The 71,845-nt window shown below is 44.1% G+C and overlaps 1 protein-coding gene across 3 annotated transcripts; it reads right to left on the bottom strand.

The window, feature by feature from the left end:
* Positions 1-11,968: 11,968 nt before the first annotated feature.
* Positions 11,969-46,513, bottom strand: BRPF3 (bromodomain and PHD finger containing 3). 3 transcript variants are annotated; one of them, XM_037519593.2, is made up of 13 exons: positions 46,291-46,513; positions 41,686-43,153; positions 38,736-38,892; positions 36,399-36,530; positions 34,437-34,565; positions 33,837-34,149; positions 32,795-33,097; positions 30,774-31,280; positions 27,733-27,826; positions 23,955-24,052; positions 20,795-20,892; positions 16,955-17,109; positions 11,969-15,723 (listed from the first exon to the last, which is right to left on the bottom strand). In XM_037519593.2, exons 2-13 carry the CDS (start codon positions 43,125-43,127, stop codon positions 15,540-15,542), a joined length of 3,612 nt encoding a protein of 1,203 aa, XP_037375490.1. In that variant the 5' UTR covers positions 43,128-43,153; positions 46,291-46,513; the 3' UTR covers positions 11,969-15,539. The 3 variants fall into 3 exon arrangements, with proteins under 3 accessions (XP_037375490.1, XP_037375491.1, XP_054554723.1); XM_037519594.2 differs by lacking the exon at positions 46,291-46,513 and adding an exon at positions 45,573-45,940; XM_054698748.1 differs by lacking the exon at positions 20,795-20,892 and having other exon boundaries at positions 15,684-15,723; positions 46,291-46,322.
* Between the last annotated feature and the right edge of the window lie 25,332 nt (positions 46,514-71,845).

Raw genomic sequence — 71,845 nt, 5'->3', positions numbered from 1 at the left:
CTCTATCCCTCCACGCCCAAAGCCCATCCATCCCTCCAGTCCCGCCTTGGGTGCAGTCAGGACTCCTCACACACCGCTCCCTCAGGCTCGTGGGCCCTTGACCGCCTTGTACGGTGTTTCGTTCTGAAAGTATCTCTCCCGCTGGGTCTCTTGACATCAGTGACTGGGTTTTCAGGCTTCTTTCATTCTGCACAGCATACAGCTCAACCCTGCCCCCAGTCAGTCTCCAAATCTCCAAACCCTGCGGCTTCTACATCCTTGTTTTCTTCAGCACTATCCTGTCCTCTTTATTTTCTTTCTTTCTCTTTCTTTCCTTTCTTTCTTTCTTTCTTTCTTTCTTTCTTTCTTTCTTTCTTTCTTTTTTTTCTTTCTTTTCTTTCTTTCTTTCTTTCTTTCTTTTTCTTTCTTTCTTTCTTTCTTTCTTTCTTTCTTTCTTTCCTTCTTTCCTTCTTTCCTTCTTTCCTTCCTTCCTTCTTTCCTTCCTTCCTTCCTTCCTTCCTTCCTTCCTTCCTTCCTTCCTTCCTTCCTTCCTTCCTTCCTTCCTTCCTTCCTTCCTTCCTTCCTTCTTTCCTTCTTTCCTTCTTTCTGATTTATTTATGCATACAAGAGCTGGGGTCCAGGCCAGAGATGCTGGGTGGTAAGAGGATTCACCAGAGATAGAGCAGGGAGCAGAACAGGCAGACTGACTGAAATACGCTGCTGAGGGGAGCAGCGGGCGAGTCAGGGGAGGTCTGCTGCGCCATGTGTTTCACCTCCCTGGCTGGCCAGGGATCGAACTTGTACTGCAGAGGCTTCGGATTGCTTCATACTGTGGTGCTTAACCCCTTGTGCCACCAGGGAGGCCCCTTCATGCTTTCAATGAAGGCATGCATTCAGAGCTTCCAACTCTGATGTGGAGTCTTGGGCATTATAGCTCTCAGGGATGGTGCTTTGGGCTGCAAGTAACAGAAGACTCAATGCCAAGCAGCTTAAACAATGAGGAAAATCTATTATTTTCACTTGGGAGAAAAATGGAAAGCCCTCCTGAATACCTCCATCGGGGTCCAGTGGCCACATTGGGTCACCCATCCAAGCCTTGGCTGCCAGGCGGCCTGGAAGCCTACCATGTGGAATTTTCAACCTCTGTAGTGGGATGCAGGCTCTGCCAGTAGAAAGGTGAGAAGGGTAGGGAACCAACCGTGTCTGTTTCAAACTCCCTTCCTTGGGTGTCCCCACCTCTTTAATCTATTTCCAGCACTGCCACCGTTCATTCATTCATTTAATCAATCAGTCAGAATTCATCTATTGTATTCATCAGGTTCAGCAAAGTTATATTCTAGATTAACTTTCATGGCCCAGGGCAGGACAGCTCTTACATGCTTCTGCCTGAAATTGATACTTCTACTTACATGTTATTGGCTATAGCAAGTCACATAGTCACACCTAATTTCTAAAAGGCATAGTGAGAACGTCATTTGCAGAGGGTGAGCAGGACTGACAATTCCATGTTTGACAACTATTTATTGAGCATGGACAACGTGCTGGGAGAGGTATTAGAGATGGATTGGTAAAAAAAACTAAGTATCTGGTCTGAAAGCATTTACAGTCTAGAAGGAATCATCTCTACCCATTCCTTTATGCCTTCCTGCTAACTTATAAAGACTTCAATTGTACTATCTCTTACATTTTTATTGCATTTTTTAAAAACTTGGCTGATTGCCTGAATAAGTTATAAAAATTTAAAGATGTCTTATCCCTTCCCCACCTTGTAAACCTAAAACCTAGAATGGTGCCTAGCACTGGAAGAAACTTATTAAATGTTTGCTGAATTATGTATGAGATAGGATGGACTCAGCTACAAGAAATAGGAAGCTATAAGGAATAAATTGACAGTGGCTTAAACAACCAAGATTGTATTTTCGCAAAGAAAGATGTCTAATAGCCAGTAGCCAGTAGTTGGTTTCTCTGCTCTACAATATCACTCAGGACCCAAGCTTTTTTCAATCTTACATTAAAATACGCCTGGCTTATTGGTTTTTCACCCTGATTGTGCCTCATGATCACAAAACAACTGCCACTGCTCCAAATAATGTATTCATATTCACCTAGAAGAAAGGAAGAAATAGAATTGGCAGTGGGATCTCCTCTAGTGTCTGTTCCTTATAATAGGAAACAAAAGTTTTTCCACCCAAATGCTTATGTCTCATTGCCAAAACATGGAACATGTGGCCACCCCAAACTTCAAGCAAGACTAGGAAAGAATATGTGAATTTCCACTCTCTGATTGGAAATGGCAAAGAAGGGGCTAGCAATAGTCTGGGTAGCCCTTTGAAAGAGTTTACCACAAATTAAGATTAAGTACTCAGTAAATATTTGTTGGTGGAAGTTCTGATTTTTATGATATAGCTATTTGATTTTTAATAACATATAAAGAACCCTCATCGTTGTCGTGACTAACCAATATTGAGTGCCTCTCTTGTTTATGCCAGGAATTATGCCAAGCAAGTTGTATGAATTTTCCCATTCAATCTTTGCAATCTAAGGATGGAGGTATTAGCAATCTCTGTTTTACATATGAAGAAATAGAACCCCAGAGTAGTTAAGTAACTTGCCCAACTTGTTCATTCATAGCTAGTAAATGATGAAACAGGGCTTTGAATGCCAGTCTTTGAATCCAGAGCCATGTTCCCAGTTGAGAAACTTAGAACTAGAAGGAACAGAGAATTCATCAGACCCGGGCCCTTTATTTTCATGAACTGAGACCCCAAGATGGGAGGCCATCTGCTCAAGTGCCCAAGTCAGAGCCAGGCCTGATTCTGATTCCCGGGCTACAGTTCTGTCTGTCATACTGGGCTGTCCCTGTTTAGAAACCTCACACTAATTCTCTGATTTTTAAAAATGGCAAAATGCCGAACTTAGGATCCCATAGGCAATTCAGTTTTAAAAAATTAGACTTAAGATTTGACAAGTTAGAACAAGCCGTTTCCTTTTTGAAAGTCCAAACTTAGGATCCCAGGGAGTAGTAAGTTGCTTCAAATTCTTTTGCCCATCTCAGTGGAAACTCCAGTCTGTACAATATTTTTCAGATCTCAAGTGATAAAGGAAGGAAAGAATGTAACAGACCCTCAGCAGGGACTTACTGAGAATAAGTCAGGCTCCAAGTTCGTGAGCCAGAAATGCCTTATTTGTGGTGTTTAATTGCGTCCTGGATAACACAGCCTCGGGAAGCTTCTTGATAACTAGAGCGTGTAGAGTGTGTGGCGCGAAGCCCATTCCTACCAACTGACTAGCTGCGGGGATCCAAGTCCTGAGCCCCTTAGGAACTAAATGGGGCTAATGTACAGAAAGCCTCCAGCACAAAATGAGACCCCCTTCTCTATCCTCTGCTACTTCTTGAAATGCAGACACAGCACCCAATTTAACAAGAAGTGCCCACCTTGTCTACCCTTCATCCTGCTCCTGAAGGGTCAAGTTCTTCTCATTGACAGGACTCAAATCTTTTGGAGGAAAGTTTGCTTAAATCGAAGTCATTTTGGTGTGATACTTAAGACCACTAGAGAGTACAAGGGCTCTTGAATCAACCATGGTTTGTATTTAGGCTAAATGTGCTTGTGTAACCTCCTTGTGCCTCAGTTTCCTTCCCAGTATAGTGAGGGCAATAGTAGCACCTACCGCAGGGCTGTGGAGGAGACCAACTGAGGGACTGTGTGCAGAGGACTGACCGCTGTGCTGTCAGTGCTTCCTGGGGATCCCATTAACTGTGGGACCCTTAAACTTCCTCCATGGCATTTTGCAGATGAGTGTTCAGTTAAATTTTCTAATTTTTCAAAGCGTGTGGCCAATTGGGCAAATAACTACATGCCACAGAAGGGTGAATCAGCAGCATAGCTCACAGTAGCAGCAAACCCAGGATGGCAGGGCTGGAGACCCAGGTTCAAGTCCAGGCTCAGCAACCAGAACTATGTGCCTTTCTGGTCTCTGGATTTCCGATCCCTGCTTGGAAAATTCACAGGGTGGACCATATCTATGCTAATCGCGATGGTCCGAATCATCTCAGAAGCCTTGAGTAGCCAAGACTGGCAGGAAGCAACAGTTTAGTGACGATTTGGAATCCAGTATATGGGTTCAAGAATGAAGAACTCTTTGAAGATCTCCTTGCAGACAAGAAGAGCCAATTAGAAAGGAATAGAACTTTCTCCTTAGACAAATGTGAGGAGCCCCCAGCTTGTTCTCCCCACCCTCCTCTAGGCCCCCTTGGACACAATGTGACTTCACCCCCGACTTCTCCCCCAGAGACTACCATAGACTACATCTCCATACTCTGAAAGAAATTCATTCAACAAACATGTGCACTCCTCAAATGTGTACCCATCATGCACCACCAGGCCCACTCCTGGGGGTGAAACAGAGTAGTGGACAGAAGACACAGCCCCTGCCGTGGCATTCTAGTGGGGCCAGAGAGAGGCAAGCAAAATAAATAAGAAGAATATACAGCAGGCAGATGGAGTAGGCGGGGATTGGACTTAACCAGGGTGGGGTTTTGCCAAGTTCTAGCGAGCTGAAGGTCTGAGAGGGGAAGGTATAACCAAGAAAAAAATTGTGATAACTAACCTTGGCGTTGAGGCTGGGAGAGGTGGGAGGGGGAACTCCCAGGGGCCAGTGAAAAGGCTGTGAGGGCTGTGGCCTGAGGGGCCTCTTGGGATGAGCACTTGAAGGAATGTTCTAAAAGGAGGCTTGAAGGTGGAGTCTTGGGAAGGCCCAGAGCTGACTGTGGACGGAGTTGCTGGAGCAGGGAAGACAAGAGCTTGGGAGCAGGGGCCCGAAGAAGCTGGAAGGCGGAGCCTGGGCAGCCTGACCTTTGGATGTGGCGCTGCGCAGGGGTGAGGAGAGAGGACAGGGAGGCGGGAGCTAAAGCCCTCAGGAACGAGTTGACAATGGTGAGAGTTGGGGCGAGGGTGGGGGGTGGGGGGGATGTAGACATATATTTAATAGTGCAACTTAATGCTACATTTGGGGAAAAGCTCTTTTTCTCCTATAAGAACTATCAAAAACATGAACAACTTGCCTGAGCATTAAAGGGCTGAGAAAGACCCGGGAGGATCTTGTTTCATTGAGGTTCAGAGCTGCCAGGCCAGGGGATCTGGCGGTACGTGTGCCATCTTAAGCTGGAGGGGAGGCATGTCATTTTTATAGTGGAGGACATTTCTGTGCTTCCTGAAATATGCAAGGCCACCACCATCTTAAAAGAAACTTGAAATTATGTTGCAACAATAACTTAGTATGTTGGAAGTCATTGACTGAGAGGCCTGGTAGGTGGGCACTTAGCTGGGAGCGGTGGAGAGGCATTCAGAGCGTGCCTCTGAGTGAGCTGAAGTCTCAGTTCTGTCCTTGACTGCATTCACGTGTCACCTAATCATAGAGAGACGTTCTGAGAAATGCTTCGCAGGCGAATTTGTCCTTGTGCTAATGTCATAGATGGTGCAGCCTGTTGTCCACCCAGGCTCCCTGGCACAGCCATTGGGACCACTGTCCTGTGTGTGCTCTGTCCTGACCGAAAGCTTGTTATGTGGCATGTGATAACCTCCTTGTTCATGGAGTAACTATAGCAACTACCCCTTCCATTTCTGAGAGGCAAATGAGCTAGCAGGCACAGAGAGGGTTGCCTGGGGTGTGGGAGGACTCAAAAAATGTTGACTAGACATTGTCATCTCTCTTATCTTTGTTGGTAATAAACAAGCAAATAAAATCAGATTTGGAAGGCCTTGCGTCATTAGTTTTTGCATGTGTGGAATAACAGCCAGAGAGTAAAGCTGGAAATCAGGCCTTCCTCAGCTAATTGCCTCTCTGTAGCAGCCACTGGGGGGCAGTGTGGCCAAGGGAAAGGCAGGGTGCCTCTGAGCCTCAGTTTGCCAACCTGTAAAGTGGGGATATCACTCCTGCCAGGCTCACACATGATGGCTTTAAGGATCAGCCGAGGACATGGTCCACGAAGATAAATGGCAACTTGCAGGAAACGTGTGTGTAGCTCACTTGTGCTGAGTGCCCACCTACCAGGTGCTGGGTAGAGACATACCCAGAGACAGGGCATGTACCCAGATAGCCAGGCTATGTGGGAGAAAGCAGTGGTGGGGAGAGGGGGTAGCAGATTACAATAGGAAGCAGGATTTTTGTGGTCCAATCCATGTGCAGATTTGGGGAGAACATAATAAATGGTGCCAAGCACCCCTGGTGTTTTCCTCTTTTACAGCTTCATCCAAAATATGTTCCAGCTCATGCACAATGACCCAAGGTCAAGCCTATTCACTGCAGAATGGTCTAGACTACATATGAGCAGAAGCCTGCTAAAACACCCATTAAAGAGAGGGCGGGTTGACTATATGGGCTACAAAGTAAATAAGGAAAAGCTCCGTGACTGATGTGAAAAGAAATACTAAGTGAAGAAAATAGGTACAAAACAGTCTTATCAGGTGCCACCATTTTTTAGTATCAAACACAACAGAGAAGGACCTGCCTGGTGGTACAAGGGGTTAAGGCGCAACCTATGAAGCTGTCCACAGCCTCTGCAGCACGAGTTCCATCCCCAGCCAGAGAGCTACCCACATGGTGCAGCAGACCTCTCCTGTCTCACCCGCTGCTCCCCTAGCAGTGTATTTCAGTCAGTCTGCCTGTTCTGTTCCCCACTCTGTCTCTGGTGAATCCTCTCACTGCCTGTACCCCAGTTCTTGTATGCATAAATAAACAAATCCTTTAAAAAAAAAAGGCAGGGAAGACTATCTAGGGAATAAACATGTTTACGTTTATATAGAATAGTCTAAGACTGGTTATAAGAAACTGGTCCAACTAGTTGTCCCTAGGAGGGGAAATGGGGACGCGGGGGCAGCAAGAGGAATATCACTGTGTATATGTTTGCACCTTGTGGTTTTGAGACCATGTAAATGCAATATCTATCAGAAAGAGGGACAGAGAGGAATGTTGTGTAGGCTCTAAAATCAGATAAACAGGCCTGAATCCTAGCTCCACCGCTCCCAGCTGTGTGACCTTGCACAAGTTACTCAACTCCTCTGAGGCTCAGTTTCTGCATGAAAAGGTGTGGTGATGATAGTTTCTCCAACAACACCTGGCTATGGGGCATTGCGACCAGGCGATGAGATCACTAGAGAATGGTTGCTTCAGCTGTTTGACCAGCCTGGGCTTACTTCCCCCAGGTCAGCTTCCAAACTTCTGGAACAGCACCTGCTGTCCCTCTTTTCCTTCCATGTGCAATGCCCCAGGCGCCTGGCATGGAAGTCCTGGTGCCTTCAGGATACCAGGTCAGAGCAGTGTGTGTGTGTCCTGAGTGGAATGCAGTACAATGCTTTCCCCGTGCTTCCTTCCAGAGCAGCTGCTGGGCTCTCTGGTCACTGGGTCCAGCTCCACTGAATTCCACATCCCTTCACCCTGGGTCACTCCTCCCTCATCAGTTGAAAACAGCAATTCTTGAAGAGGAGCGGGCACGGGAATTGCTGGTGCAAATCAGACTCTGGGGTCCACTGCCCCAGAGGCCTCCACTTAGGCCTCCAAGGTGTATCTCTCATCACAGCCCTGGAGCTCAGTCCCACGTCTTAACGTGTCTTTCCCCAGATGACTCACCAATCCTCAAGCAAGTCTAGACCTTTCCATCTTCACCTCCGCACTTCTGATTTTGATGATCTCTCCTCTGAGAGAGATTTCCCCACTTGCCTACGTGATGTCCATCTTTGACAGACTCAGTCAAATACCTCCTCCCTTGGAAGCCCCTTTGGTTCTGGCTTCCCTCCCCCTCCTCTGCATACTCCTGGACGCTGCATTTGCCTCCAGCATAGCAAGTGTCATGGCTTCCCTGTCTTAGAATCATCCTCCATAACAGTGAAGCTGTGAATTGCAAGTGCAAGAATGTGAGGTGTAAACATTGCCCCACTCTGATGCGCTGCCCCAAGCCCTAGAGAAGTGTCACTGTCCCCGTTTTATAAAGAAGGAGGCCCAGGGACTTGCTGAGCTGGGATTTGTCTTGCATCTTCCCTGTGGCTTTTGTGGGCATGTCCTGCCTCCTTCGAGACAGCACAATGAAGGTCCTGGTCAGACTCCTTTTCTTTCCTTCAGGACCAGGCGAAGTCCAGCCCCTCAGGGATGCTAATTCTTGAGATGAGGATGCTCCTAAAAAGGAAATGTCAGCATAGGGGTGGCACAAGGGGTTAAGACGCAACCTATGAAGCTGTCCACAGCCTCTGCAGCACGAGTTCCATCCCTGGGCTGGGAGCTACCCACATGGCACAGCAGACCTCTCCTGTCTTGCCCGCTGCTCCCCTCAGCAGTGTATTTCAGTCAATCTGCCTGTTCTGCTCCCCGCTTATTCACAGGGGAATATTCACCAGAATATTCTTCCCCTGTGTGGAACAGGGGTTAGCGGGGAGGGGTAGGATGGTGGAGGGGTAGGGTGGTGGCATAGGGGCCAACGGACTGGTTTGGAATGAAATCAGGGAAGAAAACATCTTCTGGGAGATGAGTGATGTGGTGACACACAACAGGGCAGCTACAGTTCCTGCTCTGGGAAACTCAGGGCATTAAGGGGATTAGCTGGAATTGGGTAGGAGCAGGGCCAGAGAGTAACATAAACCATCTTCCATCTTCATTTATATGCCCCAGGGGGTCCCCTGTACGAAACCTGCACATATGCCCCCCCACACACATATGTGCAGATGCACATCAACATCTGTATACAAAGCTATTCATCATGGAAGTGACTGTAAGGCAACGGTGCTAACTCAGTGTCGACCCATAAGGAACTGGTTTAATCAGTGGGATTCCCTGTGGGAACACAACGCTCTCCCAGCCATGAAAGGTGGAGGAAGTCCTCGCAGCTCTGCTGTGGAACAACCACCAAAATAGATTTTTAAGTAAAAAATACAATGTGCACAATCAGGGAAATGAAAAATGAAACCATGACAAGATATGAGTTCACCTGGATCAGTCTGGAAAATTTTAAGAAAGGAGAATTCATTCCAAGGGATGGTGCAGAAGAAGACCAAAGGGCACCTCAAGCCCCGGGCAGGTGTATGAACGGACACCGTTACTCTGGAAATCAGTTTGGCATTTTCTACTGAAGATGATAATGTGGTTTCCCTGGCCCCTGAAAACACCACAGGGAAATTCTTATCCCTGCAAGCCCCCAGCCCTCCCCCCACCCCCCACCCCCCACCCCCCAGGACAAAGACTAGAAACATTCACACCCGCACTCTTCCTAGAAGCCAAAAATTGGAAGCCGCCCAATGTCCTTAAATAGCACAGTCAAAGATGAATCACTTGGAACCTTCGTTCAATGGAATTCCATGCCGGAGTGAACATGAACTCACCGCGGCCTGGAATTTCTGCGAGACCGAAGCTGAGGACTGTCACCGTGGGTGGGAGGAAAGCAGGTCGTAGCAGACTGGGTGGAGCCGCCTCCTTCTCTTCAAAATCCAAAAGGGCCATGTGCTGGTATGCACGTGAGGCAGGAGCATAGAGCAAGCAGGCATGGAAAGGACGTTCAGGACAGTATTTAGGGGACGGCAGTGCTGGGGAAAGTCACACGGGGGATTCACAATTCCTGCTTATTTGTCCAGGACAGAGGGTGGGGACCGAATGGCATATTATAGCAGGGTTTTCAAAAAACGAATATTTATTGTATCACTGCTTTTATATCTACTCTTTCATAAAAACTTTTAAAAATGAGGCCTGGACCAGTGCGAACAGTGTGCTGCCGGAACAACCAAGCTGGGTCTTTGGCTCCTGCCTAGAAAGCCAGATACTACCATGAAGATTGTATACACACAGAGGAGTTCTGTTGGAGAGGGCCACCGAGGGAGTTGGCAGGATAGGCACCCCAAAATGACCGAGTGGCAGGAGTCTGGGATTTTAGAAGGGGTGAAGGGAAGTCAGCTTCACATGGGCAGGTCCGAGGAGGTGCTGGCAGCCTAGGTGACAAGTGTCAGGTGTGTGACCTTCCCAGGGTGTGTTCTTAGCAGTCGAAGATGTTTCTGAGGCCACTGTCAACCCAGGGGGACCCAGGGAATTTTATTAGGGATGTAACAATCAATTTTGCAAGTTCCCAGGATTCAGGTGGAGCCAGTTAGCAGAGGAGGGAAGAGGGGCTGCTATTTAGTGAGTCAACAGTTAGTCCTAGAGAGGGAATGCAGCTCAGTGGTTAGAGTTTAATTCAGTTTATTCCTGAATCTTTAGTCTAAGGGGACTTTTTTGTTGTTGCAAAATTAAGAGAATTCAACTCCACTACCTTTTGTATAAAAAAGGGATGTGTGGTCTCTCTTCTCTCTCATGTCAATGTATCCATGGAAAGTCACAGATAAACTGGTAAAACTGGTTGTCTCTGGAAGGAAAACTGGAACTCTGTAGATGGAGACTTTCTTGAATATTTAGAAGTTTGAATTACAAAATGTTTGAATTAAAATTGAGGGGAGCCAGTGAGGAAGGGACAAGGGAGGAAGAGGCCAGGAGGGGGAGAGGTGGTCAGGTTCTAGACACTAAGACCCCCAGGGTACCCCCGGCATCACCAGTACAGCCACCAGTCCAGAGCAGCTGCGTCCTTTTCCTCAGCTAGATCCTAGACCAGACCTTGTGCCTCAGGACAAAGCCCACTTCAAATAGCTGTACACGCAGACTCTGGCTCTGCAATCTTCTGTTTCCAGAGTTTTGTTTCCAAACAAGTCTCTCTCCGGTCTCTTTCCTGACCCTGCCTTCTTATCTCAGACCTTCACCCAACCAGTAATCGGAGTCATTCCTTTGAAGTTGCTTCAGTGTCTTCTTAGCCTCCACCCTCCATGACCGTGTGTGTGTCACCAAGGTCAGTCAACAGCAAGTGGGCCCTTTTTGTCCCCTTTAAAATCCTCCCCTCAAGGGCTCAGTGTCCTTTGCTATATACTGCGTCGTCAAAACTGGTGAGCACATTCTTAGCGCACCCTGGAATCCCAATAACTCAAAGGAAACTAAGGTCACTGGCAGGTCCCCAAGGAGGTGTGGTAAAGGAATGAAGCACATGGAAATGCTAGGCATCAGCTAGCGGGCAAGGATGGATCCACACAGGGGGTGCCTTCTGCCCTGCTGTACCCGGATTACTGAAGTGGAGGTGGCTTGGGTCTGTGCGAGAGAGGGGACACCCCTGAGGCGGGACTCAGGCCCCTAGATTGCAGTGGCCAGGGAGGGTGTGTCACTCCAAATGAGGAAATATCTTTATAACCATGTGACCACGGGGTACCCAGAGACCCCAAACTGTTATGGGGGGAAGCCCATTTTACATGTTCTAGGGGTCTGGTCATCTGTGTACACACAGGCAAAGAAAGCAGCTTTCAAAGACAGCTTTAATTGGTGTAAAAATTCAAAGGGGGGAGAGAGAGGGAGGAGAAAGGATTTCAAATAACCAACTCCTGATCAAACTCCAAAAATTTCCCATTCTCTGGTGGACAAAATGCTCAGCCAACAGGCTCAGCCAAAGTGGGGTGACAGGCCTGAAAAATTTCCCCACAAATCTAAGGCACTTTCTGAGGGGGAGCCATAAGAAAGGGGTTCGGCAGGACCCAGAGAACTGAGAGAGACCTGAAATTCAAAATGTACCATATAATCCAGCCTGAGGTCAAGATAATTGCCATTGTTTCTGCCTAGGACCAGCAGCAGCCTCCTCACTGTCTTTTCTCCAAGTGTTTCTCCCTCGTCCTTCCTTCTGCCTCCATGAATATAGCCACCTTGCTCCTTCCCAGTTTCCCCACCCCAACCTCCCATTCAGGAAGTCCATTTCATGGCATGCTGGGAATTGTAACCCAAGGCAGCTAAGTGGAAGTGTGGGTGGGGAAAATGGAGCCATTCCCAGGACCCACACCCCTCTGCCCTGTGATGCTCCTCCCCCTTTTGCAGGGATGCATTCTGTAACCCCTTACTCCCCAAAGAACCACCACAGGGAGCCGGGGGGCACCATCATATAGAGATGGGTGCTAGGAGAACATTCAGTCTGCAGCCTTTGCAGCACAAGTTCGATCCCCGGCCGGCTGGGAGCAATCCACATGGTGCAGCAGACCTCTCCTGGTTCACCCGCTGCTCCCCTCAGCAGTGTATTTCAGTAGATCTGCCTGTTCTGCTCCCCACTCTGTCTCTGGTGAATCCTTTCCCTTTACTTTCAAATGTTCCAGAGGGTATATTTCAAAATAGGAATTCATAAATGGGGACTTTAACCCCATTTTCCAAGTCTTGAATTGCTTCGTTCTCACCAAACGTGACATCTCCACCCACAACCCCTTCTGGGCCCCCTGCCTTGGTAGCCTTATACCTGCTTTTCAGAGTTGTCTGTGATGTTGTATAAATGTTTGTATATTGGGACCAAGGGTGTGTATCTTTGCACCCCCATAACATAATACAGATTTATCAGTATTTTCGAGGTGCTGTGTCAATGTTATATACCAAATTGAGAAATCTTACCTCGAGCAACTTCAACGACAAGAACTTCAAAGACCCTGTGGAGGTGATTGGGAGACCCCCGTATCCTCCAACTGAGAAAAGTAGAACTGCTTCCCTCCCCGCCCCAGCCAAGCACAGGAGCCAGGCAGGAACAGCGAGAACAGGATCAGGAAGTAGGGAAGTAGATGGGGCAAAGCTAGCTTAGGCCCAGCCACCCAGCAGTCTGTCCCTGGGAATCCCTCTTCCGCTCTGCTTCTGCTCAAGATGTTCCTTTCCGAAATGCTCACATCACAGGCACTGAGAAGGAAGCCTGGGACAGAACAGGCCAGCAGAGTCTTGAAGTGCTGTGGAGCCCACGAGGCAAGCTTTGGCCAGATCTTTGTCCCAGGAGTCTTGGCTGGCCAGCCATGGACAAATCTTTTCATCTTGCTAGTCTGTTTCCTTGACTGCAAAATGCAGACCAGATAGGCTCAAGGATTGCTCCCAGCTCTAAAAGGAGCTGGGCTCATGTTACACCTCTCTAAAGAACAGGGCCAGCAACAACGACATCATAATGAGGCACGAGCATCCTAGAATCCAGTTCTCCAAACTTGGTAAACACGTGCCGGGGAAGCCCAAGGGCCATGTCACCCATTGAAGGAGCAGCAGAGGCTCCGGAAGGATCAGAGCCACAGAGAAACAGGCCTGGGAAGGAAGGCTGGACCTTCCATAGCTCCCAGAAGGCAGTGCTGTTTGGAGGGACATGTCTGAGAGCTTCACACCCCCCACAGGGGTCCCACAAACAGAAGCAACCCTCCTGGCTGGCAGCCTGCAACAGCTAGACAACACCATTCTTAATGGGCTCTGGTCTTTGGAGGAGGGGTTGGGCTGGAGACTTTAGGAAGAGAGGGACAGGCCCCCATGGATGATACCAAACACAGCACAGCAGCCTCTGCCCATTACGACATTTATTTCTCAGAGAGAAAATAAGTTTCAGACAGTCATATTATAGTAGGTAAAATTAACTTTTGTATTCTTTACAAGCATAGATTTTTCTCTGTTTATTACCTCTCTTATACCATCTGTTATAAACAATTCTAGAAAGCAAATAAAGTCACTTTCTACAATAAATAGAGCATCGTGTGCTTCACAGCAGACGCGACTGAGACACGTAGGCCCCATGCCACAGCAGGATCTGAGTCGATTCCCGTTCTAAAAGAGCAGTTTGAAAAATGAGACTCAGAGAGATTCAAAGAGACTGGAAAAAAAAAAAAAGAGACTAAGAAAGTATTTGGGGGGTGGAGGGAAGAGATTGACACAGAAATAGAGTCCCGAGATCTTACAACACAGGTTGAGACGAAGGTCACAGAGTCCACAGCCGACCAACTACCTGGGGAGAGGGGGGCGCACCGGCTCCTTTAAATAAGCCACACTGTGCGCATTTAAAATACTCGGTCACACAATGGAGGACTCCAGTAATGGAAACTATAGGCCTGAATAATTTAGAACAGTATTTTACAATTATATACACCATGTCCTTCCCTAGCCATATGCTCTATTGTATTTTTATTATTGTACAAAATCCAAAACCCCATTCCTTTATGTTAAGAGTTTTGTTGGTTCCCTTTTAAACTCTGGCTCATGTCCCAAATGTATAAGAAGTTGTGGCGGTTGGCTGTATTTTTAAAAAGTCGAGAGTGTAAAAATGGCAGTGATCTCCCCCGTGACTTTGTTTTGTCCAAAACTCCCCTATGAAAATTTAAAATAATTAAAAAGAACATCAGGTTAAAAATCAACATGGCAATCAGCGGCCTGCAACCTGGCCCTGTGACTTTGGTGCATAAGAGGTGAAAAGAAACATCCAGAGAACAGACATGGAAGCCTCTGTAAGTTGTGTCGGTTTGTCAGTCAGCATTCCCTGTTTCACAGTTTTTTTTTCCTTCCATTTTCTGAGAAGGTGAAGGTGGGGAAGGAGTTGAAGGAAAAGAGGGAAGGGGCAGAGGAGGAGAAATAAAGCGCTGCATTCCCGGCATTTGGAAGCAGGCACAGTAGAGGCGGGCAGGGCGGGAAGATGGACGGGAAGATGCTGGGCCGTAGGCTCCACACCATCCGCGGTGGAGGACAGCGAGACTGAATCTGCACTTACTGAAGACAAGAGGAGGAGGGGACAGACCCGATTAAAGGTTGTGCTCCAATCCAACAACCCTCAACATCCGAGTGGACAGATGGACACAGGCACAACCAGCCTCATCTGCTGACAGGAGCCGGCCCAGCTTTAGTCCGCCTCTCAGCAAGACAGGGGGAGGGCAGGAGGGCCCAGCCTCAACCAAAGCGGTAAGCTCTCGCAGCCGAGCTGCAGCCATGTGTCTGCAGCAGTTGGGTAAGTGGGGCGGGGGGCAGTGGGGAGGGTTTGCTGGTGGAGGGGTCACCCGAGTGGTAGGCTGGCCTCTGGCCCTGGCCCTGAGAAGCCGGGCGGAGGCACCCACCTAGCATAGCAGCTGGCCTCAAAGGGAATGAGACATAAAAAGAAACAAGGACTAATTTGGTGATGGTTTCTGTCAGTTTGGCACAAGAGAAAGTAAGGAAAGGAACATGGGAGAGAGACCAGGAGAGGTGCAGAGGATGGGACAGGGAAGAGGTGTGGGAATGGGTGATGGAGGGGAGAGGGTGAGCTCAGTGAGATTTCCCGCAGGACTGAGTATATCCACAGCACCTCTGGGATCAGTGTCAGAGCCTCGCTCGCTCGCTCACCCTGAGGTGTAGTTAGTTGGGAGTGGGGTGGAGCGGGCCAGGCACACCCTTGAGATAGAGCCCTGGACCTCCTGCCTTCTGAGGCCAGGTACACCTCTTGGGTGGGCCCAAGCCGTACCACTGTTTCTACTTCTAACTGGTTCTTCAGTGAATTAGTCCCTAAGGGAGCTCAGGTGGGAGTTTTTGGCACACAGCAGGCCCGCCAGGAAAGCCATGCAGTGGGTCAAAACTGGGGCTTGCCCTTAGTGAGGACACAGCCCAGCAGAGCCTGGCCTTCGGTGAAAGGGGGAAGCTGCTGTCCATGCATCTGGCAGGAAGAGGCTTCTCCATGCCCCGTGGACAGAGGCAGGGCAGGCAGATGCAGGCCAGGCTCCCTCTTACAGGTAGCTAGAGGTGACAAAGGAGTGGGGTCCCCGGACGCGGCTCAGGTGGATCATTGCTCGGTCGTAGGCCACCTGCACAGACTTGCGGATGCTTGTCTTGCGGCCTTCTAGCATCTTGAGCTTGTCCACCGTGTCTTCCACACCCAGGGGCAGGACTTTGTCTCTTGGGAGCCACTGCCTAAAATACAAGCATAGTAACAGGTCTGGGCTATGGTGAGTCTCACAAGAGGGTTCTTCTTGGCACACTTGTCCAGGACCAGCGAAGTCGGGGGGGGGGGGGGGCGGGGAGGGACAGGTTAGAGAGAAGCAGACTTAGACAGCGCAGGCAGTAGGCCTTTGAGGGACCTGTTTTGCAGCCAGGCCATTTCCTGGATGTCTTGGTAGCTCACTGTGCTTAGTGGGTTGTCAGGAACCTGGAGGGCCACGTGCCACTCTCTGGGACCAGCTAAGCTGTCTGGAGAGCTCTGGGCCCTCCTTTGGGGAATAGGGAGCTATAGTTCGGAAGTAATGCTAATGCCAAGAACTGATAAATTGATCTCTAGTGAGGCGTGCAGCTCATGTGTTTTTTTTTTTTTTTTTTTTTTTTTAAGATCCCCTGGTAAATCTAGAATGTGGCTAAGAGCCAGCCTTTGGAGCTAGAGCTAGGTTTTATCCCATTTTTGGCTACAGGGTCTTGGTTTTCTGAGCCTCAGCTTCCTCATCTGCAGAACTGGGTGGGGATTAATGAAGATTTAAATGAGGATTAAATGTGATCACCTATATAAGGCAATTTGCATAAGGACACTAGTAAACAGTAAGTGGTAACTATTATTCCTATTACTACCTTTATGAGCTAGTCCTACCTTCTCATATTCCATACACACAGGTAACAGAACTTAACTGATGGTTCTAAGAGAAAATTTAAGGTGTTCACAAACCACCCCAAGATTGAGATGTGCACTCCCATAATAACTGGGAGTGTTGGCAGCTGAGAGGCTCACATGGGGATACAAAGGCACATCTGCTATTCCTGAGACATCTAATAAGCACCCAGTTCCAGAGTTCTCCATAGAGGATCAGCTGAGGCCTCTGTACCAAGTGCTACAACTTAACTTCCAAGTTGCATCCCTCACCCCCACACTTCTCATTAAGTCTTCTGATACAACTCTCTATCTCAGAAAGTTTCCCAAGAAATCTGATCTGTGACACCCCTCAGTTTCTATTAATCAGTGTTATTAGCAACACTAAGTTACCACTAACATGGCAAGTGCAGGCCAGATGCTGGCAGGTAATGCCTCACTTCACCAGGGTGAAGGTAGGTGACTGAGCCCGAAGCTTCTGGGTACCTCTCAAGAACATCATCATTTGCACAGCCTCCTGGTTGGCCTCTCAGCCTGCATGCTGCACTCCCCAGCAGCAGTGCCACTCACCAGGTGCGCTTGTTGTCAAAGAAGAGGACAAGGAAGAGCTTCTCTCCAACCTCGGCCTGTCTCTGCTCTCCCAGCTTCAGCACATCCAGTGGGGGGACAGGGATGGGGACGCCATTGTGCAGGAGGCCCTCCCGCGGCATCTTGGGATCGATGATCTGGAGGCAGAAGGGAGATGGCATTCAGCTGGGAGTGGACGGGTGAGTAGGTGGTCTACCCCAGAACCAACAGCTGAACTACCCCACACCAAAGCTATGCAGGGGCCGGGCCCTGTTTACAACCAAGTGATGGATGAGCTGACCTCTTCCATGACCTCAGTATCCCAAAATGGAAAGCTTGACTGTTTCCTAGTTCACTGTCCTAATCCTCTGGCTCTGCCCAACCATGTTTTCCTGATTAGGAAGCTTGTTCCATGAATTGTCAGGCCCTGGAGCTGAAGCAGAAGTAATGAGAAGCCAGCAATAAGGGTGTCCAAACTGAGTGGGGTGCTTGTGATATCCAGGCCTGATTAGTAAATTCCTTCCCAATGTCCCTTTTGGGAGAAGAATGAAGGCCATTTTTTCCCCTATCAACTTCCACTTAGAATCTCTGCAATTCACTTCAAATGCTCAGGGTCCTTCCTTTACAGCGCAGCTATGAAGAAGGTTCTGCATCAGCAAGAGCGCCCATCTCTTTTGGCTGTACCTATCAAAGCCTCTGACCATTCTGTCTGACTATAATCTTTCCTGGAAACATGGACCAGATATATCTGTGACTCCACATGGTAAGATCAGTGAGAAGTTAGAAGACCGAGCTTGGAGGATCGCTGGAAAGAGAATGATGTGGCTGGAAACAACTGCAGGTGGAGGAATTAATCCTCAAGGCTGCACATGCCACAAGGCAGGGGAGCTCAGCAACCTTGGTGGTACCAACACAACAATAATTCTCTAAACCTATGGAGCACTGACAAAGTTACCAAAGTTCTTAATTATTCACACATCATCCTCTTATTTCATTCTCTTGCTGATGCTGAGAAGTCTGCAACAGGCATTTCCTGATAGAAGAAAATGCCTAGCACAGAAGGAAGCAGTTGGCTGAGCCCAAGGTTGGAACGCCTGGACAAGGCGTAGGCCTCTGCTGCCTGCTGCCTCCTACACAGCCTCTGGCTGATAATAATCTCTATGCACTAAGGCCAGAGAGACTTGGAAACTTACTGAGGAAGCATTTTCTCCAGAGACGGTGCAATCTTAATTCCTATACCCTGTCCCAGGGGGCCTCTTCGCATAATAAACTGCTCTCATTATTTAACTTTGGGTGTGTGCCAGCTTCCCTACATTCCTCTCAAGATAGCAGCCAAAAGCAGGTGTTCTGGTTAAAAATTTAAGGAACAACCATCCCTACCCTGCTCCCAGCTGTGAGTTTGGTCAAAACTCTTCTCTTCCAGCCTCTGTTCCTCTTGTGACTGAAATCGAGTCCTAATGAGAATCACCATAGAAGCTCTCCTGCATTTCAATTACTGAACAAGACAGTGAAGTGACGCTGTTATGTTTCCTCTTGGCTAAACAATGCTAGTTTCCTGTCTCAGAAAGTAAGGTAGATTATGAAAAATGCGCTCACTCTCCTTCCATTGCCTCCCCCACCAAAAGCAGAAACAAGGTGAGTGCTACAAACCAGAGCTGTACTGGTAAGATCAGCAGTACCAGGAGCTCTACTCCCTTTTAAAGAAGACAGAGGCAAATGTGTCCTAAAATAATACACAATGGTCCATTCACTCAATGAATGTTATGCAGATGTAAAACATGGAAATAAAGTTTGCAATAAAATTTAACATATAATAAATGCTTACATTATTATCACAGCGAAGTATATAAACAATAAATAGAAGGAATGATACACAATGCTTACAATTGACATGTTAGAAAGGTAAGGTTTGTGTTGCTTTTCTCTAGTTTTCCAAAACTTCTATAATGCAAATAATTGACTTTTATAGAAAAGTTTTTTTTTAAAAGAAAAAAAATGATTAAAAACTGTGTATTCAGTATGAATGCAAGAACATATATAAGTATGCATAGGAAAACAATTAGGGCAGCATAAGCCAAATAAAACAGCTTGCATTCTGGTAGTAATTAAATTTCTTTATTCACAAAAGAAAATGTATACTTAACATCATCATTAAAAAGAAAGAAAGAAAGAAAAAAAGACCAGTTTTAGACTCGCTCTCTTGCTCTGTAAGAGTTTTAAAAACCAAAACCAAGACCTGCACAGCCTCAGTCCCTTCTTCGGTGCCAGCCTAGGCGGGATGTCTCACTACAGCAGCGCATGTAGCCTGATAAAGGCTGCCACAGGCCCAAGCAATCACAGTAAGATTTCCCCACCGGATATGGATGAAGAATTGAGGCCGGCTGGGCAAAAAGAGCTCTAGCAAGTCACAGAACTCTTGGAGTTGTGGTTTCCTCATCAGTCCAAAAAGAATTAAGAGTTCCTGCCCTCCTGACCTGAACAGGCTGCTGTTAGACTTGAAAGAACCAGATATGAAGGAAATGGGAGAAGCCAGCGCTGTGTGTGCATACATAAGGTTAGTGGGGCAGTGCTCAACTGTGGTTACTTATCACCCAGAAGCTTTGAGAAACTATTCATGCCTCGCTCTGGTCGCAGAAAGTCTAACTGGGTGGTTCTAAGATGGGGACTTAGTTTCTACATTGTTCTAGAAATTTCCCCAGATGGCTCTGAATTGTCCCAAAGGTTTGAATTAGCATCTTCCAGGACCAGTTGTATATTACCTCCCCAATACAGAAAGAGCTCTAAGAAAAGACCCTCAAAATGATAAAAATAGAATTTTTAGCTACTACTACTACTACTACTACTACTACTACGGAAAAATGGAAATTTTAGTTACTGCTGGTGGAAGTAGAAGCTGGAACCAAGTTTCTAAAGGGCAACTTAGTGATTTGTGTCAGAATTTTGCAAGTACTTTGCCCCAAGAATGGACTCCTAAGAATTCACTGTAAAGAAATAATCACGGATGTACACAACAGTAAAGATACCATGATGTTTCACTGCTGGCTGTTTATTATAATGAAAAATTCAAAATAATGTAAGACAACCAACTGGAGAATGGTAAAAATAAGGTACATACAAGCAAGTGGACACAACGCAGTCATTAAGGTAACACTGAAGAATGTTTAATGGCATTTGACATGCATGTTCATGGTATGCTTAAATGAAAGGGAGGTTAGAGGGCAGTCTCATGTATATGCACATCTATGCATTAAACAAAAAAGGCAGCTGAGTGGATATACACCAAGAGCTTATCTCCGAATAGACTAGATAGATAAGACTGTGGATGATTTTGAACTCCGTGGCTCAGAACACAGGCTTTGACATCACACTTTTTGAAAAGCCCTGGACTCAAATTCCAGCCCTGTAACTTAACAGCTAGATGGCCATGGGTACAGTCTTACTTTCTTCCCTACAAAATGAGAATAACCATACCTTCCTCAGTATTTAAAGAACTTAAGGTGACAGATGTTTAATAAAACATCTAAGCATTTTTTGCAGTTTTTAGAATTCTCTGCGAAGAGTACATAGTACTTTCATGCATAAGCAAATAAATAAATGCTATTAAATCCCTAAGAGCTGTAGTCTCTGTCTGCAGACTTTAGCCTATTAGAGGTATCGGAAGCTGGGAGCCTTGCTAGTCTGACCCACCCAGGCTGGGGTAAAACCTCCCTCCCTTTGGTAGTCAAAAGCACCTGGACCCCACCACAGTCTGCCGGCTTGATCCAATCAGATAAGCCCCCGAGGCAAGGCAGGGGCCAAAACCGCCCAGAGGAGGGAGGAGGGTGGCGTCTGGGGCAGACTCACCAAGGCAGGGTAGGAAGGATAGCCTCGGCACTTGGCCCACACCAGCTCCAGGGGCTCCAGGTCTCCGCGGTCTTCAAAGGGCATCAGGAGGCTTCTGCCTGGGGGTGGGGGAGGGGGGAAGACAGTGCCCAAAGGGGACTTGGAATGGTGCCCAGGAGGCCTGCCTGTAGCCTCCATTTAACTGGGGCAGCCCAGGAATGAGTCAGCGACATCCCCTCCACCCTTCATCTTCCCTGCCCTTTCCTTAGAAGTTCTTAGACTAGATCAGAAGTTGGCAAACTTGTTCTATAAAGGGCCAAATAGCAAATACTTTAGGTTTTATAGGCCACATGGTCTCTGTTGCAACTAATGCTGCACATTGGTATCTGGAGTTGGTTCTAGGAATCTACCAGATACCAAAATTTGCACATGATTAAGTACCTTATACCAGATGGCACAGAATGTGCATATAACTTTCTGTACATTCTCCTGTACGATTTGAATCACCTCTATGTAATCAATATCTGTATATAATACCTAGAATAACACAAATGCTACAAAACTTTTTACATACTGTATTGTTTAGGGAATAATGACAAGAAGAAAGGTTTGCTCATGTTCAGGACAGATAAAACTATCATAGACCTATCAACATAGTTTACATTGTTGATGAGATTGGTTGAATCTACAAATACACAGCCCAATAATACAGAGGGCCGACTGTACTCAAGTCTGCTGTTGCAGCATGAAAGCAGCCATAGATAACCCATAAAGGAATAATCATGCTGTGTCCCAATAAAACTTTATTTTTGGACCCTGAAATTTGAATCTTACATAATTTTCATGTGAGAAATTTCACAGAAAATATAGTTCTTTTGGCTTTATTTTTATCATTTGAAAATTCAAACACCATTCTTGGTTTATGGGCCCTACAAAAATAGTCAACAGGCTACAGTTTGCCGACCTCTGGACTAGAACCCTAAAATGGTGCTCCTTGGAAAACTGAACTGCATCATCATCAGGGCCCCATGGAGAAGGACCAAAACCCAGCCTGGCAAAGCCACAGACTACTCTCTGGGCCTCCCTGAGCAGGGAAACCTCATGATGGAGGCTTCATGGGAAAAGATGGCTGGGAAGGACATCCCAGTATACCCACTTGCTAAATAAAGTATTTTTTGACAGGACCACACCTAGTCGTCAGGTTACCGGATGCATAGCATTCAGCAGAGCTAAGCAGGTCGCAGGTTCTTCACAAGCCTGCTTCTTGTCAGAACCTTACACTAAATGCCCCACCTGGGGCAGGGATTCCACTTTTCAGCTTACTCTATTCTGTACCCAATGCACTAGCACACAGGTATGGGTGCTTCAGAAATGCTTCTGAACATACAGGGACACCTGCCTTCCCTTCCCTGTGCCTATAAACTGGGAATGGGGAGGTGATCACACTCAATCAAGGAAAATGGCCCAAATCCCAGAGTAGAAGTCATGTTTCTAAGGAAACATCACTACTCTCATTTATAATTTTAAAGAAAATGTACTAAAATAATAATGAGGTATTGTCTTACGCCTATTAAGTCATTAGTGGTAGTGGTAGTGGGGGACTGGTGCTGAGGAAATTACAGATCAGTCCTAGCCTTTCAGAATATAATTTGGTAGTATGTCTCAAGAGCCATAAAAAATTATATGAACCATCTGCTCCAGTAAATTCCTTCCCTGGGAATTTATTCTAAGAAAAGTAACTTCAATGTCTAATAATAGAATGATTAAGTAAATTTTAATACATTGATTAGAAGATATATTGTTTCAGTAACAAGATATATGAAGGTTGTATGTCAACACGAAAAGAGTATGATAACATTGAAAAAAAGGAGAATATGAAAGAGCAAGTGTTTTGGATTAGTGTATTGTTAAAATGTGCCTGAAATAAACAGAAGTCAATATACAGAGAAATGAAGACAACTATGTTGAGGTGATGGGACAGTGAGAAGTCAATTTCCTTTAGCATTATTTTAGCAAGTGCATGGTTTTAAAAATAAGGATAAAATGTATTGGCACAAAGTATATGTGCTAGTCTGCTTTCAGTTTTGTGCAAGTTGTACAAACTCACCTAGACATGAAGCCCACATTCTGGGCACCGATAGTCAGATAGTAATGAAACACACATTCGTCAACACACATACGAGAAAGAAACTGGTGCTAAGGGAAAATAAAACAATTGAACAAAGGAAAGGGGAGAAGAGATACCCTGAAGTCTATGAAATTTGTGTGTTAGCTGGAAGTGCCAAAGACAGGGTATCCAGAGTGCACACCCATCAAGGGAGGGCTAGACACAGATGCACTCAGAGAACAGCCCGCTCTGCACCATCTCCACCTAACACCACCCTGTCTCTCCCTTGGTCCAAGGAGACAAGACCTATGTCATTCTACCACTTGGATCAGATATAGTAGAACATTTCTTGAGGAGAAGGCTGAAAGCACTGGATTGCATGAAATGACCGGGTTATGTGTGAGATTCAGTGCTACAGGCTATCACGGGTTATTCCAGTGAGGGCAGGCCGGCAGTTAGTATCTATCGAAATTACAAAACACACTTCCTTCAATACAACAACCCCACTTCCATAATCCCCATGGACACAAAATGATCTCTGTATAAGGTTGCTCAGTGCATCTTGATTATAACAAATAAATGAAAACAATCTAAACACCCATCTGTGGAGGGCTGGCTAAGTAAATGATGATACTCCTATGTAATGAATGGGGCATTAGGCAACTGACCAAGAGCACAGCAGCTCTTCACGATTTATTAATAACTGAAAAAATGGCATGGTTTAGAGGAGGGTGTATATTAGACTTCCCAACTTGTTCTCTTAAATATACATACAAATTTTAGCTTGTGTATGTATGGATTACACCGAGAAAGACACAAAAAAAAAACCTGCTAACAATGGTTGCTCCAGGGAGGCAAGTGCTGGCTTTTCATTATTGTACTTTTTTGTTTGTTACCATAGTTATGTATTATCTATTCAAATGTACGATGAATTTTAAAAAAGGAGGAATGGCATGGGAGTGATACCCTTTTCCCTGCTCAAGAGTTGGAGGAGCTCAGGAGCTGGCTTTGGAAGGCCTTAGCCACACCCCCACTTTCCTGCCTCCCCAAATCCACCTGTACACCACTCCTCACCTGAGCTACTGTAGTCAGAGTCTCCATTCACACCTTCCAGGAAGGGCACTCGAGACAAGGCTGGCTTCCCACGGCTACGTTTAGGGGGTGTCAGACCACTGCATACACAATAGGGAAGGAAGAGAGGGGCAAAATGAGCGACTTCAATGACTAAGATGCCAATGCCTGCTCTCCCATAGCTGATAGTAGTAGAGTTGCTGAAGTCCTTCAAGAACAATGGTTTCTCATCTTCTCTTAAAAATTCGTACTAACCCATGACCCACTCTGACCACAAAGTTGCTATGAGGCTTTGAGAACAACCATTTCATCTACATGGCAGGACTGAATCTGGAAGCAGCAGCCTTCTCTCTTGCCTGGGGACCTTGGAATTCATCCAGAGGAAAGAAAGGTCATGCCCGGTACTCGTCAATCCTTCCAGAGTCTAAGCAGTATAGCTATGAGGTGTTGTGGCTATCTGACATCTGCCCAGATTTCTACCCTTGGTTCACACTGCTGCTTCTTCAGAAACCAATTTATTTTTGCAGTACAAAAATTTGCCTCTTTCCCAATTTTTCTATAAAGGATTTGTCTTACTTCCTTAATTAGAAAAGACATTTTTAGGCTCGGAAAAAATTCACTTCTCACTTCCACTTCGTGTGTGAAGTTTTTCTTAGATAGAGATGGATTTTTTTAAGTAACAAATAGAACAATTTTTTATAAGGCTATTGCAAGGAAGTAAAACAAATATATATTAGACAAAAGCTAGATAGTAATAAATAGCTCTTTTTGCAATTCTTTTTTAAATAGCTCTTAATGCAATTCTAATGTATAGTCATAGCTGGGAGCCTCTAAGCAAGAATGGTGCTCTTTTCATCCAAACTTTGAAAGTATTACTGCTATGTAATTTTTTTCAGCTTAAAAGACAGGTCAACAATCTGCAGCAAAGCAAAAATGCTTAAAAAACTGTTGGTGGGGTAAGAAGAGGCCATGTTAGGACTGGTTGGAGAGTAGGGAACTGTTTTACTGAATCCTAACTGACTTTATCATGTTGCTATACAGATAATCTTGCACAACCAGAACCCAATGAAAACGAATCATAGCCCTTCCGTATCCAGTAGTCGTATAGTCAAAATTAGGATTTATTTGGGGAAAAAAATAAATAACACCCACCCATAGCTTTATATTTAAGATTCAATTCCCACTCACACCATTAAAATCTGTTACTTGGCCTAAAGACTCTTAGGCTGTTTACAAAAGGTGCTAATAGCTTTACAAGGAAAACCTCTCAGTTTATACCATGGATCAGGAGGGACAGCTTCAAATATAATAGAAAAGGACACAGCTAAGTGGCTAATAGAAATCTCTGAAGACAAACTACCAGGGTTCATAACCTGGCTCTTCTACTCATTAGTTCATTCTGTGACACTGAGCAAGTTACTTTACTTCTTGAAGTATGTATCCTCCCATGTGTTGCTGTGAGGACTTAATGGATTCAGACGCAGAAAACAGTCAGTACTGCATGTACCAAGTACTCAATAAACAACAGTTACTTATCACTATTATTATATGAAGGGCAGTCAATTTTAATGTTTCACTTTAAATATTACAATCTACTGTTGTATTATCAAATGAAGAACTCTGAGATGAGCTGAACAGAACATCAAACTCTGTCGGTGTGTCCCTATTTCATAGAAAGAAGTGTGAGTGACTTGCTCATGGCCTGCATTTCAGTCCTCTTCTAAGTTACCCAGGCCAATCTACAATTATTTTTATTTCATCTCTAGCCTCTAGAAGATAAGGTCCCTAAGAACAGACACCTAAACAGTGCCTGGCTCACAGTAGGTGCTCAATGATTAATATTTGGCTGAGTGAGCCACAGTCCTAAACTGCTCAGAAAATCATCTGAAGAGAGGGCCTCCCCGGTGGCGCAGCAGTTGAGCCCTGGGCTGCGAAGCTGCCCGCAGCCTCTGTAGCGCCCGTTCGATCCCTGGCCGTTGGCGAGGGTCCCACATGGCGCGACAGACCTCTCCTGCCGTGCCCGCTGCTCCCCTCAGCTGTGTACTTCATTCCTTCTGCCTGTTCTGCTCCCCGCTCCGGCTCTGGTGAATTCTCTCACCTTCTTCTGCTTCTGACTGCACCCCAGTGCTTGTATAAATAAATAAATAAATCTCAAAAAAAAAATTAAAAAATAAATCATCCGAAGAGATAAACGAAGGGGCAGGTGGGGAGTCAGCACTCTTGATCAGACATTCTTTCAAGGTTCTTTTTAACTCTGGGATTATGATTTCAATCTAATAAATAACTTCCTTTATGTACTTAAATCACCACAGTGTAGGAGGAAAAAATGCTACAGGAAAAAAACAAAACCTGTAGTGAGAGCCCTTGAACCACCCTATTTTAAACTCTGGATTTCTGCTAAGAACCACCAAGTTGAAGAGGAAATGTATTGTTCCAACATCCAGCAGGGTCCCAGAGAAATCAATGGCATTGGCCTGGAATTCTGCAGGAAGGTAAACACATCGCCTGAATTGGAGGTTAACCAGAAACTGGTCTGTCTTACTTTCTGTGGCTCATAGCTAAGGACACTCTTCATGGAGGAAAACCCCAACACACCTTCCACCTTTATTCAGGAGCCAGAAAGGGAGAGTTGGCAATCCCACTCGCAAAAAACCTGGGTTTCCAAGCACCCTATCTTTGAAGAAAGTCAGGAACCCTGATCCAGGACCAGGCTGGAAGCACCTTCTAAGAGTCTAAAGGCTTCTTTTCCATACCTGCTGTTTTTTTTTTCCCCATCTAGTCTCCCTTTATCTCTAGAGGTAGCAGCATGAAGGGAAAAAGCTAGGTAGTTCCGGGGAGGAGTAGGGAAGAAGGTCTCAAAGCATCACTGAAAGCTGGTCTCTGCCACAGTAGGGAACTAAAGGGTAATGGTGACCTCCTGGAGCCCCTGCAGAAACCCCACAGCCAGGGCAGAGTGAGTATCTAACAGAGGGTGCAGCCCACGTACCTTAGGAGTGCTTCAAATTTAGTCTTTTGGTGGCACCTTACACCTTCCCACCCTACTCTGAACCCTGGAGTCATCCAGCAGTCATGTGGAAGAACCATGAGGACATCTTAAGAATAATTTTTTTTTTCCTATGTGAAAATGGGCCTCTCATTTCCAAAAGTCCCCATGCTCCCTGGAGTCTCACAGAGCGCAGAGATCAGAGCAGGGATTCAACAGACTCTTGGACTTATAAGGTTCTGATTGCAAGATCTTGCCTTCAAGTAAAAGAATGGGAAAAGAAATACATCCCTCCGCAGCTCAAGGATGGAGAGATGGGGCCTTCTTGTCTGAATAAAAGACTATTTTGTCTTTTACTACTTCTTCATTTCTCATTCCCATTCCACACCTGCAAAAAGGCCATTGCTAAGATACTCCAAAAGGCAAAGGGTGAAACCAAGTCTGTAATAAGCTGGGTTATCTGCTGGGGGTGGGGGTGGGGTTTGGTGGTGGGGAATGTGGCTCACATGTTAACTTCACCAGGCAAGAGATTTGGCTGTCCCCACCTCTGGGAACAAATTCAGCTCCACAAACCCTGTGAAGCATCAGTGCCACTCCTCCCTTTCTAGTCAAAGCAGACCTGAGAGTCAAGGGTCACACAGTTTCTTAGGAGCCCCCAGAGTTACAGGCCGGAGGCCTCAGAAAGTAAGGGTCAGGGAAGAAAACAAAAACCAAGATAAGCAGAAGAGATTCAATCTATAGCTGAACTGAAAATACAGGCAGGGCTGCCAACAATACGTTGGGGACAAGTGTTCTTACCTGCAAGCTTCAAATGCCAGTCCACCACTGAGACCCAAACTACATTCCGAGTCAGACCCGCTTTCAGTGTGTTTTCCAAAGCCATTGGTCACACCTGCCAAGGACATACAGAGTGAGTCTGATGTAGAAACCTTCCTCCGGACATATGCTGCAATGAGGCAGTCGCCTCACCTCAGTGAGGGGGTTGGGGGAGGGGGGTAGCTATTCTTTCCCTTGTGGGAGGTGGGTCTTGGGTAGTAGAGAGAAAACTTGGTAATGGTTTGGGGGGGAATATTATTGGCTAGGGTAGTGAACAGATACTGCATTTCCCTCCCATCCTTCCGGTTTTACTTCAGTGAAAACACAGTACAGAGTAGACTTAGCTATGAAAGGAAATACTAAGACTCCCACTAGCTCTCAAGTCCCTGAATCTGCTTCTAATTTCAAGTCTCAATTATCAGGGAGTCTCTTCTTGGGGAGCCCACCCATCTTGCCTCTTCAGATAAACACACACCAATCTATCACACAACTGGCAACAGCTAGCTTCATTCTTTTAGGATGGTGTCAGGGGAGGTTGGGGCAGGATAAGGGCCATGTCAACCACACCCTGAGATATCCAGCAGGGCTAGTCAGAGTTGAGAATGGGGGGTGAGGGAGAACTCAGTAGAACTGAAGCCCTCAAGACCTTCCTGGGATGGGAGTCAAAATTCCCAGGATTCTAGACTGGGCTCCGATATACAAGCCCCTTTTCCTCTGTAAACCTTGGCTTCTCATTTTGTGAAGTGAAGATAATACCTTCTCACTTGTAAAAGACACTATTAAGTATGAATGAGAGAAGGTCTATTTACAGCAGGGAGACTTTCAGCGGCAAATGAAGACTGTCTGGTCACCCCAGGAACATGATTCTCAACTGCTGTGAAGGCTTCAACTCTCCTTTCCATCAATCCAATCCTTTACTACAATCCAGAGTCATAGAAGCCTGAGAATTAAGCCAAGAGCTCCAAAGCTTTAAGTCATAGACACCTTAGCCGGAAAACGATGAGGCAAGTCACACGTGTAAGAACACTGATCCAAGACAAGATACCTGACTCTGACCTGGCTGTGCCTCTAACATGACCTCAATTTTAATTGCCAGAGCCAGCTGTGCCTCGGGTGCCTCATCTGTAAAGTATCAACAGCTGTTTTTGTGAGCCTCATTAAGGTGGAGCAGTGTTCCTGGGTGCCAAGCAGCTGGGACACTAGGGGGAGAAACAGATTCCAGCAGTATTTTCAAGCAGTAGGCCCTCTCAGGTTGGATGAGGCTGATTCCAGATCTATTTCCTGATATCAGGATTTTTCAGTTTTAGTGCAGTATTCTCAGTACTGCTTGGCTGTGCCTGATACAGATGCAAGGATGACAAGAACCACTGCCATCTACTGCTATGTGCCAAATGCTTTATATGGGTTGTTTCCAATACTTGGAGCCCAACCAGGTAGGTATCACTAGGCCCATATTAGAAATAGGTAACAGAGTCAGAAAGGTTAATTAATTTGCCCAGGATACATAGCTGGTAGAAGATAGGATATGAACTCAGGTTTGCTTGACTAGGTCTTTTGATTCTATATACCAACCTACTGCCCAAATACAGTGAAGCTTGGACAGATGGGAAGGGAAGGTTTTGCTGTAAACAAAGTGTCAGGAAGAAAGACAGAAGAGCATGTGCTGGACACAGCGCCCAAAGTCCCCATATGAAAGGACATGAGAGGAAAATGAGGAGCAAAAGCCAGGAGGCCCCCTCCCTGCCAAGCAAGCTGGCCTTCCTTATCTCACCAAGATTAAACTATTATGTCTGCCAATGAAGGCCCTACACAGCCAAGCCCATCTTCTCCATCCAGCCTTGGCTCCTGACACTCCAGGAAGCGCCTGGTCAAACTGTCCCTTACAGGAACTCTGTCCTCCTTGTTCCCATACCTGGCCCTGAGCTCTTCACTCCATCTGCTCCTTTCTAGTCTGCCTTCATTCCCTAAAGCCAGCTTAGGCACAGTCTCCTCCAAAGGGCCTTCCCAACTCCAGCTCACAGTCCCTAAACACCTCCAGTAGTGCTGTCACCTGAGACAGAGCCACATGCTGTGTAGCACTGTGACATCTCTGCACCTTGGGAGACCACCTAGTCTTCCACTGCCCTGTGAGCTCTTCCCTAGTTGGAACTGAATCGGATTTATTTTATCACCTAACAGTGACTAGCTGGTGCTGGATAATAGTAAGGATTCCTTAGTGATCAAGCCCCAACTACCTAGCTCAGTTATTTATCACCTCCTGGTTCACACTGCTGCAATTACACGGAATCCCTCACTGTCCCTCAGACACGCTAGCACGCTCCCGCCTCCAAGGCCTGTGCACTTGCAAGTCTTTGTCTATCCTTTAGGAAAAGTTCCTCCTCCAAACACACAAATAGTTCCTATCTCCAACTCCTTCAGATCTATACTCAAATATCACCTCCTCAGAGGCCTTTCCTGGCCATCCTTCTTCATTAACACTTCAGTATACCCTCACCCCTTCTCTGCTGGATTTTTTTCCACAGCCTCTAATACAAGAAACATTTTACTCATACTCATTTGCTTTTAGTATATCTCCCCTATAAGGGAGAAGGAGGCTTGTGTCTGTTTTGTTCATTGATTTTGCTCCCCCGGTGCCTAAAATAAATGCCACACACACACACACACACACACACGTGTATATATATACATTTTATATATATATACATTATATATATATATGAGATGAATAAATGAACTAAAATGAAGGCAGGGACCATTTTCTCATATACCGCTTTATATTCCCCTCAGGACCAAAGAGAGCCCTAGATACAACTCGTCATCTCAAAGCACTTGTTCAAAGCCTATTTTCCCCAGGCCACACCACTCAGTGTGCCAGACCCAACTATGAGCTATGGAGCTCTTAATGCTACTATTGGTAACCACAGGGTCCATTGGGGAGGTGGCCAACTGGGGGAGATGCCAGCTGGTACAGCAAAGCAAGAAAGGAGATGAGAAGTAGTGAGAGAAGTCACAGGCAGGGTCACCTGTCTCTTCCTCTTGCTCGGGGGACCTCTCCCCTTCACTCTCACTACAGCTCCTGCTCCTCGGCCGCTTCCTGGAATGCTGCTCATCCTCAATGCTGGCGGGTGAGGCAGGAGAGCCCACTGCACCATGGTCCTCGCCGTTCTCCAGGGCCCCATCTGGGCTCCTCTGTAGCTTAACCCCATTCTTGGCCTTCTTGAAGAGGACTGATGTGCGGCGGCCCACACCACTGAGCGGGGCACCAGGAGGGGAATCGGAGGCCATGAGGGACAGTCTGTTGATGCCATTATCACTCAGCAGGCGTTGCAAGGGCTCGCTCCCTAGCTGCATTGGTGATTTTTCCAAAAGTTCATCTTCTTCCACCTTTCTGGGCTTTAGGAATCGGCTTGGAGGTTTGCTGTCATCGATGGGTTTCAGAGTGGGGGGCTCTGGAGGGGATTCTTGCTCAGACAAGGAAGGTGCAGGTCCAGTGGGCTCAAGGGTGGGTGGGGCAGGCAGTTTGGAGTCATCTGTTAAAGAAAAAGAGAACCTGCTTCAACATTTTAGAAAAAGTCTTCCCCTGTCAGTCAGATATTGACCCTAATACCAAGAACTAAAGAGGAGAAGTTCAGATGCACCCTAGGTATTAGGTCTGAGGCAAAGAGAACATAGCGCTTAGTTTTATCAACGCTGATTTTCTCACCCTTAGCTTTGTATCAGTATCACTTAGGAAGTTTCTTAAAAATTCGAATGCCAAGGTCCCATCCCAGGCCAAGTAAAATCAAATCTCTAAAGATATTAAAAAAAAAAAAAAATTTACCACATAAGTCTGATAAAGTAAGGGTTTCAAACCATTACCCTACACCCGAAAAAGTCAAAACCACCTGTTTAATCAATAATTAGGTTAAGTCTCAGTTCTGCAGATTAGGTCTACAACTCTCAATGGATGCAAGTGTTTTCCCATCTATCAGTGTATTTTGTTTCTTATCACCCAAGTAAAGCAAGCAGGACAAACAAAGAGCAAGTTTACAAATGTGGAAATGGGGGGGTGGGGAGGGGCGAAAGGGGAGGAACCAAGTAAATTAAATCATTGGTTCTCAAAAATGTTCACTATGGTCTTGAATTTAAATACCGAGACTTCCAAGCCACCATCCAAAATTTGCCTAACCTGAATCTCTGAGGGGTCAGGCCTGGGAATTTGGTTTGAAACCCTCCAAGTGAAACTGCTACAGACAGTGCGCTGCCACCACTCCAGAGTGAGATACTGCCACACACAAAGTCTCCAAATGCCAAATGTGACTTCTTACCCCATCCCCATTCCCTGCTGTCCTAAAAGAAAATGGGCCATTCCCTGCAGTTTGGCCCCCTAACCTACAGAAATACTTCCAAGCTTCTGAACTATGTGAGTGACAGGTCCTTGCAAGCCATAACTCAGACACAAGGGCAGGTATGAGAGAGAATTCTATCCTCAATGAAGGAGGGGAGATGGGAAGCAGCTCATGTTATGAGGCTCCCGGGTGTCGAGAATCACTTTCTCAGAGAAGGCAATCTGCTTTTCTGTTTAGAATGGATCTGCGGACTTGGCCATCTCAGGAGCCAAGACCATCTTTAATCTTTCTCTTCTATCCCCCCATACCACAACTCTCTCTACATGATGGAATAAAGCAAGCTAATGTGTAACTGGTATGTGCAAAACAGTTACATGAGGTAAAAATATTTAAATACTTTCATACTGGTTAAGAAATCGCTAGCTGCTAGGCGCCAGCCCACACCTGGGATGACCAGACAGTCTACATGTGCCTCTGAAAGGGCCCCTGCTATAGTCAGCATCTACTCTGATAAATTCTGGTCTCTACAGACTGTCAAATATTTTGAAAATCATCTCTAGATATACATGGAAGTGTTACGTGCTTGAAGACTTTACTTATCTACAGGGGTCAGACAGAAACTCAGGGAAGGATGCTCCCATTATGGGAGCTCAGCTTAACCTGACACCCTTACCCTACTCCCACCCACCCCACCCCTGCCCGCCAGGGAATCTCACCTCTGTCCCCTTCGTCTTCTGGCTCCTCCTGTGGGGCCTGCTCCAGCACAGCCACGTCCCCCTGGGGCCCTGCTGGCAGGTCCCCGTTGTACACAGTCTTGTTCAGTGATGGAAGCTGTGGTGGTGGTGGCTGTGCCAGCTTCTGTCGCAGGGCATTGATCTCCCGGCGCAGCAGGCGGACACGGCGGGTCCGGGCCCCGCTAGACCGCATGGCACTCACCAGGTCCAGTTTCTCCAGCAGCTCCTTCAGCTGCACCTCTGGGGACAAATGGGCCCGGTTCTCTGGGATGAGGATGTTGTCCACTGCCAGGGAGAAGGGAGGACAGAAGGGGCTGAAGGAACTTTCCAGCCCAGGGCAAGGGAAAGGGGCCAAATCCTTCGGATGCAAAATATTTTCCTGGAATGCCTGGGCCAGTGGCTTCCAGCAGCATCACTGTGGGGCCTTGACCCTGGCAACACCACTGCCTGGAGGGCAGCCACAAGGACATGGTCAGAACCTGGGAAACATCTGCAGGAAGCAGTTCACAGTCATGATTACTGGCTCTGTGGAGAAGGCACGAGGCAGCTTGGCAATCCCCTGGCCTCAGTGACTGTTTGGCTGCTGCCATCGAGAAGCAGAAAGTAGAGGCAGTCAGAATACAGGGCTCAGAGGCAATTCTGTTTTTTTCTGGTACTCTATCTGCACTCTTCTGAATGAGCCGGTCATATACTAGCTTAACACTCCCCTGGCCCTGTGCTCAAATGTCACAGAACAGGGAATCCAAGAGAGGAAGACCCTTGGTAAGACTCTGGCTTTTAAAACAAACACCGAATGCCTGATTACCAATTCCTACCATTCAAGAAGTACTCAATAAAATAGTTAAACTTCAACTCTTGGAACTATTCCAGCCACAAGCAGGTATGTCCCAGCCTGTGCCCACACCCAGCTTTGCTCCTAAGTCTACTCTATTGCCCCAAGACCCACCCTGATCCCTGGTTCTCTGGGCTCTGTTCCTGTACCTCGGCCTGGTCCCTCTCCTCCCCACCCATCCAAGCTTCTCACCGTCTTCCCAGGAGAAACGGTAAAAGTCCTCCAATTTGGGAGACTCGGGCAGGTGGGTGCCCCTCTCAGTGTCATAGCCGATGTTCTCTGCCTGCCGCCGGGCGTGCCGAAGAATGGCGCCCCCGAGGTCCCGCAGGCGGACAGCTGCTCGGTGGAAAATTGTGTCTTTAGCATTATACTTCATGCAGTTGGTAACTATAAGGTTAAAGTCCTCCTCAAACTCCTCCAGGGTGCGGTACAGGTGGGATTCCAGCTTCCGCCTCATAGTAGAAAAATCCATTGGCTTGGATATGAATTCCAGGTAATCTGGAACCTAAACATATAAAACCTGTACAATTACAATAACCATTTACTAGCCAAACAGGTACACCCTTCACTGGTACTCTTGCCTCCCCAGTGTCTGGTTTGGCCACAGTGGGTTCACTCAAGAATCCCAGGGCCTTAGCCCACCCTGGCCTGCAGACTCCTCGGATGGGCCAGTCTTATCAGACATTCCCTGGTTTGTATATCCTGTGGCTCAACCCCATCCTGGCCCACTCAGCCCTGTTTTCAGTCTGGGAAGGGCTCACTGATCAGGAAGTGGGGGGCGGGGGGACTTGCCTCACTCAGGTTGACAGGTTCAGCAAAGATGTGTGCGGGGTCCTTTTCCTGCAGCAAGTCCAATGTTGTCCTCAGCAGAACATTGAATGGCATCAGTTCCAGCTCCATGGCAGCCTGCTGGACCTTGACCTGTGGAGGACCCAGGAGAGATCAGGACATTCCCCACAAAGAGTTAAAGCTTTTTAGCCCTTACTAAATACCAAGCATTTTATCTAATAGGGATGAGTATGTGAGTTTGATACAGACAAGAGATTTTATAAAGTGGAAACTGAGGCAAAGAGAAACTAAATAACTGACCCAAGATAATACAGCTAATAAAGGGCAGAGCTGGGATTCAATCCCAGAGATTCTGGTTATACAGTATGCGCTCCTGACTACCTTGCCACACTGATTCTCTATATTACCTCAACCATTACAATAACCCAGAAAGAGAAAATGTTATTATCCCCATTTGAGAAATACGGAATCTGATATTTCAAGAGAAATCTTGAAATCACTAGCCCAAGGTCACCTCATTAGAAAAGAAGAGAGACAGGATTCAAAGCCAGGTCAAGGGTTAGCTCAAGGAACAGAATGATGATACAATGTGCCTTGGCTAGAATTCCTACTAGTGTGCTGAGATATTGATCTCACTGGCCCATGGGGTGCCTGGGTCAGCCTGGCATGGCCAAGGGCTCCAGGCTCACCCTCTCAAAAGAAGCAGGCAGGCCTACTGTGATGTAACCAGGAGGTAGGCTCATATATTTACAGTAGTTTGCTACACAAATGTTATTTTCCATGTGTACCCTAATGTGAAAAGGCTAAGAAGACATGGATTAGACTATGGAAAGTTTCTGTCCCTTGGTTACATCAAAACAGATGTGCCTGCTTTCTTTTCCCTTTCATTTCTCTGAATCAAAGGCAGGCAGAAAGGTCCAACTGTGGGACCAGGCCTGGGATGACACACAATTTATACGCATGGAGATCCTGAGATGTCCTCCATGTTCACCCAAGCTAAGTATAGGAAGAGTTGCCAGGCTCAAAAGTGGAAACTCATGCTTTAGGCCTGCTAGCTAAGAAGAGTCTGTGCTGGAGGTGAACAGTCATGTGGAGTTCGGAAAAAGAAAGGAAAATCTTTAACCAGGCCTCTGAAGGATGCGAGTAATAGCTGCCATTCCTCGACTAGAGAGAACAGTTTTGGCTTATCATCCATTCAATTAATAGCATTTGCTCTCTGCCATGTGCAGAGTGCTACAGCAAATATTCTAGGTAATTATCAACAAAAATAAAATAATAACGATAATAATAACTGATACTTCTATAGGCCCTACTATGTGTCAGGCATTGTTCTAAGTTCTTTTTGTGTACTAACTCATCTACTCTTCACAATATGAGGTAGGTTCTAATTACCCCCTTTCACAATTGCGGAACCTGTGGTATAGAGCAATTAAGCAACTTATTCAAGGTCACATAAACAGTAAGTGACAGAGTGAGAATTTAAACCCAGGCAATCTAGTATCAGAGCTCATATTTCTAACCCCTATGCTAAACTAACTCAACATTCCCTATGTTTGGAAGTTTAAAATCTTCTTGAACAGAGATTAGAAAATTTAAATGATTCAAGACCCAAAGTATTTAAAAGCCAAGTGAGAATCCTCAAACGCTCCCAAGACAGGTTTTCAAAATGGCTTGAGTTTTGTGAAATATTCAAGGTCAGACACTCCCCCTGAGATTTCCTCAATCAGAAACTCCAGAGATGGATCCGCTCAGATGACATTAAACTTATGTTGAGGACACTAGAGCCCCAAAGGGTTCTCTACATGACACTCATGTAGAGCAGGCAGACCTTGAGACCACAGCATGGGCAGGAATGCGAGAAAGAAAGCTGACACCCAGGTAGGGGCGCCCAGGTCTCATGATATCACACTGATAGTGGGAGAAAAAGATCTTAAATAAGAGCCCTGGGGCTGGGGCCCATCTTACCTGTTCCCTCTTGAGTTTCTCTCTCTTCCGAATCAGCTCAATCAGCAGCCGTGCCCGCTCCAGGTCATGTCGGAGCTTCTGCCAGTATTTCAGCTCTTCCTTCACTGCACTTGTCTTTTCATCCTGTTCTCGCTGCAGAAGGGAAAGGAAAGGAAAGAGAAGCAGGGAGTCTCCTGCTTCTCTCCCTGTTGTCTCCCTGTTCAAGCCTAACAGGACCTTGGCAGGTAAGGGCCTGTCCCCTTTCTTGACCCAAGTCCCCAGGGGCCCTTCCACCGCTCACCACCCTTTGTCTCCCTCCCAGGCTCCCCCAGCTTTATGATAATGTTTCTTCACTGCAGCATAGTAACCACTGCTGTAGTGAGATCTGGAACTGCTTCTCCTGCCCCTGGGGACACCAGAGAGCAGCTGTGCCCCTCAGGGCTGGAAAGAATTTCAGAAGGAAACTAATAGACACCTCAGGGGTGGAAAGAATTTCACCCTCGAATTTCAACTTGGCCAGAAGACAAAGTGGAGTTTTTACAAGCTTGTACTAACTGACTTGAAAAAACTTTGGTAAAACACCGCTACCATCATCAAAAATGTGATCTCTATGTCTAGAACAGGCTACAGTATAGTTAAGGGAGGGAAAAGGCCTAGGGTTTGATATGCAAAGGCATAGGAGTATAAAGACAACAAAAGCTGATTGTATAAACTGAATATAAAATGCTGAGAATATAAAATAGAGAGGATCTGAATGGGTCAGAGTTAGACCAAGAAAGGTGTCCTGGGGGAAGCAATCTTACTAGGGTTTCACATGTAGTGGTGGGCATGGATGAATAGGCAGTAAGGCGTCTTTTAGAACCAAAAGGCCCACATAGCAGAAGTGTAGAAGTTAATGATGTTGATGAGAAAAATGGGCTCACCAAAGCAGAGAAGCCAAGACCCAGGATTCAGTTGCTAAGAGGCCTCAAACATCAGGCAAAAGAGCCTGGAAATGGCCTTCCCAACGGGGAACAAATTCTGGGAAAGAAGTGACAGGATAGAAAATGGTGTATGAATAAGACACTGCCTGTTGTAGAGCAAAGACAAAACAAGAATCCAGAGACCATCTAGAAAGCTATTATTGAAGTTAAGGGGGCATGGATGAGCAGGGTAGCTGCAGAATGGAAATGGGGGGCAGTATACCGATGAAACCCCAAACAGCTTACTATTAACCGTGGTTCATTATAGAGGGAAAAATCAAGGTGGGGCCCATCTGAGGTCAGGAGGGAAAAGGTTCCATGCAAATAATGGGCAAGTAAGTTTACTGAGGGGAAGAAAGAGAACACCTACGTGGCTGTCTACATTTCCTCTGCCCCAGACAAGGACAAGAAGAGAAACCTGGAGCTACTGCCACAGTTATTTGCAACTACAAGTAGACAAGCTCTCCAAGCCAAGCATCAGGCAGTCAAGACCCTGGGAATGTTAAAATTAAGGAATAAGAAGCAGGATGTGCATGGGATACAAACAGGGTGAAAGAATTGGAAATTATGTCAAAGAGAGGCTCTCTCAGACAAGGTGATTTGTGATGTCAAATGCAGCCCAAGTCAGTATGGTGAGAATCTGAGGAAAGATTTGCTGGGCTATGCAAAGGTCACGAATGTTTTAGGGGAGTCTTTGGGGGAGCAGGTGGCTCATTTTGAGGAGGACTAGATATTGATTTGCACTTCAGAGACTTGTGTTACAGAATGCAAAACTGAAATCAGACAGAACACAGAGGCACCAGAGTGATATAACGGCTTGCTTCATCTCTGGAGTAGTGATGTGGGACTATTTAAAGAGGGAAGTAACAGAACAAGTAAAGAGGGAGAGAGAATTGAAAATGTTTGCAAAAAGGTCTCTCAGGAGGTCTCTACCATTTCAGAAAACACTAAGTGTGAAGCAACTCCAGTTGCTAATGGCTAAAGATCACCCCAACTGGGCAGGCCGCATGCTACAACTTAGATGGCAAATATGTACATTTACTATGAAACAATTTTTGGCAGAGGGTAGTGTAGTGTGTTGAGGAAAGTACGTTTTTTCCTAATTCATACAACGTGGCTGCCCTGGCTCTTATTCAGCTCACTTCTTCCTCTCCCCCATGTCGAAAGGGTTTTTCCCACATATATGGAGTTGGGCTAGCTCTCCACACTCCCCTCCAATCTGCTCCGAAGCCAAGTCTCTCCCACCAGAGATGGTCTGGTATAAAGATGGTGACTGTCTGCAGGCAAAGACTCCAAGGAGGGCTCAGGGAGGGTACCCCAACCATCACTCTCCACCTCCCTCCACTGGTCTGCCTGGTTCTTAGCCAGCATGCCTTCAAATCACCACTTCACCTACCTGCTCGGCATTTCTTTGGGACTGCAGGTGGGAGTGCAGGCGCCGGATGAGGGGGACACCATTCCGTGCCTGCCGCTTCAACAGCCAGTAGTTGTGAAGCCGTTGCATGAACTGGTTTTTCCTCTGAAAGGAGAGACCACTACAGATCTTGTTCAACCTTGAGTAGAGGCACAGGGGATTGAAAGACAGGGTCAGTGGGCAGCACAGATTATAGCCTGTGCATCCTATCCAGACCCTGGTTCATTTCTGAACCTAATAGAAGAGCAAAGAACAAAGTGGCTAAATGCCTCACCTCAGAGAAAGGCTGGGAAAGGATAGCAAAGTTAAGCAGCTCAGACTCAGATTCAGCATGAGATATTTTATTTGATTTTCCATCTCCTGCCTTGTATTCCTGATCCTCCGAAAGAATCCTCTCCCAGAAACCCCGTATCCTGTGATTTTGGACTCCTGAGAAATAGGCCTGCGCTCCAACACCCTACCCTTGTCTTGATAAAGACAGCAAAAAAAAAAGGAACAGGAACTTGAGTAAGCTATAGGCAATATGGCCTAACTTCCTGCCCCCCTAAGGATGAAGGTCCTGCAAGAGCAGGGAGTAGTCCACAGCCAAACTGGAAGGAAAGCCAGCAGGAATACCACAGGTTACTACTTTGAGTTCAAATGCAACCCCTTGGAATCACTTTGCTTATTTTTCATTAGAAATCTCAACAGCCTACAATGTCTATATTTGACAAAAAAAAAAAAAAAAATCTCTAAAGATGTAGGAGAATGGAAAATCAGCTGATAAGTAGTCTTATTAATCTCAGGGGTTAAGCCAATAACATGGGGGGCAGGGGAAAGAAAGGGATAAGAAGAGAATTAATAAAAGTCTACAATCTCTATCCTAATGCCCACACTGTAAGTAACGAACATTATTCCCAAGTTACAAAAGATGGAAAGGCAGTTTAGGAATAGAGGTTGAATAAACTGTCAAAGTCACAGCTAAGAAGATGGTGGAGCTGGGTGGGATTTGAATCCATGATCTCTCAGCTATACCATGCTGTGTCCTCAAATTGGTTATCCACCAGGTAAGCAAGGCCCCAGAGCTCCTGCGGTGTTTCCTCCATTTTTTCTCTTCACCTCACTCCAATGAGAGCAAGATAAACATAGCTGAACAAGAAAGTGGAACCTAAGAAGAATGGGCATGTTGAGCTCGACATTGCTCACCTAGGCCTTGCTCCTTCCCATAGTCAGACATTCCTGCCCCAAAGCCAAGCTTACAAAATCAAAGCCTAGGCCTTTCCCCAAAGGACAGATCCCCCACCAATGCCCATGCCAAGCATTCCTGCCCAGACGCAGGCAGCCCCCTCCCTCTAGAACTGTGTGACCACGGAGGGCCCAACAGCATTTATGCAGGTAGGGAAAAGAATAATAATAAAATAGCAGCAGCAGCAGTAGCCACCATTTATTGAGCGCTTACTATTTACCAGGCGCTGTGCTAAGTGCTTTACTTACGTTATCTCATTTATTTCCCACAACACCACTGTCTGGTAGGTTCATCCACAATAAGGTAAAGCTTAAAGAAGTGAAGTGACTTGCCAAAGGTCACACAGGTAGTAAAGACAGAAGCAGGATCCAGTGACAGATCTGTCTGGCTCTCTAAGAGCATGTTAAGCCAGCCCCTGCAAAAGGCATCTACAAGGGCAGATGTAACCACCAAAAAGTCTCCCCTTGGGGAATAAATGGCCTACAGATGGGGAATAAACAGCCTGCACAGCATCAATGCACTCACCTCAGGGAAGAAGGTAGCCTAGAACAACTCTGTGACTAGAAGACATATTTCCAGTAGGCTGAATTATAACTCAGGACCATGGCTCACAATAAGAACCTCTCCCTCCTGATCTTCTCTGCTCAGTGTCTTCTTCGCAACCTGAGACATCTAGTTACCTACTCCCCTCACAAAACTCACTGCCCACTAGTTTCCAGTACTCTTTTCCCTCTATCCTTCTCATAAAGGGAAACAGACAGCAGGAACAGGACCTAGAGGCATTACAAGCCCCAGATGTGGTCCAAGGTCTGTCACTTTTGACCTGGTCCTAGCCCTTAGAACAGGACGTGGCATATAGTAAGTGCTCAATAAACATTTTGTTTAATAAATAAAGGAGTGAAAAACTTTACCTCCCGTGGTCGCGGTTTCTTCATCTGGGGGTGTGGGAGAAGGTGCAAGGACTACATTAGATGAATAATCGCCAAGATTCCTTCTTGCTCTAACATTGTGTGCTTTTTAATGAACATAACCCTTGAGATAAACCTCTGCTGAACAATTTTCCCTGTCTCCTGCTTCTCTGCCAACTTCCATCCCTCCAACAGATCCAGCTACCTCTCGGATGGCTTAAAACAGGTACAATGATTCCTCTTTGTCTCAGTGGGAGTCAGAGTGGCTGACTAATTATACAGCTGACTGAGTGAGCCTCTTTCCCAAGTCTAAAAGCTTCTCAAGAGGAGGAATAGCATGTCTTTCCCATACCACAAAACCTTCACATGAAATTCCCATTATTCCCAGAACAGTGCTTTTTGGACAGGGGTTTGGACAGGGGACACCAACTCTTTGATACTGTGATTCTCAATTGAAGTAGTAAGGAGATGTGTGGGACCATACGAGGTTGTCGCAAAGACCAGTCAGTAAGGGAAAGGATATACAACTGGCTCTTACAAAGACCAGGGATGCTAAACATTTCTAAGCCACTTAAGTATTTGTCTCACCTTGAACCAAATGAAATACATTGCACTGAGGGCACAATCAAAACCATAAACCAGGCCAGGCACGCCCAGAGTCCAAAGGAGAAGTCTAAATTTGAGGGCACAGAAGACAACAGACATTGACTAACCATGATTGGGGAAGGAGGCCTGGCTCCGGGCCAACACCAGCCCAAGAAACTATGCGTCCCTGGGGAGCCCTTCTCGTCAGGCTCACCTGTAAGAAGGTATCTGTGGGACAGTGACCATAGGGACAGTGGAGGGTGCATCTCGGCCCAGTTCCTCTGGTTCCTTCTTGATCTTTTGCTTCAAAGTCATCTTGCTCTTCTTGGGTACTCCCTTAAGGGGCCCACCTTGGCCTTCATCTTCTTCCTCCTCTTGCACCTCTTCCTTCTCTTCCTCCTCCCCACAACCTTCCTTCAGTCCTTCCTCATCTCCAGCCTCGCTCAGGCTTCTGGGGGAGTCGCCCTTCCTCCTAGAAGTGGCAGCACCTGGTGGCGAGTGGGCCTCGCAATAGGCAGTCTTGCGCACTGTGAAGATAGTGCCATTGAGGCTGGTCTCACGCATGGGCTCAATTTTCATGAAGAGGCCGGCCCGCTGTGCACATGTTACATGGAAAGCGGTGTAGCAGTTCACCTTATGGCACTGGATGGCAGCGCCCAGTCCCTTCTGCTTGCAGATATAGCAGGTTAGTTTCCAGCGGGCAGGTGGGATGTTGTCAATGCCCTCAATGGGCTCCAGGAACACGGTGTTAGCGAAGCAAACTTCAGGGATCCAGATGGCACACACCACATGGGCCCAGTGCCCATCGCTGGTCTGTTTGAATGCACCACCCTTGTTGGGACAAAGGACGCAATCCACAGGCCGGGAGGGAGACTGCAGGCAGCAGCGGCACAGCCACTGGCCCTCGGGGATGTAGGGGACACCGTAGCACTCCTGGTGTACAGCCAGGTTGCAGATGTCACAGAAAAGAATGACATTGCTATTGTGGCATTCATCGTCCAGACACACACAACAGAAGGCATCTTCATCAATGAGTGACTGCTGGGCCCCACTGCTACGGCTCTCCAAGTATGACTCCTTCTCAAGTCTGTCCACCAGCAGCTCAAAGGTGTCTGCCGACACCAAACTGTGCCCATCCACTCGCCGCTTCTCATTAACCATATCCAGCCAGGCTAGGTCCTCCTCATCCATGTCATACTCTACCTCTGCATCCAGGTCTTCAGGTGGCTTCTCAATGTAGCGGTAGTAGGCAGCAGGCAGTGGAGGTGCTTCTGGCTGGCTGCCTGAGTCCACCATGCGGAAGCTGGGCTGTGGGAGGTGGAAGGAAGTGCCAGATGCATGCTTGGAGCAGGAGTCCTTCTTCTTGCCCTTCGAGGAGGACTTTTTGGACTTGCCAGGGAACTGAGGCTGCTCACTGTTTTCCTTGTTACTATTGCATTCGGTGATATCCTGTGCCATGAGCTCATCCTCTGTGATGATCTTCAGTGGGTCATAGATGCTGATACGATGCAGACGTCCATCAATGTCTACCTCCACAATCCGCTGGGCCTGGGCGTATGTCAGGGTCTCCCGGGTAGGTGAGCACTTCAGACTGTACGGGGACGGGGAACGCCGGCTCTCGGCATTCTGCCGCGACTTCTGGCGCGGCTTCCTCATGGCACCTGGGAACCAAGGGGACAGGCCTAAGGAGAGAAGGCCAAGAGACCATGAGCTACATGTTCAGGCATGCATGCATTCATTCACCCTTCCCTGACTGAGTGACTGCTGAGAGCACTGGCTGCTCCCCCTGCCTGAACATTTGCCCCTCAGATACCACGTGCCTTGCTCCTTCATCTTCTTTCAAGTCTTCCCACAAATCTTCTCGAGATTCTTGACCACTCTACCTAAAATTGCAAATCCCTTCCCCCCACCAGTAATCTTTCATTTTGCTTTGTTTTTCACTATACACTCACCATCTTTTACTGTGCTATATAATTTATCTCATTATCATGTACAGTCATGCATGGCTTAGCCATGGGGACACATTCTGAGAAATGTGACAAATGATGTTATTCAAGAGACACAGTAAACATGTATGAAGCTGCTACCAGCATAAAAAACTATGACTCCGGGTAACTACAGTGTCACTAGGCAATTAGAACTTTGGGACAACAGTGTATGTACACACAGTTCTTTGCTGACAGGAATATCAGTATGTGGTACAAGACTGTGTGTTGTTTGCTTCCTTTCACTAGAATGTAAGTTCCATGAGGACAGGAATTTCTGCCAGTTCGATTCACTGATGTATCCCCAGCACCTGGTGCTTGGCTCCTCAGTAAGCGCTTAGTAGTATCAGTTGAATGAGAAGAGAAATCAGACTCGCATGAGCCCTGCCCTCAAGGAGCTGACTGAAGGGAAAAAGATGATTATAATTTGACATGGGGAGAGTTAATATTCTAATGATGTACATAAAGCTGGGGGGCAGCTAACTATGGAAAAGGAGGTGACTAAGGCTTCAGAAAAGGAAACAAGAACAGCATCCACTCTTAAGCTCTGTTCATGAACAGCGGCCCCTATCAGAGGATCAAAAATTCACAGGTCTAGCACCTTTTCCCCACCCATTATCACCAGGATCTGAATCCCTAGCCCCCACGCCCTAACCATACCTAGAAATGTCTATAATAAGCAGTCTAAGGACTTCAATCTACAGTACAGCAGGGTTTTCTCTGCAAAAGGCAGCATTCAAGACACACTGGCTAGCTCAATTCGAGCAGAAACCCTGGAAACTCTGGGAGTGGGCCAGGTAGACTAGCTGAGATTCTCAGAGGATGCAAGGCCAAAGTGACTGGGGCAATATCCCTGATAAACTCTCAGTTCACTGTTACCTTGAGTCCCTCACTCCACAAATACTTACATCCAGTCTAATCTTGCATAGCAAAGAGAAAATTCTAAAATTTCTTACACCATTCTCTGGATGGAGGGAACAATGACAAGCTCATAAGGAACAATGGAAACAGTCACTGGGGTCACCATGGCCAGGAAAAACTTTTGGGCATATGGTGTCCTCAGTTGTGGGCAGGGACTTGGAAGGTTATGAGCAGAGGGAAGATCTCAACCAGAAAAACAGAGTTTGACATTCTGGTTACAGGATCTACCGTCCTTATAAAGTGCAGAGGGCAACAATGTAATACATTTTTTACAAACTACAAATCTCTTTTACTTTTAATACTTCTCACAACTTGTTGGGAAGAACAGATATTATCAGCTCCATTTTTCAGACAAAGAAACAATTCAGAAAGGTATCCCTCAATGCAAAGTTAGTGAGTGATAAAGCTACAATTCAAACCCAGAGCTTCTAAATCGCTCAACTCATTTCACTAAGAGGTACGAACACCAGAGATTCCGTGGTCTGGTACAAAAAAACAGGCTCTGGGGCAATCTAGGTTCTTATCTTGATTCCTAGTGACCTGGAAGAAGTCATTTCATCTCTGTACCTCCATATTCCACCGGTAAGGTGAAGTTAGTCTACTTTTTAAGTGTTGCTATCTGTTAACAAGGTGTTATTAACAACCTAAGTTTCCCAAAGTGTGACTGAAAGCAACAAAAGAGGCGCACACAACCCATCGGAGGCTGAAGAAAACAGACTCCTCCCGCCCAAAAAGTCCAGGAAGCAGAGGCTCCTGAACCCCACAAGGGCTCACAATTGCCAACTCCCTGGGGGCAGCGCAGGCCAACCAACCTGCTTTATTATCCCTGCCTCCTCAAGGGCATGGAGACCCCCTAGCCACGTGTGAACATTTACCTGGAAACTGACTTGAAACCGTTTTGAGTGTGCCTCCTCCTCTGGTTAGAAGCACCACAGTATTTTCTCCCACCTGCCACCTGCTCAGGTAGCTCTCCAACTAAGCACTCCTTCAGGCCTACCCTCCAGAAGCCGCAGCAGAGGTGGGGGTGGAGATGCCCCCCCACACCTTTCCCACCCACCCCCCACCCCACTCGCAATCTCCAGAGGGTAAAGGGCTGTTTCAGTGGAAAATGAAATGAGTTTCGCCCACAAGGAGCTTACAGTCTAGTTTTTTGGCGGGAGTTTGCCTCCCCACGCAGCTCTTCCCACATACGCACCTCCAAATATCTCCAACACCCCATGAGGTCTTCTAGCACTCCGTGGCCCCCCCACTCACCACCCCACCTAGGTCCCCGAAGAACGAGGGGCTTCTGCAATTTGACTATACCCGGCCCTGCACCGCACCCCAGATACTCAGGAGATAAGGGAGGCCCCCAGGCAAGGCTCCTGCCCTTTTAAAGGGGCGCCTCTTCCAGAAGAATCTCGACCCTTCGAAGGAGAAATGAAGGAAATAACATCTCCTCCCCAGAGGGGAGGGGGCGAGCGAGCCAGAGACCGACTGACGCGGAGTCCGCTCCTCAGACAGAGAAAGCGAGCGCCAGAGAACGAGCGGGGAAGAGGCGAGCACTCATTGGCCGCTTCACTTGCCCGTCAGGAGGCCCCAGGGGCCCTAGGGACGCTCAGGGGGTGGAACTCGCCTCCGGCTTGGCCAATCGGAGAGCGGGGCGGGGGCGGGGCTCGGCGGCTCGGCTTCCAGAGCCGGGGGGGAGACAAGATGGCGGCTGCGGGAGGGGGTCCTCGCTTTTCAGCTCCCCCCTCGCCCGCCTTCTCCTTCCCCGCCGCCGCCCTAGCTTCAGGGGAGAGCGTTCGCGCCGCCCCCGCCCGGCTCGGGAAGCCCCTCGCTTTCTCCCCCCCACCTCCCGCGCAGTCCCCGGTCCCCGTAGGCCCCGCCGCCCCCGCCCCCGCTCGGTACGGCCCCGCGGCCACCCCCATTACCTCAGCCGCCGGCCCGGCCCCGCCGTTCGGGGCCCCTGGGCGCGGGCGGGACGGCCGTCGAGCAGGTCGGTGCGGCCCGGGGAGCGGAGCGCGGCCTCCCGCGCTGGTCTCCGCGGCCACCGCCGTGCCCCCTCCCGGCCCGCGCTGGGGCCCCGGCCCGGCCGCCGCCGCCGCTCCCGGGGGAGGAGGGGGAAAGAGCCGCCGCCGCCGCCGCTGCCGCCACGGAGCCCGGCCGAGGGGAGGGAGGGATCAGCCCCCAGGCAGGATCCGCCCCTCCGGCCTCTCCCCCGCCACCTCCACCCCTTCCCTCGCTCCCTCCCCGGCTCCGCGGGCTCTCCCGCTGCACAGGAGCGAGGGCGCGAAAAGAGGGGGAAACGGGAAAAAATCCCCCCGCCCTGGCCCGGCGCGGCGGCGGCCGGGGCGGCGCGGAGAGGAGCGCGGAGCCGCCGCCGCCACGGGGCACGGTCCCCGGCTCGGCCTCACGGTGGCGGTGCGGGCGCGGCGGGGCGCGGAGCTGAGGCCGGCGCTGCCCCCGCCGCGGCCCCGGCTCGCCCGCGTCCAGCCCGCCGCGGGCGAGCTCGGCCGGGGAGCTGGGGGCTTCGGGTCCGGCGGGGGGCGACGGAGACCCCTGACTCTTTCCGTGGTCAGGCGCCCCGCTCCCGCTCCGGCTCCCGCTCTCCCTCTCCCTGGGGGTAGGCGGCTGAGGTGTGGGAGCTACAAACTCCTTCCCCGAGCTGGGGGTCCCCCTCCTGAGGTTGAGCCAGGGCAGAAATGGAAGTCAAAACCTCTCTGCAGTTTCTTGGGGTGCAGGTGCTGCACTACTCCCAGAAAGTTGCCTCCCCCCTGGTGCCCAGGTCCGGAGGACAAAGGTCTGGCGAGGGCCAGCCCCTCCCCCAGGGAGGGCGGCCGGGAAAGACCTGGGTCTATTGTGCACAGGTGAGCGGCTGCCTTCCCGCAGGACCCCCTTCTGACTTGACTTGGCCGTGTGTCGTCCTCGCCTGTATTTCAAAAGAGTAAACATAAAAGTTTGACAGTCTACTTAAGGACGTCTGGTAACTCGTTTGTCATGTAGACATGGAAACGCTTTCAACCTGATTTGGCCGGGAACTGGTGCATTTAGTGCACTAGGTGCCTTTCTAAAATATGCTTGACAAGTGGCAACCGGACTGTCAGTAAGTTTCAGAGAATGGCCTTTGACCACCTTCCCTCCCTCCTTGCCTGTGAAGTGCAAAGCTTACCTCATGTGACCGAAGTCTTAAGCATCAATAAAATTTCATGGTGTTTCTAAAGCATGTATGGCTAGACCACCTTTAAATGTGCAGATGAATGACGTATTTTGAAAGTGTTCTCCTCTGCCCGCGCTGCTGGGGTAGCTTGACTGGCACAATTTCTTGCTGGGTTCTGATGCTCAAAGACATGGATTCTAGTCAGAGAATGAAGTCTTCCAAATGTTTACACTCTAAGGAATGTTCATTAACCAAAGGAATTTTAAAATACTGTGTTTTGAAACTGAAAGTCTGATTAAAAAGTAAAGAAGCTCATTTTGTGTTACAAGTGTGTGTGCCCTGATTAGATGGTAGTACCTTCTGGCAAAGTGATAGTAAAAATACTTGTTAACTATTTTTCTTTTTTTTAAAAGAACAGGGAGTGGCTTGTGGAGCTAAGCAAGGGCAGGGCACTGTTTTGAAAGTTGCCAAGATGAAATAGTATGAATTAATGTCAAGTGTTCTAAGACTACAGGGAATAATCATTTAGAGGGAATGTGTGGAAGAAAAGATGATTAATTGTGGAGAAAGCCCCAGAGGCAAGAGTATATTACAATTACTTTTAAATAAGGAAAAAAACAAAAACAAACTGACACTAGAAACAAGAATACTGGATTTTATTTCTTCCTTTAAAATATAAAATACAACTGTTTATTCATATGACTGGTAATTTATTGATGCATGTTCTCAATATTTATTAGTGCAATTGTATTTGTGTCATTGGGAGCTCTTTTTTTTTTCCACTAAACTTAATGAATAAATACCTTGAGAAAACACACTGGTTTCCACTTAAATGCTGTCAAAAATGCTAAGTTAACCTGATACATAAAATTTCCAGGTTTTTTTCTATTCAAAGTTTTCATACTAAGATACCCAGTTTACCTGTTTCCATTCCATTTCCCCACATCCACTCTCTTAATGGTAATATTACAGTCATTCTCACTTTTATTTTGACATTTGCAGTTGGTTTCTATTAGTGTAACTGCACACATAACCAGTTCACAATGATGTGATCTTAAATGTAGCATGGAGCAATTAATGTCATTAAAAACAAATTTGGAACATGTATCAAAAATCCCAGAGGCACTAAATTTGATTCACTTTTAATTTTCAGCTATAGTAAAGAGTTTAAATTCACCAGCTCCTGGCCTTTCCATTAAACCATACAGCAAATTAGTTAAATAAGCAGAGGCACAGATATTTGATTCCAAATAGTAGTTTTAAAATTTCTGCATTTCTAAATGGAAACTAACTTATTTGGAGTAGGAGAGTGTTTTACCATTTACAACTAAAAGAGAAAACATGAGTACAAAAAGACTTCCCCCCATCTGTCCCCCAGCATCTCAGGATATCTTTGTCAACACTTAACTGTTATCATTAGTTCACCAAGACAAGAGACCTTTGCAGGAACTGAGGCAGTATCCACTAGATTAATAAAATATTTTGATGAGAAGAAAATAGACTTCGATAGTTAAATTATTTTTAATAAACTTTCTTTCTGAGACCTGGCTAAAAGAATTCTCTAACCACAGTTGGGAATAATGTCAGAGGTTGAAATCATTGTGATATGTGTATGCTGTAATGAAAAAAATTCAAGTTTGCTTAGAAAAGGGGAAAAAGTGGCTAGGCTAATGAACTTTAAATTGAACCATAGCCCCTAAGTTTAATTCCATTCCTTCCTATAACAGATTATTAATTGAACACCTTCTGTGTGTCCAACATTATATAAATTCCTTTGGAAAATAATGACAAAATCTCAAATTCTGCTTTTTTTTAAGATTTATTTATTTATACATACAAGAGCCAGAGTGCAGGCCAAAGATGTGGGGGCGTGTGAGGATTCACCAGAGACAGAAGTGGGGAGAACAGGCAGATCTACTGAAAATACGCTGCTGAGGGGAGCAGCTGGCAAGACAGGCGAGGTCTGTTATACCATGTGGGTGACCTCCCTGGTGGAGGATTGAACTCATCCTGCAGTGACTGCAGATAGCTTCATAGTACTGCATATTACCCTCTTGCACCGCCAGGAAGGCCCCAAATTCTGCTATTTAGACTCGTCTCACAATCTCATAACCAACCTGATATATATGGCCAGAAAGACCAGCTGCTCTGCTAAGATTTGCCCATTGTCCAATACTAGAATCAGTGGACATGAGCAAGAGGTGATTCTCCGATGTGCATGCCATATCTCATTTATCAATTTATTAACTATGAAATTATCACTTTTATTGTTGTCCCTTTTATGTACAGGATAAACAAGAGCAGGAACAGTTATTAGGTAAACCAGGAAATATTTGCTATAGATAATTAGGCATTGTGAAAATAAAAGGATATTGACCAGAATGGTGACAGAGATGGTATAGAAAGAGGAGAAGGCAAATCAGAAGGCAAATCAGTCTGATGACAGATTGGACATAGGAACAAAGCCGATCAAAAAGTTGAAATCTGGAAGGTTTTTACAATGCTGATACAATTATTACAAATTAAGAGGTGGCAAAATTTCATTAGAGACTCCTGTTGGGGGGCCTTCCTGGTGGCGCAAGGGGTTAAGACACAACCCATGAAGCTGTCCGCAGCCACTGCAGCATGAGTTCTATCCCTGGCCAGCCGGGGAGACACCCACATGGCACAGCAGACCTTGCCTGACTCACCCACTGCTCCCCTCAGCAGTGTATTTCAGTCAGTCTGCCTGTTCTGTTCCCCACTCTGTCTCTGGTGAATCCTCTCACTCCCCACATGTATGGCCTGTACCCCAGTTCTTGTATGCATAAATAAATAAATCTTTTTTTAAAAAAAAAAAAAGAACTCCTGTTGGGTCTGACGGCCAAAGGATCGAGGAAATGATGAGTCAACCTAAATTCTCTGGAGCCTCTTTTGGCAATACTAAAGTATTAATTCAATAATTATTATGAGCTGTGGTATTTTATGCAAGTGAAGATGACAGAGGTGAAAAGGCTATGCTCTTGCACTTGAAGGCATTTAAGATCTAATTACAGGAATAAAGCAAGTATATTAGTAACTGAAACATACAACACTGTTTCAAGGGAGATGCATCAAGAGAGATGCAAGCAAAGTGTCCTGAGAGTTTAGAGAAGAGAATGAGCTCTATTGTTTGGAGAAGAGGGAAGGCTGTGAAGAAGGTACCTCTTAAACTCCACTTTAAAGCTTGGGTTGAATGTTAATGAGGAAGATGGTGGAGAGACTATGGTCCAGGCTGAGTACCAGCATGAGCAGAGAAAGGTAAAATACGGTAAAACTGATTCAGGAAACAGTGGGTTACCTCATTTGACCCAAAAATGGGAGATGTAAAAAAAAAAATTGTCAAGGTAACTGTTGGGAAGGAAGCTGGATGTGAAGGGGTAGTTGTTTCTGATGATTTTTGGAACTGGGAAATGACTTAGTTCCATGCTAAGTTTTGAAATAGTTTTGTGCTTTAAGATCTGGTCAGGCAAGAGAGTGTGGTAAGTATGGTTTAAATTATCCCTGTAGTGTGGCTTCCATTATCCTCTTTGGACTTGACTTCTAGCTAAAATATTTTACCATATACTCACTGGAATGCTAAACCACAAGACTGAAAGTAAATCGTTTGTGGCAAGTATAAATTGTCCAACACATTTAATGTCTTTTCATTTCAACCTTTAATTAGCATTTCTATTAAATCCTAAACTCTTAATCATGGGTGAAGTCAGTACACCATAAAATATGTTATTTTGAAAGAAAAGAACTGACCTTGTGAGTAGCAAAAGAACTGACCTTGTGAGTAGCACCCACTTGGTGTAATTTTACTAGAGAGAGAAAATGCACAAAAATAATAGCACCTACCAAACCAGAACCTGTACTTTAACAAGCTCCCCCTTGGTGATTCATATGTGTGATGGTTAATTTTATGTTAACTTGACGAAACTAAGAAATTCCCAAATAGCTGGTAAAACATTTCTGGGTGTGTCTGAGAGGATGTTTCTGGAAAAGATCAGCATTTGAACTGGTGGATCAGGTAGAGAAGATCACCTTAACCAACTTCAATGTGCATCATCCAGTCTTTTGAAAGCACAAATAGGATACAAGAGCAGACGTCAAATTTGCCTTCGGCTTGAGCCAGGACATCCATTCTCTCCTATCCTTGGGCTCCTAGTTCCTTGACTTTTGTACTTGGACTGAATTATCCCACTGGTTTTGGTGCTCCAGTTTGCAGATGACAGATTGTGGAATTTCTTGTCTTCACAAACTTCTTTAATAAATATTCTCATTAGAGCCTCCCCTGGTGGCGCAGCGGTTGAGCGCTGGGCTGCGAAGCTGCCCGCAGCCTTTGCATCACCGGTTCAACCCCGGCCGCCAGCGAGGGTCCCACATGGCGCACAGACCTCTCCTGCTGCACCCACTTCTCCCCTCAGCAGTGTATTTCGTCGGTCTGCCTGTTCTGTTCCCCGCTCTGGCTCTGGTGAATTCTCTCACCCTCCCGCACTTCTGACTGTACCCAGTGCTTGTATAAATAAATAAATAAATCTTTAAAAAATAAATAAATATTCTTATTATACACACACACATACACACACACACACATATATGTACACATATATATTTGTAATTTATATATCCCATTTGTTCTGTCTCTGAAGAACCCTAGTCAAAATGTCTATCAAGAAGCAGTGGATTAGAGACCATTAGAGAATTCCAGGATTAAAGTATTTTGAGGTCCTTGCCTTGTCTGGGAAAAGGATGAAGTACAAGGACTAATATTAACCTTTGACTAGTCAAGAATACCTACTACAACAAAGTTTAATTCTGTTTGATTCTGTTTAAGAAAAGTCTTAAAAATGCATATTATGGAGACAGAAGGAAGATTGGTGACTGCCTGGAGGTAGAAAATAATAAAGGGGCATGAAGGAACTTCAAGAGGTGATGGAAACATTCTGAAAGTTGATTTTAATGATGGGGGGAAAAGATACATTTGTCAGAAGTCATAGCAACTACTGAATAGCTATAGTTTATTTTACATACATTATACAATTATGTTGATTTTAAAATACCTGTTGTAATTTTAGACTAATCATTAAAAGAACAACAACAAAAAAATATGACTCACAAGCTAGTAGAGAGAAAATAGGAGTAATAAACAATATTCAACCAAAAGAAAACAAAGAGAGGGCCTCCCAGGTGACCTAGGGGTTAAGTCTCAGCACTATTACCACCACAATCTGAGTTGGATGCCCAGCCAGGGAGCTAACCCACATATGGCACAGCAGATCTCTCCTGTCTCACCTGCTGCTCCCCTTAGCAGTGTATCTCAGTAGATCTTCCTGTTTTGTTCCCCACACCTGGTGAATCTTCTCATCTTCCCCCTCCCCCACATCTCTGGCCTACACCCCAGTTCTTCTATGCATAAAATAAATAAAAATAAATCTAAAAAAAGACAAAAAGGAATACAGTAAAAAGGAGAAAAGCATCAAAATGATGACAAATTAAACTCAATAGTCTACACTGCAGTCTACAACAAGAGGGACATTTCTGGGAATGTTTAATGATAATTGGTTAGTAATATGTGGATTTGCCAGTCAAAAAATGGGCAGAAAAGCTAAAAAGACACTTCTCCAAACAGGAAATACAAATGGCCAACAGACATATGAAAAAATGTTCAACATCACTTGTAATTGGGGAAATGCAGATCAAAACCACAATGAGATATCACCTTACACAAGTGAGAATGGCTTATATTAAAAAAACAGAAAACAACAAATGTTGGTGAGGATGTGGAGAAAAAGGAACTCTCCTATACTGCTGGTGGGAGTGCAAACTGGTCCAAACACTATGGAAAGCTGTGTGGAGGTTCCTCAAACTACTAAAAATGGAGATTCCTTATCACCCAGTGATTGCACTCCTAAGAATCTACCCGAAGGACACAAAAACATTAATTGAAAAGGGTACCTGCACCCCTATGTTTATTGCAGCACTATTTACAATAGGTAAACTATTGCCCAAAAAATAAAGGAGTGGATCAAGAAGATCTGGTATATGTATGTAATGAAATATTACACAGCAATCAAAAAAGATAAACTCATGCCGTTCGCAGCAACATGGATGGAGCTGAAAGGGATTATGCTCAGTGAAATAAGCCAGAAGGGAAAAGAAAAATATCAGATGGTTTCACTTACAGGGGGAATGTAGGGGAGCCAAATAAGGGATTAGGAAAAAAATTATAATAAATTCAACAAAATTAACAGGCAACTATTAATCAGAGACATTCTGCAGGAGAGAGGGAGGGTGAGGGATCAAAATAGGGGAGCGAAGAGCACAGGGGACTATGGTGATGTTGCATGGGTGAATTGGTGGTGGGAATTTTATGGGGATACACCTGAAAGGAGTAAACATGCATTGTACAAAAAGGAAGAATGATGTAAAATATGTATTAAAAAAAAGAATATGTGGATTTGAGCATATGGCCTTATCCCCAAAAGTTCACTAATATGTTAGTAAAAGATAAAAAAAACTTCCAAAAAATACAAACAAAAACCTAAAAATAAATAAAAGTAAAGACAACATGAAAAATGGAAAAATACTAAACAACTTCACAGGCTAATAAATTTGTAAGAACCAAGAGAATTGGTGGGGGGAAAAAAGAAGAATGGTAGATGTGATTGTCAATAAAATATTGGGGACTAGAAATAGATCGATGAGCAAATCAAAGAAAGCCAAAAAGCATAAGTTTGCAAAAAAAGCCAGTTGAAAACTGCTGACTGACATGAGACTACCAGGGAGATTAAGTATTAGGAAGCTGTAAGTATTTCTGAAGACTGGATCGGGGGTAGGGTAGCAGGGAGAGGAGACAGTAGGAGTGAGTGCAAAATCTGTGAAAACGGTAGTTAGGGGATTCCAGATAGCACTACTATTACATGGAGACCTACCATTTCAAGAAATTGAGCTAAAGAGACCTGGACTTAGGGACACCGGGCACCAATAAGGTCAGGGACAAAATATAATTCTGAAAGGGGAATCAAATGGAACTCTACGTACTGAATGGTGAGACATTCTCCTCCAGCTCCAGTTCTTTTCTCAGGGCTGATAAAGAGGACGGGGAAGCCTGGCACAGATTGTTGGGATCTTAGAAGGGGGGATAAAAGAAAATCCTGTGATATTTTCAGTCCATCCTCTCACTGGGGAATTTTAAAAATTGTTTTCACAAGATCAGTGTCCTCTGTGGCCCTGCTCCTTCCCCCATCACATTTCAGGACAATTCACTCGGGTTTATGTTAGAAGCTTCTTACCCAGATCAAGAGCCAATAGTGGCATCCTGTGGGAGCTGGTTAGAAATGCAGAATCTCAGGCCCCGTCCCAGACTAGGAAACCAAGCCCTTCATTTTAGCAAGATCCCACCTGTAATTCATGTGCATATTAAAGTTTGAAAGTCATGAATTATAGGATGTTAGAGAAGTCCAGAATTCCTCTCTGCATACAGAAAAGACCTATTTATGAACATTGATGGGGAAGCAACCCCAATAGACCTCATCTTGCTACCTTTTCCTTATACTGAAGCCCACTGGATAGCAAGTATTCCTTCCCTCTCTCTCCACCAACACACATAGAATTTTAAACAATTTTGTATTTATCTCACTCTTAAACAGTCAAGAGCTAGTAGATACGAGGAAATTCTGGTGAAAACAAAAGAACAAAGGGAAAACAGTTGACACAGAAGACACAAATCCCTAATAGCCTCAAAGAACAGCACCCACAAAACAGAATCGTAATGTTAAAAAGAGTAAGAAATGAAGGAGGGATGAAAGAGAGAAAGGAAGACAAGCAGAAAATAAGAGTAAAGTTCTGAAAATTGAAAGTACAAAAGATTTTTAAAGATATAATGGGTGGTGAAGTTGAAGAACTACCCCAGAAAGAAAAGGAGATGAAAAATAGGAAAGTAAAGAGGGGAAAAAAAAGACTATTTGAGGCTGTATCCAGGGAGCCCAATATCCTATTACAGTAATTCTAAAAGCAGAACTGAGAAATTTTCCCAGAAATGAGATAGTGAGTTTCCAGAAGAAAGGCGCTGATCTAATCAATGCAAAAGGACCTAAGTCAGAATTCCAGTGATAGAATAAGGGAAAACAGAAGCTTCTGGGGAGAAGTGGCAAGTGATATAGAAAGGACTAGGAATGAGAATGTTTTATCATAGAAGACTGATAGGAGACTGGAAGAAATAGCTTAATTCCTTAAAATGCTGAAAGGACATTGTTTTCCAGTACAGAAGTCCATGCTTAGCTAAAATATGAATCAAGTGCAGAAATAGCATATGGACATTTTCAGACATGCAAGGTCACATAACATCTATTCTTTCTCAGAAAGCAAGTATATAGATGACATTTTCCACAAAAACGAGGGAGGGAAAAATAATCAATAAATGACATGGGATCAATGAAATCAGATCTTATAAAAGGAAAGAAGCAAAAGGCATTGCTAGGATTGTGGTGACTAGAAGTCTGAGGAAGAGAGCTGTGAGGTTGGCCTCGAGTGTGACCACAGAGGTAGGAGGACTGGGGGAAGACTCCTGGAAAAACCGGAATAGCTAAATTTGCAGATACATAGGCCCAGATGAGAGGAGATTTTTTAGTACGGATGGAGAGTTTGGAGAAGTCTCATAATAGTATTGGACTTTTTAAAACTATGTAATTTCATAAAAATTAATATGAAATATATGTAAAGTATAATGATTTATTCCAGACCTGAGTGAGTGTATAAAAAGTGACTATACAGTATCTATCCAGTTCAATATGGCAGACAAAGTGCCCATTAGGAAGAAAAGTATTAATGTAGTAGCTTGGCTGCCATCCTTCGAAATGCCTGACACTTGGGAACATTCATTTCAGGAAGGATCCCCTCACCCACACTGGTAGGAAAGGTTTCCTGTGCCTACACCATTTCTCCAAACTCTGTAGTTGATGCCTGCCTTCCTTCTGGAAGTCTGAGAATTGGGTGCGTTTTGGGCAGAGGGTGCCTATTTAACTAGCATGCAGTAAAAACTCTGGACAGAGTTTCTAATGAGCTTGCCTGGTAGCCAAATCTGACATTGCTCATTGCACAGGAATTGGATGAGCCCTGTGTGACTCTGCTGGGAGAGGACTCCTAGAAGCTTAGCTCAAGTTTCCTCCAAACTTTACACCATGCATTTGTACTCTTTTCTGATTTTGCTTGGTTTCCTTTAGCTGTCAGAAATCATAGTCATGAGTACTGCTGTACACTAAGGCCTGTGATTCCTCTGAGAGAATCATTGAATTCGGGGATGATCTTGAGGACCCCTAAAAAACATTTCACTCCAAATATTAAAATAATAGTGTCACCACAGGAGGTGGGCTTGTAAACAACAAAAGCCAATTCTAACTGTTGAGGCAAAAAGAAAATTTATTCAAATTGTTTAAGGAGGGCCCGTAGAATTGATAGGAGACTGGAAGAAATAGATAGAAATTAGATATAATCTAGCCAGGTCACTGCCACACTGCCTATATTGCAAATAGTGTAAGTAGTTTTCTGTTAGCTGCTAGCACTGGAAATACAGTTTATTGTTGCATATTAGTCTTATATTTAGTCACTTTACTAAACTTTCTCATTATTTCTAATAATTTACTAGGTTCTTTTTTTTTCTTAAAGATTTATTTATTTATTTATACAAGCACTGGGTACAGTCAGAAGCATGGGAGGGCGAGAGAATTCACCAGAGCCAGAGTGGGGAGCAGAGCAGGCAGACTGATGAAACACACTGCTGAGGGGAGCAGTGGGCGCAGCAGGAGAGGTCTGCGTGCCATGTGGGACCCTCACTGGTGGCTGGGGATCGAACCGGTGCTGCAGAGGCTGAGGGTAGCAGCCTAGCACTCAACCGCTGCGCCACCAGGGGAGGCCCAATTTACTAGGTTCTTAAGGGTTTTCTCTGTAGATAATTATATTATTTGTGAATAAATATTTGGGTTTTTTAAGATTTATTTATTTATTTATACAAGCACTGTGTACGGTCAGAAGCGCAGGAGGGTGAGAGAATTCAGCAGGGCCAGAGGGGATTGCAGAACAGGCAGACTGACAAAGTACACTGCTGAGGGGAGCAGCGGGCGGCAGGAGAGGTCTGTGTGCCATGTGAGACTCAGGGTGGCCTTGGATCAAGCCAGCTCTGCAGAGGCTGCGGGCAGCTTTGCAGCCCAGTGCTCAATCGCTGCGCCACCAGGGGAAGCCCTGAGTAAATAGTTTTGATCTTCCCTTTTCAAACATCAGTTTCTCCCCACTCCTCATACTTGGGTTTTTTTTTTTTTTCTTTTTCTTTTTTCTGTCTTAATAATCTTCAGCACCACATTGGCTAGAGAGGGTGACAGTCGATATCTTCATCTTGTTACTTAATTTAAAGGGAATACTTGTGACCTTTCCCTTTTTGATGTTTGGTATAGGAATATGTTAGATACCATGAACAGGTGAAGAAGTGTAATTTGTTTCTTAATTTTCTAAAAGTTGTTTTATCATGAGAGGTATTCAATTTTATCAACTGTTTTTCCTTATCTATTGAGATGATAATTCGTTTTCTTCTTTACTGTTAATGTGAAGAATTGGTTCTCTAATATTAAATCATTTTTTGCATCCCTGGAATTAGCCTGACTTTGTCATGATTGATTACATCTTCTTACATCACTGATTTCATTTGCTAATACTTTAATATATTTATGTCTAAGTTCACAAGTGAGATTGGCTATAATTAGATTGCTTTCAGAATGAAATTTTGTTAATCTTCTAGAATGAATTGGGAATTTTTTCCTCTTCTGTTTTCTAGAAGAGTTTGTATAAGATTGGAATGAACTATGTATTGAAATTGGTAGAATCCAACTAATAAAGTATTTAATTCTGATGGTTTCTTTGTAAGAAAATTTAACTATCTTTGTTCTCTTTAATGGGCATAGATTACACGAGTCTTTTATTTCTTGAGTCATATTTTTCTGGAATTTCATTCCTCTAAGTTTTGCAAAACATTATCTTTTCAATCTCTGCTGTCTTTCTAGTTACAACCCCCCCTTTGCATTACTAATATTTTTTCTTCTCACTCTTTCTCACCCCATCCTCAGCTTGACCCACCTACCACATCAATTTTATCTGGTTTATCCCCCTACATAACCAGCTTTTGGCTTTGTTGATTTTCTCTTTTATTCTCTTGATTGTTGCTTTAATCATTTTTATCTGCCTCCATTATTTATTTATTAATATACTTGTTGGTTTTTCATTATTCTTTTTTCTCTGTTTTCCCCTACTGGAGAATTTCAATCAACCCATCTTCAAGTTTGTGGATTCTTTTTCCTATCACCTTGAATCTATGATTGTGTCCCACTAGTAAAACTTTGGTTTCAATTACTATACTTTTAACTCCAGAATTTCTATTTGGTTCTCTCTTTCTCTCTCTCTCTCTTTTAAAAGATTTATTTATTTATGCATACAAGAGCTGGGGTATAGGCCAGAGGTACGGGGAGTGAGAAGATTCACCAGAGACAGAGTGGGAGCAGAACAGGCAGATCTACTGAAATACACTGCTGAGGGGAGCAGAAGGTGAGAAGGGAGAGGTCTACTGCACCATGTGGGTAGCTCCCTGGCCAGGATGGGATTGAACTACTGCTGTAGTGCTGTGGATAGCTTCATAGTGCTGAGACTTAACCCCTTGTGCACCAAGGAGGCCCCTTGGTTTTCTTTTATAATTGTATTTACTGTTACTCTCTTTTTGGCAAGACATTTTCATACATTCTTTTAGTTCTTTACACATGATGGGATTTAGCTCTTTGAATATATTTACAATAACTTTGTAATAAATGATTTAAAGTTTTTGCTTCACAAAGTCTGTCCATTTGGGCTTCGGGGGAGATAGTTTCCATTCACTGCACATAGGCCAACCCTGCTGTAGTCCTTACTTCCTGCTTGTGCAGAGTCTCAAGCTCTGCCAGCAGTGAATGAGACCAAGGTCTTCTCAGGCCTTTCCTTGGTGTGCACACAACCTTGCACTTGCACACAACCCTGCATATGGATGTGGTTATTTTGAGAGTTCCAGGAAAGTCTTGGAGTTTTCCCAAAGATCCCTATATGTATCTTATTCCCACATTTCTTTTTTTAAGCTTTTCATTAACTTTTTTTGGTTCCACCCTATTGTTATCTTTAGGCACCAATGATGTTAAAGAGTTGCCACTGGTGGTTTTCAACAAAAGTTCTGCAGAAAAGGATATTCACTGGGAACTAAGTCAGTTCAAATAAAACCATGCCCTGAGAGTGGTGATTTTCAGGATATTGCCAGATAGGTCAAATAATGACAGTTCCTTCAGGATGGGGCCTTTGAGAAGATCCGAAACCACTTTGTCCCTTCCAGTGACTGCTCACCTGATGCTTTCCATGGCAACCCTGAATACTGGTTTCCAAGGCCACTATGGAGTAAGCAGACAGGGATGGGAATAAGGCAAGTTAAAATGCCACAAGTTCTCTTTTTATTGAGATTCAGGTGCTTTTCATGAATAAATACTCCTCAAGTTGTTTTGAGTCTCAGTTAATTTTCAGAGTTTAGAAAATGTGGATTTTTGATAATTTTTGCTATTACTCTGATTGCTTTTATGAAGGAGCAGATTTTTTTAAGTCTTTACCCCACCATTTTGGAAGTAGCTCCTATCATATTGACATTGAAGAATAATTCCATCATCACAAGTCCCTTGTCCTTTGAAAACCTATTTCCTCCTCTAGCTAACCTTCTTTAAGTTCTGGCAACCACTAATCTCTATTTCTATAATTTAGTTATCTCTAGAATGTTATATAAATGGAATCATACAAACTATACCTTTTGGGGTTGTCTTCTTTCACTAAAGATAATTCTCTGGAGATTCATCCAAACTGTTGCCTTTATCAACAGTTTGTTCCATATTATTGCTAAATAATAATCTGCAATACATATGTATGGTACCAGTGTTTGTTTAACCATTCACCCATGGAAGGACATCCAAGTTGTTCCCAGTTTGGGACTTCCATGGCTAAAACTGCTTTGAGCATTCCTGTACAGGTTATTGTGTAAACATAAATCTTTATTTCTCTGGGACAGATGCCCAGAAATGCAATAGCTGAGTCATATGGTAATCATATGTTTAGTGTTTTTAAGAAACTGTCAATCTGTTTTTCCAGAATGGTTGTAGTATTTCATGTTCCCACTAGCAACACATAAAAGATCCAATTTTTCTGCATCCTTTTCAACGTTTGATGTCAACTTGTTTTTTTTTGCCCCAGCCATTCTGATAGGTCTGTGTTTTACTGATATTTTAGTGTGGTTTTAATTTGTATTTCCCTAATGGTTAATGATAGTAAATATCTTTTCATGTGTTTACTTGTCATCTATATATTCTCTTCAGAAAATTGCCTATTAATGTTTTACCCATTTTCTAACTGAATTGTTTGTTTTTTTTTATTGTTGCATTTTGAGAATTATTTATGTAACCTATATATCAGTCCTTTGTTGGATACATGGTTTGCAATTTTTTTAGTAGTCGTTTCCTCTTCTTTAATGCATTCTTTTCTTTTAATATCAAAAGTTTTCAATTTTGATAGATTTTTTTTAAATCATTTTTTCTTTTATGGATCAGTGTGTGTGTGTGTGTGTGTGTGTGTGTGTGTGTGTGCGTGCGTGTGTGAAATCGAATAAATCTTCACCTGGCACTTGTTCCTGGATATTTTTTCCTATTTTTTCTAAAAATTTTATAGTTTTACCAACCAAAGAAAATAATTAACCCCATCCAAAAAAATGGGGAAAAAGCTAAAAAGACACTTAGCCAAAGAAGACATACAGATGTCCAACAGGCACATGAAAATGTTCATCATCACTTGCCAGGGAAATGCAAATCAAAACCACAATGAGATACCATCACACCCATAAGAATGACTCATATCAAAAAGACCAGAAACAACAAGTACTGGCAAGGATGTGGAGAAAAAGACACTCTTGTTGGGGGTGTATATTGGTCTGGAAAACAGAGTGGATGTTTCTTAAAATGTTACAAATACATCTATCATGTGAGTAAGGTATCTACCCAAAGAATGCAAAAACACAAATTCTAGCCCTAGGTATCTACCCAAAGAATGCAAAAACAGAAATTCAAAGGGATATCTGCACTCCTGTGTTCACTGCAGCACTATTTACTATACAGCCAAGAAAACCACCTAAGTGCCATTGACAGAGGAGTGGGTCAGAAAAATATCATATATAGACAATGGAATACTACTCAGCTATAAAAAAGATAAACTCCTGCCACTTGCGACAAAATGGATAGAACTGGAGAGGATAATGCTAAGCAAAATAAGTCAGAAAAAGAAAGACAAATACCAGATAGTTTCACTTTTGTGTCATATAGAGAAAGTAAACAAAGGGTTAGACAAAAACAACCCAATAACAAACCCCTGATATTTGACTGACCGCAAAACTGAGGCAACCAGAAGAGGGTAGCCTGGTAGGAGCAGAGGAGGCAAGACACCCAATGGAGTATGGTGGAAGATTATTGGGGTTTTGGTGGTGGGCATGGTGTGAAAACATAAATTTGGAGAGGTCTGAGCCTACAGCCCCTAAAACAAATACAATGATATAAACCAGTTTTACACTTCAATAAACATAACTGGAGGAAAAACAAGCAAAAGTAAAACTTTTGTAGTTTTATATTTTATATGTAAGTCTACTATGTATTTTGAGTGAATTTTTGTATGAACTACGAGAAATGTCAAGGTGCAAGGGCTCCTTGTCTATGGATGTCCAATTATGCTAATACTGGTTGTTGAAAGTCATCTTTCCGCCGCTGCTTTTGCACATTTGTCAAAGATCAGATGGGTACTTTTGTGCAGGTCCATTTCTATGTCCTTTATTCTATTCGTTTGATCTATTTGTCTATCCCTCTGCCAATGCCATATAGTCTTGATTAGTGGAGCTTTGTAAAAGATCTTGAAATTAGGTATTCTGAGCTACCCACTTTATTTTGCTCTTTTGAAATTGTCTTAGCTATTATAGTTTCTTTGCCTTTTTGTATAAATTATAGAATAATTTTGTCTATTCTATACAAAAAACTGATGGTATTTTTATAGGAATTGCGTTAAGCCCATATATGAATTTGGGGAGCACTGACATCCTTAGAATTTCTGAATATGTGAAGAGGTATTTCATTTATATCATCTTTTATTACTAACATCTAGTTTAATTCCATTTAAACTAGTTTAATTTGTCTGAATTAGCTTTTTTCTAACCTCTTACTTTGAACCTCACGGTGGCTTTATTTTTTAGATGAACTTGTTGCAAAGCGTATACTCTGGATTTTGTTTTTTATTTGAAATCTTCCTGAAGTATCTTTGACCTAATGGTACTTTAACCTCATTAATTTGTTGTGATTATTGCTATATTTGGTTTTCTTTTTTAAAAAAAAAGATTTATTTTTATTTATTTATGCATACAAGAACTGGGGTGTAGGCAAGAGGTGCAGGAAGGAACAGGTGAGTGGATTCACCAGAGACAGAGTGGGGAACAGAACAGGCAGATCTACTGAAATACACTGCTGAGGGGAGCAGTGGGTGAGACAGGAGAGGTCTGCTGCGCCATGTGGGTCACCTCCCTGGCCAGGGATCGAACTCATGGGAGGTCCTGGTTTTCTTTTTATCATCTTGTTTTGTGACTCCTATTTGTCCACTTTTTCCTGTAGCCTCCCTCTTCTCCCCACCATACATACATTTATTGCTTCATTTTGGAATTTTGTCTAATTTGTTGTCCTTTTTCCCTATGTACCCCCTGTCCACAGCTTTGGAAATTATACATTTTAGTGTTAATCTCCTGTGGTTACCATTGCAACTTTTGCTGTCCACATTTGTTGAAGGGAGACTAATCAGCATTGTAAGATCTTTCCTGAAAAATACAAGGGCCTTACTATGCTTTTATTCCAACTATCTGGTGTTCCGGTTATACATTGTAATTTTCTGATATTTTTGACCTGACCTTTTAAATCTAATTTTTGTAACTAGGTAATAAATTCATGTGGCTCAAGAGCCAGATATGTAAAATAGTATCCAGTAAAACATTTCCAGTCTGTGTTTGTTCCCATCTGCTCAGCTGCCTCGCAGGAAATCACTGTTCTTAGTTTGGTATGCATCTTTCCAGAATTTTATTATGCACAAGCAAATATTAGCATATATTTTTAGTACTCTATGTCTCCTTTTCAATAAAAAATGGTAGCATGCTATGTTAACTGCTTGGCATCTTGCTTTTTTTTCACTTAGCATGTCACTTGGAGATCTTCCCATACAGTGAGTAGATAGCTAATCAGTATATATAAAGATTGTTATATTTTTGAAATAGCTCTCCGTATTGCATCATATGGATTACTATAATTTAATTACTGTCCATACTGATGAAATCTGGGTTGTTTCTAGGCTTGTTTTTGCAAGTAATATTATAAATAGTAACCATACACATCTATTATTTCACATATGACAGAGTATCTGTAGGATAAATCACCCAAAGTAAAATTCCTTGTTCAAAAACCATAAGCATTTGGAAGTGTGACAATTCTACAAAAGGGTTGTACCAGTTTATACTTATACTAGCCATGCACGGAGTGCTGGTTTCTCTAGTTTGTTTAAAAGAATGTTTACTAACTTTTGCCAACTGATCTCGAAGATTGGATTTTTGTTAATCTGACAGGAGATAAATGATATTTTGGTGTAGTTTTAATTTGGACTTCTACTGCTACGAGCGAGTTTGCCTGACCTTTCATATGTTAACATTTTTATTGTCTTTTCCCTAGGAACTATATAAATATAGTAATATGTGTATACCATTTGTAAAAATTGGTGGAAACATGTACTTAAAAATCTATGAATTTCAATCTGTTTGTAAATAATGCTTATGTTATCACTTCTTAAAAAGATTTTCCTTTTTCGGTTTAATGACTTTGTCAAAAGTAATTTGACTATATATGTGTAGCTCTGTTTCTTGACTGTTCCATAACATTGAGGACTCAGCTAAGCCATTCCCAGACTCCTGATCCATGGAAAATGAGATGAGAAATGTCTATTTCTTAAGCTGCTGTTTTTGTGGCAATTTATCACACAATAAACAATTAATACTCAGTATTGGATCAATACTCAAAAGTGAGATTAGTCTAATTTCCTTCTTTGTCATATTTTGGTATTACTGTTAAAATTTGCTTTATAGAAATTTGGGAATCTGGGCCTCCCCGGTGGCGCAGTGGTTGAGCACTGGGTTGCGAAGCTGCCCGCAGCCTCTGCAGCGCCGGTTTGATCCCCGGCCACCGGGCAAGGGTCCCACATGGCGCACAGACCTCTCCTGCCGCGCCCGCTGCTCCCCTCAGCAGTGTACTTTGTCAGTCTGCCTGTTCTGCTCTCCGTTCTGTCTCTGGTGAATCCTCTCACCCTCCCGCGCTTCTGACTGTACCCAGTGCTTGTATAAATAAATAAATGAATCTTTAAAACAAAAAAAAAAAAAGAAATTTGGGAATCTGTTTTGATAAATTATGTTTTCCTTAAAAGTAATGTATTTCACGTAGAGTTTTTGTGTTTCTAAGGCTATTTTTTATTTTGTGTTTTTGTACTCTCTCCTATCTTCTCTTCATGAAGTTAGATTAGATCTGTATCATTTTTCCCCATACATTTTCTTTACTTGTTGGTACTGTTCTGTTTAAGTCTTTCATTAGAGTCATTGTGCTTTGCTTTTTATTGTGTGACTGCTAATACTTAGAAAGACTTTCATTTTGTTCCAAAATAAACTTTTATGATTATAATTTTATGTAAAATATCTTTAATTCTCTATTTCTTTAGATAGGATGAATTTCCTATTATGACTAGTGCTAAGATCAATATATTTTGTCTTCCTTCTGCTTGCCCTCATTTTCTTCCATAATTACATTCTATAAATAATTAAATAATCAATAAAATTATCTTTCTTGTCATTTACTTTTGAAGAGTTAAATATGGTTCTACTTCTGTTACTTGATTTGTAGGCTCTCAACAGCATTATTTGACCATAAACTGTTACAGAGGAGGTGATTATCCAATGCAATTTATTTTCCATCTTTATTTCCACTTTTCCTCCCATTTTTATTAATCCTATCATTTATGCATTGTAACAGCTGATTTGCTGTCCCATCCCCACATTTGCTTTAATCTTATTCCAAGAGTGATATATTAAATCATTCATTATCATCGTCCTTTAATCATATTCTTTACAATCATCTTTCAATTAACTAAAGTTCATTCTTTAAATGTTTTCTCAAGAAAGCTCATGGGAACAATATTTCCTCAGTTTGTGAATGTCTGAAGCTTTTACATTTGGAAAAACAGCATGGCTGGATCATAAATCCTTGGCTCACATGTTGTTTCCTCTTAGGTTATCACCCCATAGCTTGCTGACACTGGGCCTTGCTGTGAAGAAATCTGAAAGCAGTCAGTTTTTTGTGTTTTTGTTTTATATATATATATATATATATATATATGACTTTATTTTGAGGGGAGATAAACTGGTCCACTCAACCAATTCTTCATTTTTATGCACCAAGAATTTCACCAGGATTATGTTTGAATTAAATGTCCCTGGCACATGGTATGTCTTTTGACTTGAAAAAGAAATTCAAGTCTTCTTTTACTTCAGGGAAGATTTTTAAGTTTATGTCTTGGAACAGATTTTGAACTACATCATAAACACATGAATAATCAATTTTTCTGGTTCTCTTCTTCAAGGATTCCATTATGGGTGGAGTTAGATCACCTTCATTTATTTTCTTCTATAGCTGTCATTTTCTCTTTAATCCTGCCATACACAATATGGTAGCCACTATTTATATGCAGCCATTTAATTAATTACAACTAAATTAATTAAATTAAGAATTCAGTTCCTCAGTTGCACTAGCCACAAGTTCCATTCTCAATGGCCACACATGGTTAAAGGCTGGCACACCCAACAGCACTTCAATCCTCATTTCCATCATCACAAGAAATTCTACTGCATAGAGCCATGCATTTTAACTATTTCCACATCGTTTTGTTTGCTTTTCTCACTTCTGTTTTCTATGCCCCTTACTGTGTTTTGCATCATATCTATTATCCCTGTGCTCTTACTAGTTAGATTCTGAATTCAAAGCTAGTTTATTTTTCCTTTTTATTTTTTTCTTAAGTTTGGCCAACTCATACTTCATCTCCGATTTTCTTGCCATCTCTTCCTTGATTTCCTGCATTTTTACTACAATGAAGCCTTTCTTCATTGAAGCAGTTGCTTGTTTTGTTTCATTTTGTTTATAGTAGACTTTTGGTTAGACTTTTGATCTGTTCTTGTCTGGTTCTTCATCTCTTACTTTTGCTATACTTCCCACCTTTTTATCTTGATGTATGTTTGGAATGATCATGTTATAGTTCCTTTATGCAGTGACTTGTATTCTCCAGGCCCAGCTATTTGTGAGTATAGATGTGGACATTTTCTGAGATCTAACATCTCTAGGTGTTCTCTATTCTCCCTTTATCTTTATTGAACTTTTTCTACCCACATGGCTTCTGGCCATTTGCTTTTTGCCTGTAATTTTCAGCTCTCTCAGTTCTTGTGGTGTGTAAAGGATGTAGGTTGCTCAGTTCCGGGGAGCTCTTTACCCACAGGAAGTGCAGTTTTACTAATATTTTCGGAGATCTACCACTTTTTACCTCTTTCTGTTCACTTAACCCCTGTGCTTTGTGTTGCAATTGATTCTCATGCAGCTTCTATGCTTTTGGCAACATTTATGCATTGTTTGACTCTACAGATTATGTCTAGATTATTGCTGAAAATGAAGTTTACTGGCTTTAATCCCATTCATATCTCGTAGTTTTTGTAAGATGTTTTTAAGAAGACAGAAATTGTTTCATAAATCCCTTTTTACCCTTGACTTTTTAAACCCTATATATTAGACACTTTCATTACTATCATTTCATAGAAATGTTCAGATTTGCCTACAATTTTTAAAACCTGCCCTTCTAAATGGTATCATCTTCCTTTTATTGGAATTATTCCCTTTAGAAATTCCTTCAGAGAAAGCCTGTTGTTTTTTGTTTTTCTGGGATGTTTTTAGGTCATCACTATTCTTGAAAAGTAATTTTCTGGATATAAATTTAGATTGATAGCTATTTTCTCTCTTTGGGTACTTTTCCAGCATACTAGAATTTACTTTTGTAATTTAGAAGCCTATTATTAGTCAATTTATTTTCCTTTGTAGGTGATCTGCCTTTTCTTTTTAGCTGCTCTAAAAGCCTTCTCTTTGTCTCTGATGTTGTGAGTTTTATTTTATCATGTTTCAGCATGGTTCTTCTGGTATACATTCTGCATCCTGAATCTGAAGGGTCATATTTGTATTTGGTCTGGAAAATTCTCGATAACCAATTTTCCAAGTATTCTCTCCAGTCTGTCTATTCTCGTCTGTGACTTGTTAGATATATATTAGACTTTTTTTTTTTATTTCTGTAACCCATACCCCTTAAATTTTCTTGCAGAGTTTTTCAACTTCTTGTCTCTCTCTGATGCATTTTGGGTCTTTTACTGTTTTCTCCCAACACAATTATATTTTTATTTCTTTAAGTATTTTTTAAAGATTTATTTATATATGCATTCAAGAACTGGGGTACAAGCCAGAGGTGCGGGGCTGGGGGGTGAGAGGCTTCACCAGAGATAGAGCGGGGAGCAAAATAGGCAGATGTACTGAAATACACTGCTAAGGGGAGCAGTGGGCAAGACAGGAGAGGTCTGCTGCTCGATGTGGGTCACCTCCTCCCTGGCCAGGGATCGAACTCATGCTGCAGTGGTTGTGGATAGCTTCATAGTGCTGTGTCTTAACCCCTTGTGCCACTAGGGAGGCCCTCTTCAAGTACTTTATACATTTGAAAACATTCTATGACAAATGAAAAATGCCAGATATATATAATGGGCACATAGTGCAGAAGTCTATTTATATGACTTTTTAGAAAAGACAAAATATGACATTTTAAATGATGTTTTATAAAATTCAGATCAGTGGTGGCCAGGGTCTGGGAATTGGAGGGGGAACATAACATCAAAGGAACATGAAGGAATTTTGCAGGTAAAGGAAACACTTGATATCTTAATTGTGGTCATGTTTACATAACTATAATTTGAGCTGTATACAGAAAATGCGTAAATTTTATAGTACCAAATTATACCTCAATAAGCCTGATATTTAAAAAAAATTCTTTTTTAGTTAACTACTATTTACATATCAAATATAAATAGTGGAAATGGGGTAGAGGAAGAAAAATCATTCGTTAACATGTGTAAATATACATACTTTTCTCTCCTAGAGTATCATAAGATCTGCCTCTAGTTATACAGGATTGGCTTCCTCTGGCAAGGAAAAGAAGTAGATGTGTATCAATCAGAGACAACTTGATCAAATAAGGGAGAAAAGACTGCTTTAATGGGTAATGAAAGTGGAAGTAAATATTGAGGCCAACACAGGAGAGTAATAAACAACCCCTTCCACCCAAGTCCCAGAACAAAGAGTTCAGAATATTTCTCTTAAAAAGACTAATGCAAAGTCAAAAGGGATCTCATGTAGTTAGTGTGGTTTTGACACTCCAAGTAAAACCCTCTTGATTCTGGAATTTGAGGACTTCACCATAAACCTGGATCTTTGCATCTTGTGCACAACAATACAAACTTCGCATCTCTGTGGCCAGTAGTGAGATGACATATTTTCTATTTTTACAGTGTGAACAAAGAAATCAAAGAGCACTAGACACTGCGAAAGAAGAATAGCATGAAAGTTAAAAACCAAGATTGAAAGATAGAAAAAAGGTTGACAACAGAGAAAATTCAAGAAATAGAATAAAAACAATGAAAACATTTATAACTAATTAATAGTCTCAAAGATGGGCCTCCCTGGTGGCGCTGCGGTTGAGCGCTGGGTTGCAAAGCTGCCTGCAGCCTCTGCAGCGCCAGTTCGATCCCCGGCCGCCAGGCAAGGGTCCCACATGGTGCAGCAGACCTCTCCTGCCTGCCGCGCCTGCTGCTCCCCTCACATTGTATTTCGTCAGTCTGCCTGTTCTACTCTCTGCTCTGGCTCTGGTGAACTCTTTCACCCTCCTGCGCTTCTGACTGTACCGCAGTGCTTGTATAAATAAATAAATAAATCTTAAAAAAAAACTATTAAAAAAAATAGTCTCAAAGATGTGTTTTTTTAATTTATTAATTTTTAAGTCAATAGTTTAATGAAATTATTTATAGTCAAGAAAATACATTGATATGATTATTAAAATAGATAATATCTTAACAATTAAAAATATGATTGCTGATTTTAGGAAGATGATAATGACCACAGCTCTTCTAAAGTTTTAATGAGTTGTAAGTGAAGCTTGTGTGTAAAGTACACAATTCTACATGTTGACATATGCAAATACCCATGAAACCATCATCACAATCAAGATAATGCACATATCCATCAAAGCTCCAAAGGTTTAGTCAGGGCTCTCCTTAATTTCTTTCTTTTATTCCCCTACCTCTCCTCATAGACAACCTACGGTATGTAAATAAAATAATAAAGCATATGCTCTTTTTTGTCTGACTTCTTTCATTTAGCACAACCTTTTTAAGATTTCCCTGTGTTATGGCATGAATTCATGAGATACTACTCATTGCTGTTGATCAATGAGTTGTGTTCCATTGTATGGATATGCCACTGTTTGTTATCCATTTACCTACAGATAGACATTTGGATTACTTTTATTTTTTGACCATTACAAATAAAGCTGCTATAAATATCCAAGAACAAGTTCTTATGAGGATATATTTCCTTTCTCTTGAGTTAATTCCTAAGAGTGAAATAGCTGAATCACATAGAATGTTTATGTTTAACTTTTAAAGACACCACCAAATTATTTTCCAAAGTGGCTGTACTATTTTACATTCCTACCAGCATCCTATGAGAGTTCCAATGTTTCTTCATCTTTACTAATACCTGTTTTAGTCAGTCATTTTAATGAAACATTTCAGCGATTTTTAGAATATACAGTTAGAATATACAGTTAACCATCACTATTATCTAATTTTATATGGCCATTACCCCAAAAGGAAGCCTCTTATCTATTAGTAGTCACCACTACCCAACCAGACCCCCCGTTTTTGGCAGCTACTGATCTACTTTCTGTCTCTAGATCTGCATATTCTGGACATTTTGAGTAAACTGAGTCATACGATATGTGATTTTGTGTGAGATTTTATTTCGCATAGTGTTATCAAGATTTATCCATGTTGTAGTACACGTTAATATTTCCTCTTTAAAAATGTTTCACTTTTGGGCCTTCCCTGGTGGCGCAGTGGTTGAGCGCTGGGCTGCGAGGCCGCCCGCAGCCTCTGCAGCGCCGATTTGTTCTTTAAGTTCGTTCCTGGCCGCTGGCGAGGGTCCCACAAAAAAAAAAAAAAATTCACTTTTAAAATAATTATAAATTCACAGAAAGTTGCAAAGATAGTACAGTGAGGTCCCATGTACCCTTCGCCTAGTTTCTCCCAGTGACTACATCTTACCTAATTATACTACAATATTGAAACCAGGACTGACATCAGTGAGATGTGCGCATCATTTTATTGCCTGCATAGTTTCAGGTAACTGCCACCATGTTCAAGATACAGCACTGCTCTGTCACCACAAAGGCCTCCCTTCTCCAGTTATCCCAACCTGTGGTAGCAACTCATCTATTTTCAATCTCTATAATTTTGTCATTTCAAGAATGTTCTATAAATGGCACTTACACAGTATATGATCTCGAGATTATCATAATGAATTTCCCCTAATCTTCAAAAAGCAAGTATAAATAGATAATGAAACAAAAACCTCATGATGATATTTTTAACAAAATTGGGTGACAAATCGCCCAAGTAACAGGGAATGGGGCCAAACTCCAGCCCATACCAGCATAGTATCAGCATGTGTGTGAGGACCCAGAGGGAGAAATGGCCTGAAAACAGAACCCCCAGAAACCCCCCAAAAGTATTACTTTAAAGTAGGGATTCTGAGAATAGTTGCAGAGGTCAGGAGGCATTCTATGCACCCGAGTAGCTGGCGAGTACAAGGTCATCCTTAGCAGGTCTGAAGGGCTGGAGAAGTCAGCACTGTACAGCAAGACACTGACCTCCCCGGACCTCCAACCTAGGGAGTGGAATCAAGAGTGAGCAGAACAGAGGCAAAAGAAGGAGCAAAGGAAACAAATGCAAGATAAAATTTGGAGTGGTGGTTGGGGGGGAGGAGGTG

The sequence above is a fragment of the Talpa occidentalis genome, unplaced genomic scaffold, assembly GCF_014898055.3.
Source record: "Talpa occidentalis isolate TD23 unplaced genomic scaffold, MPIMG_talOcc4v2.1 talOcc4.2, whole genome shotgun sequence".
Lineage (NCBI taxonomy): Eukaryota > Metazoa > Chordata > Mammalia > Eulipotyphla > Talpidae > Talpa > Talpa occidentalis.
Note: the sequence above shows the minus strand (reverse complement) of the source record. Positions and strands in the feature narration are given on the sequence as shown.

What these genes read in the sequence shown, in the direction of transcription:
- BRPF3 (XM_037519593.2), bottom strand. Translation starts at nt 43,127, where the DNA reads ATGAGGAAGCCGCGCCAGAAGTCGCGGCAGAATGCCGAGAGCCGGCGT. An exon ending in CCCAAAGAAATGCCGAGCAG is followed by an intron (nt 36,531 to 38,735) that starts GTAGGTGAAGTG and finishes TCCCTTCTGCAG; the next exon opens with CGAGAACAGGATGAAAAGAC. An exon ending in ATCCTTCCTACCCTGCCTTG is followed by an intron (nt 17,110 to 20,794) that starts GTGAGTCTGCCC and finishes TTCTGCCTCCAG; the next exon opens with ATCATCGATCCCAAGATGCC.